The following is a 72089-nucleotide window of genomic DNA, read 5'->3' on the forward strand; positions in this document are numbered from 1 at the left end:
CTCAACAGTACAAAAGTTGAGAAAGGCTGATTTAACCGCTATCCAAACACTGAATCAAACAACACCTCGCCCACAATAATATAACATCTGAGTTGAACATGAACACTGGTACCAGAGCTAGCAACAATCACAGACACCAACTTTGCTGCCACATACACCCGGACAACACAGTCACTGAACCTAATGATATCAGCTACACCCAAGGTAGTCAACCTGTGGCAAATGCTGGCAGGGGCTCATGGTAATTGTAGTCCATGAACATCTGGAGGACCACAGGTTGACTACCCCTGAGCTACATCATCTCAGGCTTAGTTACATCTTCTAGCATTGTGTGTGCCATTAAATGCCAACAATGTCCTAATATGGATAAATGGAAGCTATCGTACGAGAAGGCAAAATTGGAGGAGTGGAAAAAGACAATGGCGCTAGAAAAAGTGGAAGGCAGCAAGAGAAGAGTAAGACCAGGCGTGAGATGGGTTGACTCTCTAAAGGCCCTTGTTCGGCAGGAACTGAGTAAGGCTCTTAAAGGTAGGACATTTTGGAGGTTATGAATTCATCATGTCGCCATACGTCAAAACCTCCTTGATAGCATTGAAAAAGCTAGCAGGGATATTGGACTTTTCAATCACGTCTGGAAGTTCTGACGCTGCAGTAGCCAGAGGATGTCAGCATGATGATGATGATGATGATGATGATGATAAAATAATAATAATCCTTTATTGGCATAAAATGTGAAAGTAGTTTAACAAGGGAAAGGCAGGCAGCATACCAAAGGCAGGCATCTCATACCATGGTGAGATGACTTCCACACTTTATTTATTTAATTATTTATATTTATATACCGCCACTCCCAGCATTGCTGGTTCATGGCAGTTTACATCCAATGAATAAAACCCCCATACAACCTAACACAGGATAAAACATTCTAAACAACAGAGGTTGGATGTGTGTGAAGGTCTCCAATGACACCTCCATATACCGTTCTATGGACTGGGATGTCTCCCAACCCTTTATTGCAGATGTACCAGCTACCAAAGTACAACCAACGCAGTATACTCTACAGCAGGGGTAGTCAAACTGCGGCCCTCCAGATGTCCATGGACTACAATTCCCAGGAGCCCCCTGCCAGCGAATGCTGGCAGGGGGCTCCTGGGAATTGTAGTCCATGGACATCTGGAGGGCCGCAGTTTGACTACCCCTGCTCTACAGCCTGGTAAAGCAGATGCACATTTGTAAATTCATTGGCAAACAATGCGCAAATTCTCTGCAGTAATGGCTGCATTAAATAATTCACAGTTCACTACAAATGTATGCACACAGTCCATACAGTCCCCAGAGATTTGTTTCGGGGAGAAGTTTTAGGCTGCAAGGAGAGTATATATATATATATGTATACTGTATAGAATATGTGTGTTGTGCAGAGGCATTTTTCTATAACTTGCAATAGAGAAATTGTTCCTTAATTAAACAGTATAAAGTGAGTGAACAGGGAAATTAAACCTGTGCAAAAGCAATTTTGCAATGTGTACCTTTGACAATAGGTGTATGTGTGGTGGTGGGGGGGAGTTACACATGTGAGAACTGTGAGATATTCTGTTTAGTTTTTTTGCTTTGTTGGATCCACCAGGAATGGGCTTCAGAGGGAAGCTGTGTTGGTCTGTGGTAGAGCTGAAAGTTTCTGGGGTGTTTGTGGGTGAGCTTTTGAGAGTCAGCAGGGCTCCCTTCATCAGTAGGAATAACCCTCTTTCAAAACCCCCAAGCCAGGAATCTGGATTTGAACTTAGATGCCTCATTAAACTTGGAGGCTGAGGTCATAAAGGTAGCAGGCCAGGCATTTTTCTATCTGCGCCAGGTCTGGCTACTAGCGCCCTACCTGTCACCTAAACACCTAGCCACGGTGATCCATGCGATGGTCACCTCTAGAATAGATTTCTTAACTCGCTCTACGTGGGCCTGCCATGGATCTGATCGAGAGATTACAGCTGGTGTAAAATGCAGCTTCTATGGTCTTCACAGGGACACCTTGGAGAGCCCCCATACAGCCTGCTCTGAGGCAGCTGCACTAGCTACTGATTGTTGCCCAGATCTGATTCAAGGTTTTGGTATTAACTTTTAAGGCCCTTCACAGTCTGGGACCCACATTCTTGAAGGACCGCCTCTCGCCCTATGCCCCCCGCAGGGTTTTACGCTCTGAGGGTACAAATTTGTTGGTTGTACCCTGCCCCCGAAAGCACGTCTGGCCTTGACCAGGGCCAGGGCCTTCTCGGTCCTGGCCCCTACCTGGTGGAATGAGCTCCCAGAAGAGCTACAGCCTTGTAGGAGTTTCTGGCTTTACGCACGGCCTGCAAGACGGAGCCCTTCCACAAGGTTTATGGCTGAGGCCAGTACCAACCCCCCCCCCCCCCGGAGTATTATTGGCTGTGAAATGATCAGTGTCCCCTTCACCCTCTGGGGTGTGGTCAGGCTAGGTTAGGTTGTGTAGTTCCGCCACCGCTTGGGTTCTTGTGTCTGGGTTTTTAGGGTTTGAATTATTATTATTATTATTATTATTATTATTATTATTATTATTATTATTATATTAGATTTATTACCCGCCACTCCCTTGCGGCTCGTGGCAGGTTGCAACAGTATAAAACCCCATAAAATCCATTAAAATCCAATTGACACATCTGCAATTAATAAGCTACCTGGCAAGAGCAGCTAATTGACTACCCATTCCCCCACTAGCAGGTGGAGAGGGGATACTGATGGTACCCGTCTCTAATCCCAATCCTCAGGTCCCGGGGGGGCATAGATGTTAAGCCTGGTCTCAGCCGTAAACCTGGCAGAAGAGCTCCGTCTTGCAGGCCCTGCAGAACGATGGAAGGTCCCGCAGGGCCCGCAGCTCTCCCGGGAGCTCATTCCACCAGGCGGGGGCCAGGACCGAAAAGGCCCTGGCCCTGGTCGAGGCCAGGCGTGCTTCCCTAGGGCCGGGAATGACCAACAGATTTTCACCCGCAGAGCGCAAGGCCCTGCAAGGGGCATAGGGCGGTAGGCGGTCCCTCAGGTATGTGGGTCCCAACTCGCGTAAAGCCTTAAAGGTTAAAACCAAAACCTTGAACCGGATCCGGGCAGCAATTGGCAACCAGTGCAGCTGCCTCAGCACTGGCTGGATATGGGCCCTCCAAGGTGTACCAGTTAGGACCCTAGCAGCTGCATTCTGCACTAGCTGAAGTTTCCGGATCAAGGACAAGGGAAGGCCCGCGTAGAGCGAGTTACAGAAATCTATTCTGGAGGTGACCGTTGCATGGATCACCGTGGCCAGGTGTTCGGGGGACAGGTAGGGCACTAGTAGTCGAGCCTGGCAAAGTTGGAAAAATGCCTGGCCCGCTACTCTTTTGATCTGTGCCTCCAAAGTCAGGGTGGCATCGATGATCACACCAAAGTTCCTGGCCTGGGACGCGATGGTAAGATGCGCCCCTCCCAGGGTGGGCAAGCGCACTTCCTGTTCCCGCCCCCTACATCCCAGCCACAGGACCTCCGTCTTGGAGGGGTTGAGTTTCAGGCGACTCTGCTCGAACCATTCTGTCACCGCTTCCAAACATCTGGCAAATGGTTCCGGGGGAGAGTCCGGGCGACCGTCCATCAGGAGATAGAGCTGGGTGTCATCAGCGTACTGGTGGCAACCCAGCCCAAAACTCCGCACCAGCTGGGCCAGAGGGCGCATAAAGACGTTAAATAATGTGGGGGAGAGGACCGCGCCCTGTGGGACTCCACATGGAAGCCTGTAGGAGTGCGAGAGCTCATCCCCCACTGCTACCCTCTGGGTCCGGTCCTGGAGAAAGGAGCGTATCCAGCATAAAGCTGTGCCCCGTATCCCCGTTTCGGCGAGGCGGTGGACCAACAATTCGTGGTCCACGGTGTCAAAAGTGGCCGACAGGTCCAGAAGAACCAGCACTGCCGCCCCGCCCCTATCCAGCTGGCGGCGGAGATCATCCAACAGGGCGACCAGCACCGTCTCCACCCCGTGGCCAGGTCAGAAACCAGACTGATATGGATCGAGTGCCGAAGTTTCTTCCAAGAATGCCAGGAGCTGGCCTGCCGCAGCCCTTTCAACCACCTTGCCCAGGAACGCCAAGTGCGATACCGGGCGGTAGCTGTCTGGGTCCCGTGGATCCAGCATAGATCTTTTCAGGAGAGGGCAAACCACTGCCTCCTTCAGCTGCTCAGGGAACTCCCCGGAATCCAGGGAGAGATTGACAATATCCCTGAGCTGACCTCCTATCCTCTGGCCACCTCCCTTGAGGAGCCATGACGGACAGGGGTCGAGAGGGCACGTGGTCGCCCTGACCGAACCTAGCAACTCGTCCACTGCGGGTAAGGAGAGCCGTCTGAAGCCATCGAACGTCACCTCCAAAGGCGGCCAACGGGTCTCCAGTTCATTTACTGTCTTAACTGTGGCGGGAAGAGCGCGGCGGAGCGACGAGACTTTGTCCGCAAAATGTGTTAATGTGTTGGAAGGTGTTTTTATTGGGGAACTATATGTGTTGTAACACACCATGAGCCTTTTGGGAGTGGTGGGCTAAAAATCAAATAATAATAATGATGATGATGATTATAATAATAATAATAATGATAATAGCAGCAGCTACAAAACAGAATTTCATTGAGAAAACATATTGTGCATGATTATTTCAGTCAAAAGTAAAACCATCTGAATTGTATAAGGAGAGGCTTACCCAAAAATAGGACCTTGAATCGACCCTCCTCAGTAGCCAATCTGTGCACTGGATTTATAACATGTACAATGTGTCAAATGTATACCAAATCCAGAAACAAAAGGAGCGGGGAAGGGAGCCTGGGAGGACCCTCCCACTGGCCAGAGTCCAACAGCCCCAGAGTCCTCAGGCAGGCCTTCAAGCCCTGCGTCTCTCTCTGCTTCTCCCCCAGACACAGGCAGGCACCCCAGACACAGGCAGGTTCTGATATTACATGTACATGTAGAGGGGGCATAAATAACCCTCTTTCAAATGCTACAAAAGAGAATTTCACTGAGAAAACATATCATGCATGATTATTTTAGTCCAAAGGAAATCCATGTGAATTGTATCAATCAATCAATATTTATTTACGGTCATTCAGACCAAAATTAAAATACCAGCAATTAAAAACTAAGACAGTTTAAAAAGAGAAAAAACAGTAATAGTACTATAAAAATTTTAAAAGATCTGACAACATAAAAACTTTAAGATGTTGCATTCAATATTTAAAACATAGTTTAAGTTGCCAGTGACAAATGGCTCTTTGTACTTTTGAAATTGGATCAGAGAGAAATTTTCTGACCCACATACATGGTACGCAGTTTCACGGCGGCAGTGCAAAATTTAGCTGTGCAGAGAGTTATTTGCCTGTCTTTGTCTTGAAGCAGCACCTTGACTTTCTCCTTTGGGTAAGATCTTGGGTAGGTGTTCAAAATTGGCTGAATAAAGTTACATCTGATGGTATCATAAATGGGGCAGAACAGAAGCAAGTGTTCGTCTGACTCTATCCATCCGCTGACACAAAGACAGAGTCTCTGAGCAAGACGGGTTTTTTTGTAACACCCCTCCAACACAGCTGTAGGTAGAGCTGAGCATCTCGCTTGGGTGAAGGCCCTTCTATGGGTGTTAAGTTTGAGGTCTGACAGATATGGGGCTGGAACAAGCTTGTATCGGATCCTATCTGGACACAAGCGCCTGGCTGTTCTCTGTTGGCAGGAGGGTCTGGCTACGAGGGGGGGCAATGGAAGGCCTCCACCACATGCGGGAGAGCCAGTGGACGAGAACCGAGATGTCCCTCCCAGTAGTTCAGACTGTTGTGAAGATGGGGGACAATAAATTCCATCAGACCTGACGGAGTGAGTTTTGACACTGAAACGCTCCTCCCCTGAACATCTTGTTGAACCCCCATGAAGTCCTCCTGCAAGACTCGAATTCAGCAATAAAGCTTCTTGCTGTGACGTGGGTATGTTAAACCTAAAACCTGTGCACCAGTGTTTAAACCCCAAAACAGGAAAAGTTCCAGTAATCCAATATAAATCAGGAGAGAAACTACCGGTGGAAGAGAACAAAGTTTATTGCATAGAGTTGCCTTTTAATCATAAATATAAGGCTGCATAGAATGAGAACGGTTTGTTTTAATGAAAAGCAGAAACACTGAAGCCCATGGGAGACAGCTGCCAGGGCCAATCTGGTGGTGGCACGTAGAGACAGGGAGATTTCCCGAGACGTCCTCTGGATCCTTTTCGTGTCCCCGCTTCTCCAAAAGACCAGCTGGACGCATTCCTGCAAGGCAAAAACATGGCGGTAAGCAGGGATCGTGGACTCCCCTCCGCCGGCATCCTCCAGGGACATCCACAGCCCTCAGTTGGCCAACATCCACCGGGGTCCGTCAGCCGGCCTCCACGGACTTCCACCTGCGAATGGCCACTGGCTCACATTCACACACACATTCACACCAGTGCGCCGCGCTGAGGGCGGGGAGCCACACAGCAACGGACACACCCCCATTCACTCACACATTCACACACACACATTCACGCCAGTGCGCCGCGCTGAGGGCGGGGAGCCACACAGCAACGGACACACCCCCATTCACTCACACATTCACACCGGTGCCCCATGCTGACGGCGGAAAGCCCCTCAGTTATGGAACACCCCATTCACACACACATTCACACACACACCCTCCCCAGCTGCATTCGCCAATTTCCGCCCCCTTCCAACCAGCCGAGTTCTGCCAGCTTCCGTCAGCTAACGTCATCAGGCGCTTCCGACCGTGGCACTCCGCCAGCTTCGAGTTGCCAGTTACCACTGCTTACACTACAAGTTGCCCCACAGAGTGGGACAACTTGCCTTTGGGCGCCTCTCCCCTCCGCAGGATCAGCCTCCTCCTCTCCGCATCCCCTCTGCCGGCCGCCTGGATCCGGGGGCCTGCCTGTGTCTGGGGGGAAGCAGAGAGAGACGCAGGGCTTGAAGGCCTGCCTGAGGACTCTGGGGCTGTTGGACTCTGGCCAGAGAGAGGGTCCTCCCAGGCTCCCTTCCCCGCTCCTTGGGAGGAAGAACCCCACACCAGCCATTCAGGGAGGGCGACAAACGCTTCCTCCTGGATCCCTTGGTTTCCATGGGATCCCAGCCTTCCTCTGGGACGCTCTGGGTGTGTCGCTTGGGTCTCCCATCCTTAACCTAGCCCTCAAAGCCCCCCTCCTCCCCAGGCTGTCCTGCCTGCCCCTGAACTGGCCATCCTCTGTAGCCGGTACTGTCCCCGTGGTAACGAGGCTTGCTTGGGGGAGTGGCCCTGTGATGTCACACAAGGGCATGGAAATGAGCCCCATCCCTCCCTTCAGACATTTCCCAGTCACCTCACAAGCAGCCCTGCAGAAATCTTCAGGGCCCACCTGGAAGCTCAGAAACCGATGACCTCTCAGCGCTCGGAGGATCCAACCCCGACGCCAAACACTGAGAGGAGTCTACAAACAAGCCATGATGACTGTTCTTGCCAATTAAAAACAACAGCTGAAAACCACCCTGGTTGAATTGGTGTTTGGATGGCCCTCCTCAGCAGCCAATCTCTGCATTGAATGTATAACATGTAGAATATGTCAAATGTCCACCAAATCCAGAAGCAAAAATGTCAAACATTCTGATATTACATGTACATATAGAGGGGGCATAAACAAATCTCTTTCAAAAGCTACAAAACAGAATTTCATTGAGAAAACATAACATGCATGATTATTTCAGTCCAAAGGAAATCCATGTGAATTGTATCAGGAGAGGCTTACCCCAAGAGCAGAAACACCATCCTAGAGTTAGATGCAGTTGTGAAGTCCGTAATCACTTCCGGGGAGACTGGTCTACTCCAAGAACATGGTCTGTGAAGTGACTTCCGGTCTCCCCAAATTGGCAGTAAGATTGCCAAGGGAATCCCCATAGAAAGTGCTTTTAATCCATATTTCCTTCTTCTGCTCAGTTTGACTTTCAGGGTTTTTGCCACCCATCTCAAAACAAGACAGGCAGCAAACACAGCGGACACTGCCTGGGAGCGCAAGAGAGAGAAAGCACAAGCGCCTGGCTGTTCTCTGTTGGCAGGAGGGTCTGGCTGCGAGGGGGGGCAATGGAAGGCCTCCACCACATGCGGGAGAGCCAGTGGACGAGAACCGAGATGTCCCTCCCAGTAGTTCAGACTGTTGTGAAGACGGGGGACAATAAATTCCATCAGACCTGACGGATTGAGCTTTGACACTGAAACGCTCCTCCCCTGAACATCTTGTTGAACCCCCGTGAAGTCCTCCTGCAAGACTCGAATTCAGCAATAAAGCTTCTTGCTGTGACGTGGGTATGTTAAACCTAAAACCTGTGCACCAGTGTTTAAACCCCAAAACAGGAAAAGTTCCAGTAATCCAATATAAATCAGGAGAGAAACTACCGGTGGAAGGGAACAAAGTTTATTGCATAGAGTTGCCTTTTAATCATAAATATAAGGCTGCATAGAATGAGAACGGTTTGTTTTAATGAAAAGCAGAAACACTGAAGCCCATGGGAGACAGCTGCCAGGGCCAATCTGGTGGTGGCACGTAGAGACAGGGAGATTTCCCGAGACGTCCTCTGGATCCTTTTCGTGTCCCCGCTTCTCCAAAAGACCAGCTGGACGCATTCCTGCAAGGCAAAAACATGGCGGTAAGCAGGGATCGTGGACTCCCCTCCGCCGGCATCCTCCAGGGACATCCACAGCCTTCAGTTGGCCAACATCCACCGGGGTCCGTCAGCCGGCCTCCACGGACTTCCACCTGCGAATGGCCACTGGCTCACATTCACACACACATTCACACCAGTGCGCCGCGCTGAGGGCGGGGAGCCACACAGCAACGGACACACCCCCATTCACTCACACATTCACACACACACATTCACGCCAGTGCGCCGCGCTGAGGGCGGGGAGCCACACAGCAACGGACACACCCCCATTCACTCACACATTCACACCGGTGCCCCATGCTGACGGCGGAAAGCCCCTCAGTTATGGAACACCCCATTCACACACACATTCACACACACACCCTCCCCAGCGGCATTCGCCAATTTCCGCCCCCTTCCAACCAGCCGAGTTCTGCCAGCTTCCGTCAGCTAACGTCATCAGGCGCTTCCGACCGTGGCACTCCGCCAGCTTCGAGTTGCCAGTTACCACTGCTTACACTACAAGTTGCCCCACAGAGTGGGACAACTTGCCTTTGGGCGCCTCTCCCCTCCGCAGGATCAGCCTCCTCCTCTCCGCATCCCCTCTGCCGGCCGCCTGGATCCGGGACTCTCGGGGTGTGTCACTTGGGTCTCTCGTCCTGAACCTCTTCCTCACAGCCCCACTCCTCCCCAGGCTGGACTGCCTGCCTCTGAGCTGGCTATCCTCTGCAGCCGTACTGTCCCCGTGGTAACGAGGCCTGCTTGGGGGAGTGGCTCTGTGATGTCACACAAGGGCATGGTAATGAGCCCCTCCCCCTCCTTCCTGTGGATCATGAGTGGGGGCTGTGTCCTTGTGTCAGGGAGGCCACGTAAGCTAAGATTCTTCCCCTTCTACCCAGCTCATGAAAGGAGCTGGAAGCTGGTGGGGAAATGGATCTGTTAACATGAAATGCTTCTTGAATATCTCACCAGGTGCTCTATTTCCATTGGACCTTTATTTCCATTGGACCTATCTGTATGCAGGGGGGGAGGGGACTAGGATAAATAAAATTTAAAAACACTGTTAAGCCACTAAGCCAAAAACAAATATTCCCCCAAACCTACATAAAAGTAAAAGATTGGGGAAGGCCATACAAAACCAAAGCAGTAAGCAACTGTGAGATCTGCATAGCTATTCATTATTGGTAGTTGGCTCCCAACGATTTTCATTGCTCTTGAAACTCTTTTGAGTGTATTCTCTGGAGTTACTTTCTGGTTTTAGGTTAAGAGTAATCTAAGAGTTCAGAGAGATCACTGGGGTGCCATTAATCAAAATTTGACCCCATATGCTAATGGAGTTGTAACTACTCAGAAGAGGAAAATTAATGTATATTCTTTGGCACCTTACTGGTAGTCTTTCTGTTCTATGAAACAATGAGGAGCAGTGAGAAGAGGGGAAGAGATTGGTACATCAGTAGATATTAGGGATGGTCACATACTGGCTCATGAAAATTCGCCACAAATTTTGGCCAGTTCGTGATTCAGGAAGTGAAGTTCACAGCACGGCAACCGGCACGAATGTTTCACGAACTTTCATGCTGTTTGTGTTGTGGTTCATGAAGGGGTACCTTTCCCCTTGGTTCAGCTCTCACATCAGGGGGATAACTTGCCCGAGACTGGGTGCAGAGCAGGTCAGTGGTGCCTTGGAAGGTCTTGAGGACACACACCATTTGCGAGAGGGTCAACGAATCACTGGAGATGATGCTGAACTCCTCTTCCCCATGGAGGATACTCATGGGAGAGATAACATCCTGCACCATGCTCTTCTGCTCCACCAAATGTGGCACAGGTGGAGTTCCTCATCCCCCTCCTCCTGTCTCTCATGCAGCAGACTGGCAGACTGCATGAGAAGTAGGTGGCCAGGTACCAGCAGGTCTTGAACGAGGATCACATCTCAAGGAGGGGCAGTATCCTAGGTGGTCTGCACAGTGATTCCAACCTCCAGTTTGATGCCTCTAGAGCAGGGGTAGTCAACCTGTGGTCCTCCAGATGTCCATGGATTACAATTCCCATGAGCCCCTGCCAGCATTTGCTGGCAGGGGCTCATGGGAATTGTAGTCCATGGACATCTGGAGAACCACAGGTTGACTACCCCTGCTCTAGATTGCACAGGGTCTGTTCTATACACCACAACACCTGTGCCAGTCATTTCTGCCATTTCCCCGGAAAGCACTTTCCTAGGAGCACCTTTTTTTGGGAGAAGTAATTCAGAACCCGGAAATCCAATCCTGACCAAACCTGGGGTGCAGATAGAAGAGAGTCAGCTAGATTGACTTGTGGATGGGAAGGAGAGAAAGAAGCAGGGAAATAGGAGCAACCGTGGGGCTTTTAGGGAAGGGGGAAAGGAGGGCGGGGGAAATTAGATGTTGTGCCCCACAAATCTTTGCACGTTCCCCCTTATGATGTCATAGTACAGAGACAGATACAAAACTTTAACAAAAATAAAACCTTAATAAGATTTATTTCTGCACCCCTATTAACGAATGCAAGCTCCCGAGCCCTTCTCTGTTACATTGTTTTCCTGCAGGTTGCTGCTTCTAAAGTGAAAACAGAAAGGGAAGTCAAACTCTATTGTAATCACCTTTGTCTCTAGCTTGACAAATGCTACACAGATGTGAAGAAGACCCTGCTAGCCTTCAATTCCCCCCCCCCTTCAGTGAGTAGTAAGAAAAACTAGCGTGGACTTAATTTATGAGCATACTGCTTTCTTCTTAGATTAACTGCTATGCACAGAAACATTACTGTATCCTAAGATAAAGGTTTTCTTTTATTAGGCGGAGCTGTTCCAAAAGAAACTAATTACATTAGCATTTTCCGACTTTAATCTCTGTGGGTCCTCTCCGGCATTTCACAGATGAAAAGACTCCCACTTGTGCTTGTCCAGACTCCAGAGACAGGGCCGAGAGAAGAGGCCTTGGACACAGCCTGGGGGCATCCCAAAGAACTGGATCGACACTGTTGTATTAATCACAAACCTGCCATAAGCCACAATGAATCATGGGACTGCAGAACAGATCGTTCAAGAAGATGGTCACACAAATCAGATTATAGATATAGAATAAGAAGTGCTGGTCTTTGTGCCTCACTTTTCACTACCTGACAAAGACTCACTGCTGAGGAGGTAACATTAAATGTAGAAAGAAATTGCACCTTTTCATACATGAGCAACACCCGGGATTGCCCTAGTGTAGATCCCCCAGAACCAGAGAGCCGGTTTGGTGTAGTGGTTAGGAGTGCAGACTTCTCATCTGGTGAGCCGGGTTCAATTCTGCACTCCCCCACATGCAGCCAGCTGGGTGACCTTGGGCTCGTCACAGCACTGATAAAGCTGTTCTGACCGAGCAGTGATATCAGGGCTCTTTCAGCCTCACCCACCTCACAGGGTGTCTGTTGTGGGGAGAGGAATGGGAAGGTGATGGTAAGGCACTTTGAGCCTCCTTTGGGTAGAGAAAAGCAGCATATAAGAACCAACTCTTCTTCTTCTTCTTCTTCTTCTTCTTCTTCTTCTTCTTCTTCTTCTTCTTCTTCTTCTTCTATAGATCATCTTCAAACTAAAGAGATTGGTTCCTCTGGAGAAAATCACAGCTTTGGAGGATGGACTCCATAGCATTATACAACACTGAGGTCCCTCCCTGCCCCAAATCCCACCCACTCCCAGCTCCACCCCCAAAGGTTCCAGATATTTCCCAACCCAGAGCTGGCAACAATGGGTGACACAGACCAAGATCTGGCCCTGTAGATCCATGTAGATCCATGCCACAGTAACCTCAGTGCTAGGCTATTGGAATGCTCTGCACAGTGGATAGGGGTATCACCGCAATTGTCTTCAAAGAGGGAAAGGGAGGGAAAGAAACTGCAACCTTGATCCATGGGGGGGGGGGGAGACATTGTGTGGGGCCTGTAGAAAGTGCTGCATGTGCTAAAGTTATAAACTGGCCCTGGTTAGATGAAGGACGTCAGCAGCTGGCTATTATTGAGCATTTCTCTATTCTGCCTCCTGCTTTGTGGTCATCTTGTAGAATGTGTAAAATGGGAAATGTTCAGCAGAACATTTTTAAAGGGAATATGGCTGTAGTAAAAAGGAGGACACTTTTGCAAAGGGCTGTAGCTTAATGTATGCATTTCTTGTTTTTATTGCCTTGTTTTTTAACTTTGCGATCTAATCTTATTACAGTGTTTATCATCTGTCTTACGGGGCTTTTCCACACCGGGGTTTTTTGCCGCAGCTTGGCTTCTTAACCGCATTGTTTTTTTTCCTCCTCTGTTACACCCGGAACCATTTGTCATTTGTCATTTCTTGCTCTCCTGGTTTTTGTTTCTTTCCCAAATTGTTCCTAAGTGTTTTTGAGACCACTGCTGGAAGCCCCTGACTGGCCAGCTATTGATCTCTCTGCAGTTATTGGGGTTGTAACAATCAGTGGCAAATTCAGGGTAGGAGCTGGAACAATCAGCTGTAGGACAGCAGAGGCCTGGCTCTCAGTGACTGCCCTAAAGCTGAATATGAGCCTCTGCCTTGAAGCCACTGAGCCACCTTGGTGTAGTGGTTAGGAGTGTGGGCTACTAATCTGGCAAGCTGGGTTTGATTCCCTGCTCCTCCAATGTGCAACCACCTTGGGTTCCTCACTGCACTGATAAAGCTGTTGTTACTGAACAGTAATATCAGGGTTTTCTCAGCCTGTTGTCTGTTGTGGGAAGAGGAAAGGGAAGATGAATGTAAGCCACTTTGAGACTCCTTCAGGTAGAGAAAAGCGGCATATAAAATCAGAATGTCTGTGAGCTGGAAGGTTGGGAGACTGTTGCTGCCACCGGGAGGTGATTGTAATCAGGGTTCTTAATCTTTATGACTTGAGTTTTAATTATTGTTTATGGGGGATTTTATTGTGGGGAGATTTTTCCATTGTGAACCACCACAAGCCATTCAGGAGTGGTGGTATATAAATATAAATAAATATATCTGTTAAACTGCTTTAGATATGTATGAAGCCTGTGGGGTGGGTGATACCACCTCCATCGCAAGCCAGGTTTTGAGTGTTTCTATGGCTTTACTGTATCAGCATCGATTTATAAAATACTTGTGTACAATGAGTTGCCCCGTTTTGCATAAACCACAAAACTCGCTACCAGGAACTCTAGGCTATTCTGTCCTCTTTCTTTCCAGGGTCGCCTAATCTCTTTGCCTCATTTAAACACTTGCAATAGTCTACACAATTATACCTAAGACGACCGATCCTTGTGGGTAAACATGACAATGAAAACAGCCATTAGGCCTACTGAAATAGTCAACCAATTCCCTTCCCACTAAGAAAATGTGGGATTGTAATGATGGCACTCTTGAAAAGCTCAGCCCATTCATCCCAGCCTTTCTCTGTGCTTTCAACATTATGGGATGCTTAAGGTGTAGTTGTCCATTGCAGCACTTATTTTTAAAAAGAAGACCTAATGAAATGGCATCGGCGCAACATTCTGCATTCAGGAACCATGCCTCAGTGACGGCTGAGCTGTAATGAGCAGCAGAGAAATATTCTTAGCATGGTAATGGCTAAAGCGCGGACTTGACAGGACAAGCGATCAGGAGAGGATGAATGGAATTTTAATTTGCGAAATGTCCTTTGGTCATACTGGGGAGGACAAAAGTAATCACACACTATGAACGCTCTCCCAGAACTGAAAAAGGGTTTGTGTCGGGCCTTCTGCACATTGTTGTAATAACACTCGATTTGAGAACAAGATCTCGAAATGGTTTGCAATGCCCTGCCTCTGTCAGAGGAGGACCGGCCATTTAATGCAGGGGTAGTCAACCTGTGGTCCTCCAGATGTCCATGGACTACAATTCCTATGAGCAGTTGCTGGCAGGGGCTCATGGGAATTGTAGTCCATGGACATCGTGAGGACCACAGGTTGACTACCCCTGATTTAACAGATAGGGGAAGTTCCTAGTAGTCCATTCTTAAGCTTTTCTTGTGCATGGTCTTTTTAGGAGCTCTTCTTAAGTTCCAGGGCTCCTGGGAGTAGATTAGCCACTTGTGCAATGAGCTAGGCTAAAAAAGGCCTAAGCCAAGATTGTCAACTATATTTGATATACTGTGATTTTGTCATATATATACATACACACACACACACAAATATATATATAGTGGTCAATGTGATATTACTTCTCTTTATGTTTGGTTTATCTCCCTGCAGATTCGAATTGCAGGTTTTTAATACTGGACATAAAGACATGTAATATTGAATCGACCACTAGGGAGAGCAAAATGCATGCCAGATAAGGAGGGAGGACACCAGAAGCTCTGGAACACACAAGCAAGGAAAACAAGAAAAGGAAGACCCTCTGGACCCAAATTTTGTTCTACTACTACGGACTAACAGTACTACCCATCTGAAACTAGGAATAAAAGGAGGGTTTCCAAGGGAGGAAAGGCACAACAAATTTGGACTGCCAAGAAACTTATTTGGAGTTGCACCTGACTACAAAGCATACAATATATTTAAATAGACAGCCTAAATGTGGGACAGCCTAATAGACAGCCTAAATGTTTTTCTGCATTGCTCCTATGCAAAATATAACAAAACCCACACCAAACGTACCAGAAAGGGGAGCACTTATTGCAAAATAAATAAACAACAGAAACCTCCTGTTCTGAATTAGTCCTAATACAATCTGTCTTGTGCCTGATTATCTTAAGAAACACACAACCCCTGCCTGCAGATGATCTGTTTGGAAATGTAGAACTTAAAAAAAAATGTTCCTTGACGCAACTGATGAGAACTGACGGCCAACTTTCTAGGAATGCCAAACACGATAACAAAACAGGAAACAGATGGCAATTGTGTGTGTGTGTGTGTAAGATGGCTCTGTACGAAACCACCACCTTCTACCTCACCTTGGATAAACCCTCTTAGAATAGAAAGACAATTGTGCTTCACGTGACTTAGAGCTCTGTTTTTCCTGAAAGGACGGGCTTTACTAACGGGAGAATAATGTGAGGACTCTCTGAGACTCACTAGCAGATACCAAGGGGCTGAGATCTTGAAGCTGGGAGGCCCCATAAAGTGAATTAACCCTAACTCTTCATTATACGTGGATGCTAGGTTTGCAATTAGCTCGTGCTTTTAGCCGTGTAGAAATGTCTGCCCTCCGGCAACTGTGATTGTTCTGATTTGAAGTGAACAAGACAAAACCTTTTTTTCGGTGCCATCCGATGGAAAAGAGCCTCGTAATTATCTGGAGCTGTGTGGACTCATTGTTAATTCACCGTGGAGCTCCCAACTTCCAGGAAAGACCTGGAGATCTCCCAGAAAAACAACTCAGGCGTCAACCCCCAAAATCTCCAGGAACTTCCTGACCACAAGTTGGCGACCTTACTTCACAATCAGGTTTATTCTTTCCCATAGGGCTCAAATCTGAGATTTAACCAAGTTGGACATCTTGGTGCAGAATATGGCGGCCCACATTCTGAAGATCCCACAGAACAGGGGTAGTCAACCTGTGGTCCTCCAGATGTTCATGGACTACAATTCCCACGAGCCCCCTGTCAGCAAACGCTGGCAGGGGCTCATGGGAATTGTAGTCCATGAACATCTGGAGGACCACAGGTTGACTACCCCTGCCCCAGAATATCTTGTGCGAGTGTTGTACCTCAATTCCGCACTTGTTTCTTCCTCTCTTCTCAGTGCAATTCAAGGCATTGGCTTCACTCTTCCAAGTCTTAGTTTGAGACTTCAGCTCTGTCCAGCATTCTTGCTCCCCTTTGGGTCAAATCAATCACCAAGATTCAATATCTGTTCATCTGCAGTAAAACTGTGTGTTGATAAACAAGTTTAATATGTTTTCCATGTGTTCACAGAAACACTTCAGAATTTATCCTGTCCACACCGCAATTAACACTGGAATCAGAGCCCAATGAGTCATGTCACCAGTATTTGCAGCACTGATGTTTTGTTGGTTTCCCTGCCCTCTATGGATTTCCAACTCCCCTTCATGCTGTTCCAGGGATCCCTTGTCTCCCCAGAGCAGTATTTGTGGTGGGGCATGGGGAAGGAGGATAGAGGCTTTGAAGGTCCACTCCACTGAGAGAAATCTCTTTCATCAGTGAAGACTTTCCATGCAATCCGACCCTTTGATTCTGAGATTTCTTTCTAGTGTTTTTTAAATATATTATAACATTTGTATTTTGTATATATATTTTTATTAAAACCTGCCTTGATCATCCAGGAACAGCAGGCCAAATTTTCACAAAATGATTAAGAGTTTCCTAAGTGCCTGCATAACTCCTTTTCAATGCCTTGTCAGACTCTTGATTTTCGTGCCAGGGGAGGGGCTTTTCCCCAGATAATTTAGTCATAATAGATGGCCGGAATGCCCAGGAAAATATTGCTTGGCTCTTGAGCATGTCCAACAGGGGTTGGAGTTTTTGAAGGCTCCACTCTACTTGTTTAACCAGAGTTTTTATTAATCTAAACCAGCCTTTCTCAGATTTTTGACCATTGAGAAACCTACTTCAGGCTTTGAGAAACTCCAGAAGAGACATGATCATGCAAAATATGGCTGGGAGTCGTAGCTGTGGACACATCCACCCAGGGCCCCTCCCCTTCCCAGCCCATCGTTGACCCTGGAGGGGTCGACATAGCCAAATATTGTCATATTACCCAATAAATATTTAACACATTTAAAATATCAATATGAAAAATTAGTTAACTCCCAACACTTCATGAAACCCTCCAGGGCCATTAAGAAACCCCAGGGTTTCACAAAACCCTGGTTGAGAAAGGCTGATTGATCATAACATGGATGGGCCAACCTAGATGACACTGCACATGAATCCATGAAGCTGCCTTAGGCTGAGCCTGTCAATGTCAGAACTACTGCAAATGGCGGCCACTCAATAGGCATGAGAGGAGGAACGAGTTCTGATGACTGGCACCACGTCAACAAGAAACCATAGCGTTTCAGGTGAAACCTGGTGTGCATGAGGTGTCAGCCAATTGCCTTCAATAAGAAAACTCCATTTGCAGGAAAATCTCTTTATTGAAAGGGACAATGCTAGCTACCTGGATGATTTGCTAAGACTAAACTCCCATTGTACATTATGCAGCCTTAACTTTCAAATCCCCCTTGCTCCCCCAGCCAGTCCATTTGAGCACGATGATGATGATGATGGTGCTGGTGGTGGTGGTGGTGGTGGTGATTTATTCAGTTTGTTACACACCACTCCCAGCAAGCAGGCTCGTGGTGGGTTAATAGCAGTGGCCTCTAATCCAGAGAGCTGGGTTTGATTCCCCACTTCTCCACATGCAGCCAGCTGGATGATCTTGGAATTGTCGCACTCCTGTTAGAGCTGTTCTCACAGAGCAGTTCTCACAGAACTCTCTCAGTCCTACCTACCTCACAGGGTGTCTGTTTTGAGGAGAGGAAGGGAAGGTGATTGTAAGCTGCTTTGAGTCTCCTTTGAGTAGTGAAAAATGGGTATAAAAACCTCAGTGCCATCTTGGAGCTCTCAGAGATTTGGCGAGACCAAGGTTTTGCCACCTCATTCTGCCCCATGCATATGCGAGGCTTCAGAGTTGTCAGCAAAGTGTTTTCAGAAATTAGGTTGAGGTTTGTAACAAAAAAAGTGGTTCTCTTGGTCTTGGGAGATAAGGGCATTTATGCCAAGTCCCAGGGGGATTTGTTAAGCCCACAGGCTAGCCCTGCTTGTCACTGCAGTGAGGGTTTTTCAGCAGTACCTTAGAGCAGGGGTAGTCAACCTGTGGTCCTCCAGATGTTCATGGTCCTCCAGATGTTCATGTTCGCAGGCAGGGGCTCATGGGAATTGTAGTCCATGAACATCTGGAGGACCACACGTTGACTACTGCTGGCTTAGAGGATGAGACTCATGTCTAATTCAGGCTTTCTCAAACAAGATTTCATGAAACCCTGGGGTTTATTGACGGCCCTAGAAGGGTTTCCTGAATGGGTGGGAGATAATTGTATATATTTTCTAAAATTTGTTAAACGTTTATCAGGTGATATGACCATATATGGTCATGTTCCCCCCCAGCCTTCCCCAAATGGCCAATGGGGGGCCTGGAGGTGGTAGGGAACATGTACACAGCTCTGCTTCCCAACCATATTCTGCACAATTGCATTCCTTCTGGAGTTTCTCAAAGCCTGAAGAGTGTTTCAGGGGTTTCTCAACAGTAAATAAGGCTGAGAAAGGCTGCTCTAGCTGATCCTTAAAGGTAAAGGTAAAGGTATCCCCTGTGCAAGCACCGAGTCATGTCTGACCCTTGGGGTGACGCCCTCCAGCGTTTTCATGGCAGACTCAATACGGGGTGGTTTGCCAGTGCCTTCCCCAGTCATCACCGTTTACCCCCCAGCAAGCTGGGTACTAATTTTACCGACCTCGGAAGGATGGAAGGCTGAGTCAACCTTGAGCCGGCTGCTGGAATTGAACTCCCAACCTCATGGGCAAAGCTTTCAGACGGCTGCCTTATCACTCTGCGCCACAAGAGGCTCTAGCTGATCCTTAGTTGCAATCATAGATCTGCAAGGCTTGTGCACCCCACACACATGTAGGGCAGCCCAAATGAAGCCATTTCGTTTCCAGCAGCAGGCAGCACCAATTGATCTCAAGAGCTTTTGAGAACAAAGCCCACAAACAAAAAGATGGCAGAAAAGTGTTAATTTACCTGATTTATGTAGGTTGTTAAGAGCCTACCCATATGTTGGGATTCAATTTAGGCTGTAAATTTTCGATGACAAAGGAAAACAGTGGTAAGATGTTCCCCAATGAATGAAACCGTGTTCTACAAGATCCGTCTTGTTTTGAATTATTATTTTCCTGTTATTGGTTTATATCAGACAAAAGGCACCTTGATTATGATTATTATTTACATGTTAAATCCATCCTGTGGGATCCAGGGCATCTTGAACTGTGTGAGATCAACTGTTTCTGTGTGAGTTTCAGCAAAAATCTCGACTCCCAATCTCTGTAGATTGCTGTGAATTCCCTTCTTGTTACATAAGAAGTAGCCTTCTGTCCTGTCTCAGATCTGTGATGACTTTCACCTAGGGAAGGTCAGGCTTAAATATCATGCAGCTGTTTCCCCGGGGAGTGGTCTGGATGGCTGATCAGTGCCTGGATGGAGGAACCCCGAGAGACCCCCCTCAGAGCTCTCCAAAGGAGAAAAAAAAAGAGGAAGAGGAAGAGTTGGTTCTGATATGCTGCTTTTCTCTACCCAAAGGAGTCTCAAAGCGGCTTACAGTCACCATCCCTTTCCTCTCCCCACAACAGACACCCTGCGAGGGAGGTGAGGCTGACAGAGCCCTGATGTTACAGCTCAGTCAGAACAGCCAAGGTCACCCAGCTGGCTGCATGTGGGGGAGTGCAGAGTCAAACCCAGCTCGCCAGATTAGAAGTCCGCACTCCTAACCACTACACCAAACTGGCTCTCACTTAGCTCTTGTAGAATGCTTTTAGAGCTTTCAAAGCAATTCAGATCCAGCCTCTTTATGTGCCTAAGCCAAAAACGTTTTCCCATGCATATCCAGGATGCACATCTAGCTGCTGAGTGGGACCGACTGTGTGACTACAATGTGATTGGGTCAAAATCTTGTCACCCACCACAGGGTGGGTTGGATCCCACCATGCCATGGCTTGTGCGCTCGAGCTTCGACCTCTCCTTTTCCAGTGAGTATCGCTGAGTACAAAATCAATAGGGAAAAAATCCATCTGATGCAGCCGTCGCAGTCCAATTGGGGGGGGGGGGCTTGATATGAAGCTCATTATCAGGATCACATCATGCGATCAAACTCGTTGGAGAAATCATTAATGCTTGGCATGGTCAGCGGCAAAAGGAAACATGATCGCCAAAGGATCTGCTGGCTCGACACGATCAAAGCCGATACAGGGATGACCATGAACCAACTGAAAGAAGCAGTCATGGACAGAAACGTATGGCGAAGATTTTCCTATAGAATCGCTGAGGGTTGGACATGACTGGACCGATAACTTCATCTCATCATCAGGAGTGGGGCAGTTGAAATACACCCTGCATTATATCTTGCCCATATGGAAACATGAGACAGGATATGGTCAAGGTGACTTAGTGCAAAGGTGATCTTGTGGTTCCTGCTTGCATGAGAGCTCCTGCTCAAACAGACATGTCCCATAGTGATTCCTGCACCTAGAAGAAGAAGAACAAGAGTTGGTTCTTCTATGCCGCTTTTCCCTACCCGAAGGAGGCTCAAAGCGGCTTACAGTCGCCTTCCCTTTCCTCTCCCCACAACAGACACCCTGTGGGGTGGGTGAGGCTGAGAGAGCCCTGATATCACTGCTCGGTCAGAACAGTTTTATCAGTTCCCTGGCGAGCCCAAGGTCACCCAGCTGGTTGCATGTGGGGGAGCGCAGAATCGAATCTGGCATGCCAGATTAGAAGTCCATACTCCTAACCTCTACACCACACTGGCTCTCTTAATCTAGCACTGTAGCACTGTAGCACACACTTTCTAGGAAAAGACAATCCGCCCCTCTCTTCATACACACACACACACAAACACACATCGGGTTGGATCCTGAGCAAAATTTCCACTTCTGCTAGATGTCTTGCACAGGTAGAAATGCAAGAATCAGTAGCTGATTTCATTAATTTAATTAATTTAATACTGTATCTTCACTTGAATTTCTGCCTGCATCTTGTGCAACCAATCCTGAGGTCTCAGGAAGTGAACCTAGCGGCTTCTTTATTCTCAGAACGGCTTCCCAAAGTACAATACAAGAGAAGGAGGAAATGACTGTAGAAGACCTTGCATTCCTGGGTCATTGTGTATGTGAGCAAACTAGGATGGGAGAAGGGGATATTACACAAGATCTCGTGCAATTCTTTCCACAAACAGAAGCACGTTAAGTAAATTGCTTATTCTGTTTGCACATCACTGGACCTGACCCAATGTATGTCCCTATGCTCACTAAGGAAGCCAGCCACAATGCTTACCCATATCAGTTATGCAGATCCACAAAAGACTAAAGACAAATGTAACAAGATCTATGGAACTAGATAACCCATAAGAGCACATTTCACTCCATAAGAATGTCCAGGTGTCTTGTTTTCCCAGCAAAACATTGGTTGGCTGCCTACCTTAGACTGGATGAACTTCCTACAGCCCAAGGAACCGTTCTCCAATGTAATGAGCCTTCCTGCACTGGAGGAAGGACCACCTCAGCCTGAGAATCTGAGAACCTTGGGGTGGTGGAAGTCTACAAACTAGGCTGGCAGGATACAGACTGTTATGCATGATTCCAAGATGATGGACGTGTAGGGAGCAACTGATGGAATGATGGTTTATTTAATTGAAAATATTAAGAATTTAATTGAGAAGACATGTTGGATCAGGCCTATAGCCCATCCAGTCCAATGCTTTGTGTCACACATTGGCCAAAACCCAGGTGCCATCAGGAAGCCCACCAGTGGGGCCAGAACTCCAGAAGCCCTCCCGCTGTGGCTTCTCAGTCATCAAGAACAGGGGTAGTCAACCTGTGGTCCTCCAGATGTCCATGGACTACAATTCCCATGGGCCCCTGCGAGCAAATGCTGGCAGGGGCTCATGGGAATTGTAGTCCATGGACATTTGGAGGACCACAGGTTGACTACCCCTGACCAAGAATACAGAGCATGACTGCCCCAGACACAGTGTTCCATCTATACCTTGAGCCCAATAGCCACTGATGGACCTCTTGAAGTAGCCAATCGCCTCTTGAAGCTACCTATGCTGTGGCAGTGAATTCCATGTACTAACTACTCTTTGGGTGAAGAAGTCCTTCCTGTTACCTGTTCTAAACCTACTGCTCATCAATCTCATTGAGTGATTCAGTATTTATAATCTGCCTTTGCCTGAGGATTCAAGGTACCTCAGCAATACCAGTGTTGTAAAAGAAAACCCACACCATAAAAACCCAAAGAAATGAAAAAATTCAAGCATTATTTAGATAACAACCAGCCAACAATTGAGTACACTAGCTTTCTCAGCATCATCCACACTTCCAATGGAGGTGCTGCCACCCTACATCCTCTGCAAGAGAAGTCCTTACAAGCCTTTCTAAAGAACACATCATGACCGTTTCCGCACTGGGGATGTCACTGCCCCAGCTCCCATGCAGGAGTACAAATCGGGGCAGAGGAAGTCCACCAGGCCAAATGCTCCCCCATGTGAATGCAGGAAGAGGCGGGGTAACCTGCCACGACTAAAACTCCAGCCTGCTGCCCGGCATGAATCCTCCAGTGCGTAAACGGTCAATGTGTAGAAACCTCAGTATGTGGCTGGTTGGGGCTATTGTTCTTAGTGTAGTGTGAATGCTCAAAGGACAATGTCGAGGTGCATGATGTGCTGCATAGGTTTTGGGCTGTGGTCTTGACACTTGCTGTAGCATCCACAAGACCAACCAGGGATAAACCTACTGTAGATTCAAGACAGGAGACGAGTAAAGAAATCACCATCCAGCGTACTTTGATGCCATTTGGTTAACTCTAATGTGTGAAGCATAGAGCCTCTTGTGGCGCAGAGTGGTAAGGCAGCAGTCATGCAGTCTGAAAGCTCTGCCCATGAGGCTGGGAGTTCGATCCCAGCAGCCGGCTCAATGTTGACTCAGCCTTCCATCCTCCCGAGGTCGGTAAAATGAGTACCCAGCTTGCTGGGGGGTAAACGGTAATGACTGGGGAAGGCACTGGCAAACCACCCCCGTATCGAGTCTGCCAAGAAAACGTTAGAGGGCGTCACCCCAAGGGTCAGACATGACTCAGTGCTTGCACAGGGGATACCTTTACCTTTACCTTTACCTTTACCTTTAATGTGTGAAGCTCTACAGAGGGCTGTGTGATGAGGTGCTAATGAGTTCCTGATGAGGTACTAAATGACTCTGGAGGAAGTGCCAATGGATGCTCAATGCACATTACTGGTTTCCACTTAGGCTGCGAATGTCAAAGAAGACCTTTGGGAAGAGCAAGAGTCCAGTAGCTCCTTAAAGGCTAAAGGCTTTGGTGAGTCACTGCTCACTTCAGGATAGGAAACATTTGACTACATGCCACTTTAATACGTAGACGTGAAGGGAACTGTGTGTATATGCACAGAGCTGTCAATTCACAACCAACGTATGGTGACCCCAGCAAGGGGCTTTCAAGGCAAGGGAGAAGCAGAAGTAGTTTTGCCAGTTCCTTCTTCTGCAGAGGCTTCCTTGGTGGTCTCCCATACAAGAACCTCCTCCTCCTCCTCCTCCTCCTCCTCCTCCTCCTCCTCCTCCTCCTCCTCCTCCTCCTCCTCCTCCTCCTCCTCCTTCTTCTTCTTCTTCTTCTTCTTCTTCTTCTTCTTCTTCTTCTTCTTCTTCTTCTTCTTCTTCTTCTTCTTCTTCTTCTTCTAGTAACCCTGACAGAGTCAGGGCCCCATACAAGTAAGAAACAAGTTGAAATTGGTCAAAGGCCTTGGTGGGTCCTAAGATTTCCTGGCTTACCAGGGGTAGCTGGGTGGGTTTGCAGCAACCTGGGCAGGGCTTGTGATTCCTTCCCCAAAAAGCAACACAACAGGCACAAATGCAGGTCCGAGCAACACTTTATTGTCATGGCAAAGCTGCAGTTCCATTCATCCAGCTCCCGCTACAGGATAGCAATCCCCTAGCCACCCCCATGAGTTCTGTATGACGCCTTTCAAGGGTCACTCCCATAGTCGGCTCTACCCCCGAGCCTCATTCTCATGAATTTTCACTTTTCGGGCAAGCTCTTAGCAGCTTCTGGCCCAGTTGGTATCATTAGAGTCAGGGTTGTCCCAAGCCTTTAATATCAAACACAAGGTATAACTGAAAGATTTCCATTGAATCAGAATCATAGAGTTGGAAGGGGCCATGCAGGCCATCTAGTCCAACCCCGTGCTCAACGCAGGATCAGCCCAGAGCATCCTAAAGCATCCAAGAAAAGTGTGTATCCAACCTTTGCTTGAAGACTGCCAGTGAGGGGGAGCTCCACACCTCCCTAGGCAGCCTATTCCTCTGCTGAACTACTCTGACTGTGAAAAACCTTTTCCTGATTGCTGCATACTCTCTCTGTACAGTGCAAGCTTAAAGACTAAAGACCAAAATGGAGCATAAAGCATTCAGGGCGGAGGCCCACGATCGATGTCGCTTGCAGCCCAGTCCGCGATGCCGCGCTCTACCCTAATGTGGGAGTCATTAGCACCGAGATGATGAGCACAAAGCGATGCGGTGCGATTCTCACCTTTCCCGATGAGAGAACAACAAGGGAAGATGGCGACAATCCGCAGCAGGACCAGATGTTCCCCTGTGTCGTGGCTGCAAGTGAGTCTAACAGATCATGATAAATGACTGGATGGTCCATACCTTCTGTTTCGTCATTTGCAAAGGAAGGCTTGAAGCATGATAAATATTTGCCTAGGCTGCGCAGCTGAGCCAGAAGTAGATTTGCATAATAGTCATCAAGGTGATGGGAAGGATGGTAATGACTTCGAGTTGCACACAACAATGAAGACAGCAGGTTAGGGACAAACCCGGGTTTTGGCCACTGTGGCTCATTCCATATGGCGGCAACTGGGTGTCCCACTGAAATGTGTCCTCTTGGGAAAGAAAGCAGCGGCAGAATAGTTCTGCCATGCGAGGGGGCCCGTGTGTGTGTGGGGGGAAGGGTTAATTTTGCAGGAGGTTGGCCTTGCATTCCACCTTTGTGCAAAATAAAAATGAATGCCTCGGTCTGCCCCATGGCTCAGCAAAGCGGCGTGAAGCCAACCGGGGCATTTTAACCGTTCTCCTTATATATGCAATCACAACACAGCCAGCCTTTCAGTGCTCCAGTTATAAAACCAGGCAGGTCGTTCCACTGATCTCCCTCAGGCCTGTAGGTACAGGCAACTTTAGCTAGGGTTGCCAAATCCAGGTTGAGAAAGTCCTGCAGATTTTAGGGTTGGAGCCAGAGGAGGATGGGATTCGGGGAGGCACCTCATTGGGGTATAATGCTGTAGAATCCACTCTGCAAAGCAGCCTTTTTCTTCAAGGCAGGAGGAGGAGGAAGAAGAAGAGTTGGTTCTTATATGCCGCTTTTCTCTACCCAAAGGAGTCTCAAAGGGGCTTACATTTTCCTTCCCTTTCCTCTCCCCACAACAGACACCCTGTGAGGTAGGAGAGTCTGAAAGAGCCCTGATAGTACTGAAGAAGAAGAGTTGGTACTTATATGCCGCTTTTCTCTACCCAAAGGAGTCTCAAAGGGGCTTACATTTTCCTTCCCATTCCTCTCCCCACAACAGACACCCTGTGAGGTAGGAGAGTCTGAAAGAGCCCTGATAGTACTGAAGAAGAAGAAGAGTTGGTACTTATATGCCGCTTTTCTCTATCCGAAGGAGTCTCTAAGTGGCTTACATTTGCCTTCCCTTTCCTCTCCCCACAACAGACACCCTGTGAGGTAGAAGAGTCTGAAAGAGCCCTGATATCACTGCTCGGTCAGAACAGCTTTATCAGCGCCGTGGCGAGCCCAGGGTCACCCAACTGGCTGCATGGATCTGTCAGGGAATGGATCTTTGTTGCCTGCAAGATCTCCAGGACGTCAACAATCCTTAACTGGTTATGTGCCAAGTACTGCATATGCATGAGGGGAGGGGTTGTACTATTAGCCTTAAGGGCATGTTGAAAACTAAGAGCTTCTTATCAGGTAGTCCAGCCTCAAACCGGTCATGGCGTGCAATGTTACGAGGACAAAGGATTAGTCATCCCTTCAAAGGTGCCCCCGGTCCGTGAAGGTGGTCGGCAGCATTGCACGGAGCTCAGAGGTAGTTGTTTCTGATTCCTCCCGCAGCCGCCGAGAATGATTTTAGAAGTACATTGGATGTATAACTATCCAAATTAAGGCAGAGTCGCCCAGGGCTGAGTTTTGATTTATGCGTCCGCCTTTGTCTTGTGAAACAAAAAAAGCCCCCCGAACATCAGTTGCAGAATACGACATAACAATGTAAAGCAAGGCTTGAGAAATCTACATACATCATAAAGGGGACGGGAGGGGCTGTCAGCTTTTTGTCAGGCGGCGGCAACCGAGGCTCTTCATTTGCATACGGCGAATGTAATTAGGAAAGAAATAATTCTCGCATCAGCTTCACCCCCCCCCCCCAGTGAATAATCAGCCCAAAGTGACAGATACCATCCTGTTCCAGCACACCACACATTGTGCTCACTGGAGCCAGGCCTACTGCATGAGAAAGACACACCCTTGGCAGAAGCCACAGTTCTGAAAGCATCGGTGGTGCAGCAGGAGGTGTCCTGGGTGAGAAATCTGTTGATGAGATCTGGCATGGAGAACATTCAGACCCCCAGTGACTGATTTACTCCATAGTTCAGCCTTCTGCAAAGTGTTAAGGGAAAGGTACGGCACAGAGAGAGATGAGAGAGAGTTTTGAATGTGTTTTGTCTAATAGAAGGGCATTTTAAAAACCCTAAAACTTATAACATTTCAAGACAGTTTCAGAGAGGAATGGTCTGGGGCCGAAGAGTTAGTTTTGAGTGAGTCCCATGGTAGCCTGGATACCAGAAAGGATTTTGGGGTTTAAGCTTTTCAAGAGTCAAAGCTCCCTTTGTAGGGATGGAGATCTCCAAGTCCTTCTGCCCCAATGAAAAAGTGGGGAGGGGTGATGCAAAGAAGGGACTCAGGATGCAGAGGTACAATGAGCACTGCAATGAGCTGGAACAGAGCAGAGCAAAAATGCGTGGAGGCATAAAATTATGCATCTATAGTGAGATAAGGACCTCATGTCTGCATTCAGCCCCAGCAAGGTCTATTGTTCTCAATCAATCAATCAATCAGTCTATCTATCATCTATCTATCCATCTGTTCTTCCATCCATCCATCCATCCATCCATCCATCCATCCATCCATCCATCCATCCATCCACCCATTTATTTATTTATTTACATACCACCCTCCCCTGATGCTCAGGGCAGTTTATATCGTTTAAATTTGTGAATGAATCTGAATTCAGTAATTTCACACTGTACTCTCCCTTTGAAGATTCTCCATTTGAGGACTGCAACTCTTAGATCTGCAGTGGGATGACCCAGAAGATTAAAATGTTGTGTGTCTCCTGTTTTTTTAGTGTTACAGCTTTTAATGTAGGATTTATGTCCATTGATGCTTTTGTGTAGGAACTAACCTGTTTCTCTGATACAAAGAGTGGAAGTGCATTGCATATATAGAATCCTAGAGTTGGAAGGGGCCATGCAGGCCATCTCATCCACCCCCCTGCTCAATGCAGGATCAGCCTCAAGCATCCAGGGCCTAGTCTGCACACACAGGATAATGCACTTTCAACGTGCTTTGGCAGCTGGATTTTCCTGTGCGGAACGGGAAAATCTACTTCGAAAGTCCATTGAAAGTTCATTATCTATTGTGTGCAGACTAGGTCCAGGAGAAGGATCTATCCAGCTCCTGCTTAAAGACTGCTGATATAATGTTGGAAGTTGAACAAGTGAATGGACACAAGATGGTGCAGATGGTATTGTTAGGGCCAGTGATTACAGTAACAGTGTGAATATTGTTAATATGGGCTTCTTGCAGGCCCCGGTCCCACAATCCATATTAGAAAGGGCATGGTTGTAGGTGTAAAGTTGTTTAGGATAGGAGTTCATTCACAAGTTCAGAACAATGGGATCCCCATCACCAGGACTGGACAGGGAGACAGGATTCTTTTCTCACCACAGCTGCTTGTTTTCTGCCCCCAAAGATTTCCCCTCTGCCCCAATCAAGCCGATGACAAATGTGCATTCTGCCTCCTGAGCTCCTTCTTCACAATACCCCTCTTACCTTCTGAGTGGGATAAAAGAACTCCAAGACCTCCATCCCAACTTGAATCTGATGAAGGGCACCTGACTTTCAAAAGATTAAACCCTGAATATCTTGTTGGTCTCCGTGCTCCTGGGCTTGAATCTAACGTTTTAAGACATCATCAAATACAGCAATTAAAAGGGATCGATAAAAACTAACAGCCTACCAGTAAAATTCTTATAATGACATCCAGTATGCAGCAGGAATAAAAAACAGAAAGGAATACAAAGGCGAGGTATCCCTGTTCCACCTAGTCTCAACTTTTCAAGGGGCTTTCAAGGCAAGCATGAAGCAGACTTGGTTTGCTGTTGCCTTCCTCTGTGGAGCTTTGGTGTAGTGGTTAGGAGTGCCAACTTCTAATCTGGCGAGCTGGGTTTGAATTTGCGCTTCCCCACATGCAGCCAGCTGGGTGACCTTGGGCTCGCCACGGCACTGATAAAACTGTTCTGACCAAGCAGTGATATCAGGGCTCTCTCAGCCTCACCCACCTCACAGGGTGTCTGTTGTGGAGAGAGGAGGGGAAGGTGAATGTAAGCTGCTTTGAGATTCCTCAGGTAGAGAAAAGTGGCATTATAAGAACCAACTCTCCTCCTCCTCCTCCTCCTCCTCCTCCTCCTCCTCCTCCTCCTCCTCCTCCTTCTCCTTCTCCTTCTCCTTCTCCTTCTCCTCCTCCTCCTCCTCCTCCTCCTCCTCCTCCTCCTCCTTCTCCTTCTCCTCCTCCTCCTTCTCCTTCTCCTTCTCCTTCTCCTCCTCCTCCTCCTTCTCCTCCTCCTCCTCCTCCTCCTCCTCCTCCTCTTCCTCTTCCTCTTCCTCTTCCCCTTCCCCTTCCTCTTCCTCTTCCTCTTCCTCTTCCTCCTCCTCCTCCTCCTCCTCCTCCTCCTTCTCCTTCTCCAGTCTCCCTTCTAAATACTGATACTGCCTAGCTTCTGAGATCAGTCTACACCCTGTAACTTTCCCTCGAGACATCCGTATGAGCCAACCTAATCCAACAGTGGTCTGAAAACAAGAACAAAGTCCCACACCATATTTTGAGGCAGGTGCTAAAACAACCTGGAGGACGGTGCAGTGGATACAAAACTCTCTCAACGTTCCCCCTGCTGTCTTCTGCCCCAGCCAAAGTTGGAGTCTGAAGCAGGCCTTAATTGGCCAGTTCCAAATTTCACGGAGATTTTTATGGGCCCAGACGTTCCTTGTGAGGCCCAGCACTCAAGTCCAAACCAGCCCTGTAACTTGGGGTTGAATCAGACCCTCCCACAATCACCCATTCATTTCGCCGGGAACGTCACCTGTTCCCCTTGGAAATCAGCCATCCATTTCAGCTGGGTCTGATGCCTAATTTGTCTTCCAAAGTTGCAAACAAGCACCTTAGTGCAAAATCATCCTTCTTTGCCTCCCTGCGGGGGAAAAAAAATGGAAGTGTGCTTCTTGAAAAGGCTCCAAAAGATAATTGGGTAAATTTTTTAAGAAGGGGAAGTCGGTTCCAGCACCACAACAGACATTAAGGTCAGGGAGATGAATTAAAGCACGACTTTTAGACTTCATAGATATCCTCTCGGTTTAAAACGGACGAGTGATCTGCCTCCAGTCTGTGCTGCCGATGAACCTGATGGCTCAGGAAGAGTTCAGACTTCTCCTCCATTTGCTATTTGTCGTAGTTCGAGGGGGGTGCTATTCCAGAGGAAGGAAGTTGACCCTCTGTGCCCATTTCTCCAGGTTTGCATGCTGGAAACGTCCCCTCTGTTTCTCTTTGAAAGCCATGTTTTCCTCTCTCCAGTTAAATGAGCAGAGACCTCATTTCAAGTGCAGCTTTCTAGCCAGCCTCTCTGCTAGAGCACGCCATTGCTTGCTGATCTGGTAATTGATGGATGGCAGGAAACGCTTGAACATAGATGTTAAATTACCTTCACCACGGGAATACCTTGCATCGCTGTTGTGTGTGTGTGTGTGTAGGGGGTGTAGTCATTTGAACAAACCATCACGGCGGTCATTTTCTCTGCCTATTGAGGAAATGGATGCAGCTCCCTTTCCCCCCAGCATGGGCACTTTCCAGGGACTGCAAACCGAATGGGGCTGGGAGTGTGTTCGAGAGAGACAAAGTGCCCTGGAATGCAAGGCTAATTCACTGACTGTTGTCTCCTTTGAAAGGTGGACAAACTGCAAATCCACATGCCAATTGGATGAGTGAAAACAGACAGTCCAGGGCCTTCCCCATGCCCTCTCGAGAAAAGACTGCCTTTGCTCAGAAAGGGCATCAATAAAAAGACTTTCTGGCTGCCTAAAAATGGACTCACTCCTGAGTACATCTGCAAGTTGCCTCTGGAAATCCAAATGGGAAAAGGCCACTGGGTGGAGTTCTATGGAGTGAAGAAACAGAACAGCAGGAGATGAAAACTCCTCTGGCGCGGATGCTGATCAAAGCATAGCCTGGTGAGACCAGCTAGTTGTCTGTGACCAGTAATGGGTTTAAACTACAAGTACAACGATATAGGCTAGATATCAGGAAGAATTTTTTCACAGTCAGAGTCGTTCAGCAGTGGAATAGGCTGCCTAAGGAGGTGGTGAGCTCCCCCTCACTGGCAGTCTTCAAGCAAAGGTTGGATGCACACTTTTCTTGGATGCTTTAGGATGCTCTGGGCTGATCCTGCGTTGAGCAGGGGGTTGGACTAGATGGCCTGTGTGACCCCTTCCAACTCTATGACTCTATGATTCTACCACTATTAGCATCACAGTTAATGATAACAACAAAGTTCAGTGTAGGTATGGTAAGACTTATAGTTCCAGTTGTGCACTTCTGCCCCCGCCCCAGTGCAATTTGGAGAGTACAGTGGTCCCCACATTGGACATCCTAAAACATAGAATCATAGCATTGGAAGGGCCCATACAGGCCCATACAGACCAACTTCCCCGATCCATGCAAATTCAGCATAGATCCTGGCTTTGGGCCACCCTTTCTCAATTTTTTTACCTTCAAGTAACCCTTGAAACATCCTTCAGGCTTTGAGAAACCCAGGAAGAGGCACAAACATGCAGAATATGGTTGGGGAACATAGCTGTGGACATGCCCACCTGTTGGGGAGGGGGAGACTCCTTCTGGTAGAGAAAAGTGGCCTACAAGAACCAACTCATCGACCATTTCTGCACGGAGGCATGGAGGCATAAAACATGTGGCACCTCCTGCTTGCAAATGCGCAATAGGAAACCACACATTTGCACACTTCCTGATGGGAGACCCTTCCCATATTATCACACTGCCTCGTCACAGCTTTCCCCTTCCCGATGAGGTGGCAAAGAAGTCTAAAGCATGGACAACCCACACATCTCCCTCTACTCCTCTGATTGTCAATCAACGCAAGCCACCAATCCCTTCACAGCAGTTATTTTGGGGACTCAACCTTCCATCCTGTCCAAGTCCCAAAATTAATTTTTAAAAAATACACTTCCGCATTGCTATGGGGAAATGCCACAACAGTAAAACATTTCCTTAGATCCCTTTTTGGGATACTTTGTATAATGCTCTCTCTTTATGTTCAGGTAGATTTGTGAAAGGCTGGCCATGGTAACTGGATCCTGGTGATTGTGTGTTCACAAAGAAGATTTAAAACACAGAGCACAGAGACCAAGCTAATACGGCGACAGCTGCTTCATCACCCCCCCCTTCTTTCCTTGTTCATACCCCAACACCAGAAAACACAATCAGGAATGTATTTTAGCTGCCCAATCTCAATATTACCATGCACAATGAAGAGAGGAAAAAAATTCAATCCAGAAATGGAGAGGGGAGGGCGGGTGTGAGGGCAGGCAAAACGCTGAGACTGTAAGCACATTTCTCCCTTCTGGCGGGCTTGCCCCGTTTACACCTCAATTTGCAGTGTGACAAAAAAGGGAAATTGTTTTTTTGCGATTTCCCTCATTGCAGAGCAAACCAGATAAAAATGCACGCCAATTCCTGTATAGCTGCAAGTTGCTGCTGATGTCATGTGGAAGCAGCACTAAAAACCGTGAGCAATGAGAGGCTGTGCAGGGGCAAACTCCTTGTGGGGAAATGGTCTTCTTCTTTGTATTAGGCATGCTACAAACTGTTTGACAGTCAACCTTGTATTTTTCCTGCTTAACATGTAAGAATGCACTTCAAAATGAGTTCCAGGCAACACTGAAAGTGTTGGTCTTTTGAAGAATATTTCAGAATGTGGGCTCTATCGTAGACAACATAGATACAACACATATGAGTTGGAGCATCACCTTAAAGGGTTTTTTTTTTTACTACCTGACTTTTTGGATCCTGCTAGGTTAGAAAGCCAAAACAGCTTAATTGCCTCTTCAACAGGTCAGGCTGCTGAAGTATTAAGAAGCAAGGGACAGAGTGTCCTTAAAAGCGCAGCGTGCTCAGCCAAGCCATGGCCGGAAGGAGAGCATTCGGCTTTGTTGTTCTTAAAATGTCACCGCCAATATTAACGGACAGAAAGCAGAGCTTCTGCTTAAAGGAGAAAGCTGGAGAGTTTAAGGGCCTTCTGCTGTGCTTTTATGCCAGCCGTGCTGGAACCATCCGCAGGTCAAAATCCATTTCCCCGGCTTTGAATTTTTTGCATATGAATTTTTAAAGGACGCTGTGCCGGTTATAAAAAGACCAGTGCTGAATTCTTTTTCAGAATGACCACTATCAGCTGATCCATGATTTCTCTTAATGAAACAAAGTGGAAAAGATGGGGTGGCTGGGAAACCTCAGATTATTGGCTGGTCTTCTAAAAGCTTCTCTCACTGCCTGTCCAATTGGTTGCTTTGTTCATCCATTCACCTTCTCCTCCTCCATTTAGAATCAGCATTTGGAGATCATGAGGCAGTGGGGATCTATCCATTCTACCAATATTTGATGAGACATTGAAGTTGAATCCCCGGTTGGTATTCTAAAGATGAGAGAACAGCCCAGTTCATGCCATGTAATGTGAAAGAAGGACTGGGACCCTTGAATAGGACAGGTGACCAAAAGGACCACAACACATAAAACAGCCAACAGGTGGGAATAGGTATGTCCAGTCTTCCCCCCCAACCACCAGGTGGGAATGGGAAGGGGGGTAAGGTTGCCAGAACTAGGTTAAGAAACTCCTGGAGATATGGGAACAGAACCTGGGGTGGACAGGGGCCTTGGCTGGATATAGTGCCATTGAATCCACCATCCAAAGCATCCCATTGCCCCCTTGGCCCGTTCCAGACGTGAGTGGGCTGACCGTGTGAAACTTCGGAGCAAGGGAAAGGAGCTGGGCCGCCATGTCAGAGACGCGGCAGCCCAGATCCTTTCCCCACACTGAAGCTGGGATCTTTGGGAGAGAGGGGCAGAGGAGAGGGCTTTGCGTCAGGGAGGGGGCGGGGGGGGCGGGGTGTGGGGGGGCTGCAAGGAGGGCTGCTAGCTCCCACTGTATTTTGGTTACAATGGGCTTAAGTTCTAGTTGGGTTATATTTCCTGTACTTAGCAGAGTACACAATGGCACAAAGCTACAGAAGAAGTCATGTGCTGTGTTTTTGTCTGTGTGCGTAGTGTATGCAGGCAAGAAAGCAACGAAAAAGAAGACTACTGTTATCTCCTCAAACTAATTGGACTCTTTATTATAAGATACCCATTTCTAGATAGGACATTGGAGAACTAGAACGCTAATCTATTCTAGTTAGCTAGGACAGAGTGAGATGCAAGACCCCAAATCTCATGATGCAAGAGAGAGATGTTGAAGGAGGAAGGAAAGTAGTTTGTTCCCTAAGAATAGCATTCTACCCAGCAAAGGGATTGCTAGTAGGTACGGGAAGGATCTTCTGTGTCCTAGCCTGTCTACCTTTCTAACTCTCTGATAGCCCTCCTCTAGTATTTGAGGCTAAAGAAATATTGCAAAAGTCCTTCACTTTCAACACAACCAATCTGAGGTCACCGAGTCAGCTTCCAGGGCAGAGAGGGGGATTCCGACTTCAGACTCCCAAGATTGTAATTTTATCCCATCCATCTCTCATCTGGAACACACTTTTCATGCATGACTTTTTCAGAACCCTTATTCAAACAATTGTTCTGCAGTGTGGACATACTTATCACCCTATTCACACAAGATGATGACATGTCTTGAAAAGATTGTGGGACATGTGATCTTCTGTGACACAAAGTTGGAGTGCCAAAATCTTAACAGTTGAACAAGACCAAGAAGACTTCAGATGAAATTTGATCCTATTTTTGGGTGACAATAGAGATGTCACTTTTCTCGTTGACCATCTACCCTTCAAAATTGGTGAGCAATGCAGCTGAATAAATAACACGCCCCACAAAGATGTTTATTATTATTATTATTATTATTATTATTATTATTATTATTATTATTATTATTATTATTATTTAATATTTAGACCACCCTTCTCCAAATAGGTCTCAGGGCGGTTTACAACATAAACAGTTAAAACACAATAAAATCCCCATAAAACCCCCAATTTACATCAACAACAAATCACATATAACATACAAGCGGCGGTGGTCACAATTCTGATCGTATTTACCCGACTTCCCCCCAAGTTCAGCCTGGTGGGGAGAATAATATTCAGAAGAGGGTGGCGCCAATGCAATAGATCTAACAATGATCTCAATGTTAGAGATCTCAATATTGGAGGGGATCCTCCGATGGATTAGTGGGAGAGCTGCCCTGGCCTCAACCATATGCCTGGCGGAAGAGCTCTGCCTTTCAGGCCCTGCGGAAAGCTGGTAGATCCCGCAGAGGAAAGAATGAAGAGTCTAATATTCAGTTGTTGCAATTTCTGCTTTCTTTTCACTTGGATATTGGAATTATATAACAAGCCAGACATTTTGTTAAATTCTGATTTACTAAGAAGATAATCCATTAGATATGAAAGTTCGCGAGGGTTTCCTTCTTCCATCCCATTTCCATTAGTCATAATTATCATGTACATGGGTTCTGATTTATTTTAAATACTCAAAATGGCAAATTTAGACATTCACTCAATTATGATTAAGCCAACACACTGAGAAATCAGTCTCTCATCCTCCTCAGGTTAATTATTACTGTTAATAATTCTCATTGTAAAAACTCCTGCCTGGACTAATTGTTCTCATAAATCTCTTTAGATAAGTATAACATTCCCATTACTGAAATGATTAGGAACATCATCTACTCCCCTTTTTTCCAAAAAACATTTTGACATCATTTGAATAATAGGATCGCTACAATAGAATAGAATTCAATACAATACAATAGAATTATATGATTCTATGATTCTAATACACAAATATTCAGTGTATCGACCTAAAATGGCCCTCAAAAATGAGACCCAGAAGTCTTTCCAGAAGACCCCTGGGATTGTCAACACTGTGAAATTTAATTACTCAAAGATCCTTTAATATTTGTGCAATGCGGGCAACAGTACTCCATTATTTGATAAATATAAAGTGTTTCTGGAAATGGATTATGAACTATAAGACAAAAGATCTGGAATTCTAATTAATTTCCTGTTGAGTTGTTGAAACGAGAACGCCCACATTACTCGCTCCATCAGATTCGCTTAAGCTATGAATTCCAAAAGAGGTTTTGCCTGACCAGGATCCTCAAAACTTCCTTTAGATGTCAGGCATATGATGTTTTATGATAAATTTGTGGCTGCCATTTGCCCCATTTGCCTGCATGCATCCAAAGGGAGGGATCCTGCCTTAAGCTTAAACTAGAAGACTTTCCCCCCAGCATGAGGAGCTCTTGTTCATCTTAAGTGTCTCTTTCACTAGGAAAAGGAGGAGGAGCCACCAATTTGGGAAGAGAGCCCTATAAGATGGAAGAATGCTTTTAGCTTTGACCAATGGAGTGGAAGTCTGTAGCAAGATAGTACAATTATTAACGAAAATAACATGTATTCTGAATGGTGGAATGTTAGATGAGTGAATGAATGGATTGTACCTCCACTATCTTTCCTGCATGTGCAAACCAAATTAAATGACATAGTGCAAGCCCTCTGTTATACAGGCTTGCACTATGTCATTTAATTTGGTTTGCACATGCAGGAATGATAGTGGAGGTATGATCATTCATTCGTTCGTTCGTTCATTTGTTGGATCGTTTGTTTATTCATTCAATTATTCACCACCCCTCCCAGACCAGCCAGCTCATAGAGGTTTACAACAATAAAATTAAGTACAATAAAAAAACTCATCTCCCAGTCATCCCCTCAACGTACCAATCTCTAAGAACTCAGTAGCTCCCATTCGGCCAAATGACTCAATGTGGGTGCTCAGGGAGGGGCCTTGTACATCTTCTTTACCATAGCCTCAACGAAACACCTGGTGAAAGAGCTCCAACTTGCAGGCCCTGCAGAACTGGAGGAGTTCCGTCAGGACCCTCAGCTCTTCCAGGAACTCATTCTACCAGTTTGGGGCCAGGACCAAAAAATGTGAAAAATACAGTTCCTGGTAGAGATATAATCATTTTCGCCCTTCCACTTATTTATTATTTATTTATCATCAGTAAACCTTATAAAATCCAAATTGACTACTCACCCACTACCTGATTGGCCCTCCCTGGGGGTGTGCCACCAATAGAGACAAAGCATTCTGCCAATGAGGGCCAATCAGTTCAAATTGCACTCTGACAATGAAAGCCTATTGGTTCAAATTGCACTCTGCAAATGTGTGGAGGGGAAGGTGGCAACCCCCCCCCACCCCGCAGCCTTCTTAGCTGGGCCTTTGGAAGATATGGAGTATGCGAAGGTGGCAGCCCACCCCATCCATAGCCTGGCTGGCCTGGCCTTTGGAAAATGTGGGGTTGGACGGGAAGCTGGGGACAGTGGTGACTTCTGTAGACACTGTTGTATGGGTCGGGGGTAGGAGGGCCAGTTCCCCTCCAAAGCAGCTGTTTTCCCCAGGAGAACTTATGCCTTCCTCCCTTCTTCCCTTCCTTCCTTCCCTCCTTCCTATCTTTGTCTGTCGCTTTCTCTCCCTTCCATCCTTTCTTTCTCTCTTTTATCTTCCTGAAGGTTTCCAGGCTCTCACCTGGAAGTTGGCAACCCAGCTGGTTGCATATGGAGGAGGAGTCAGGAATCAAACCCAGCTCTTGAGATTAGAGTCTACTGCTCTTTAATCTCTTCACCACACTGGAACTCAAGCTCGAGCGGGGGGAGGGGCAAAACCCAGTGCAGGTGTCTGTGCTAGTGACCATTGTTTTCCTGGGTGCAACGGGCTTTGCCTCTAGTTTCTTGTATTTCTATATTTCCCTCCCTCTGGCTCAGGGCAGTTTACATAAAACATAGAGGAAGTACGTCATAATTCATGAAAGTGAATAAAAACAATAGCAACCGTGGTTTCAACTGGTGATAACCGTATATATCACACTTCATGTAACATTACCATATAACAATTCCAGCATTAACTTGATGACTATGTTAACTATGATTACATAGGGAAACCATATATAGACTTGCATGGGGACAACCGTGTATGCAAAAATCTCTCAAGAGATCCACCCCATAATCTGTTCTGTCCATTCAAAACCCGGAGTGATTTTATCTATGTTTTGTCATCGTAAGTAGTATTCTAATGATGTGACCCAATTTTAAAATTTCTGTACTTGTAACCTAATCTGGCAGATTGTGAGTGAGCAAATTCAGGATTCTGTGAGCTTTGAAAAGAATCTATGAAAAGAAAATATCACATATACCATGGAAAATGACAGAAACATGTTTCTGTTGCATGAACGCTTTGAAACGCACCTGCGAACCGTCAGGTTCTCTGAATGTTCTTGTAACACATAATGTTCAATGGCTTGAGGAAAAACTTAATCGGAGTGTACCTTTCCACAATGTATGCACTTTTCAGAAAGCTCAAGAAGCTGGAAGAAATGTGTGTTAAATTTAACATGAAACAAAAAAATAGAATTTAATATGGGTGGGGAATTGGCCTGTGGGCCAAACAGGACTTGTTGGGCCAAAGGTCATTAAAAAAAAAAAAAACAGGACACAGAACGAGTCCTTTGAAAGTAGCTTTATTGCATTCAAGATTCAAGATTACAAGAATTTCTGGTCCCTTCGGGGAGGAGGGGAGATTCAGCAAAAAAGAAAAAAAGAGCACTGTAGATATAAAGGCAAGAATGATATACAGTGGGAGAAAGCTCAAGAGATATTACACATCTCTAAGTTGCTAAAAAGAAATGCTACAGCTCTAGATCAGGGGTAGTCAACCTGTGGTCCTCCAGATTTCATGGACTACAATTCCCATGAGCCCCTGCCATCATGGGAATTGTAGTCCATGAACATCTGGAGGACCACAGGTTGACAACCCCTGATCTAGATGACATCATAGGTGCGCTGTTAGAAGGCAGGGTTTTTGAGAACCACACCTACAAAAGAAACACTTGCCCCTTCCCTATCGGGATGCCAGCCTACCCAGCAAAGGAGCCACTTCCTCCAGGGAAAATGATCCTGGTCATAGGACAATCTACTGTAATAGCGGATCTCCAGGTACTACCTGGAGCTTGGCAACCCTAGGGTGTTCTGCCCCTCAGAGATGAAACAGCCACTTAGTTGTTTTCATATATGAGCTTAGGGAATACTGCTCCGTTTCCTTCAAAAGGAGGGTTGAAGGCCGCTGGAGGGAGAGAGCAGACAAAAAAAGGATCATAGAATCATAGAATCATAGAGTTGGAAGGGACCTCATGGGTCATCTAGTTCAACCCCCTGCACTATGGAGGACACTCACATCCCTATCGCTCATCCACTGTAACCTGCCACCCCCTTGAACCTTCACAGAATCCCCTCTCGGTCGTCTCCTCTCCAGGCTAAACAGACCAAGCTCCCCCAACCTTTCTTCATACGTCTTGGTCTCCAAACCTCTCACCCTCTTTGTTGCCCTCCTCTGGACACGCTCCAGTTTGTCTACTAAAGATACATTTGCCTATTAAAAATACATTATAGTTAAAAGATTATTCATCATGGAAGAGAATTGACCCGTCAAGGGAGCAGACCATTTTGTGTGCAGCCTGGTGGCATGAAAGAGTGGTTTCACTACTTCTGGGAGAGGATACAGTAGTGAGGCTTGTCCTCAGTGATGGGCAGACTGGGCAACTTCAGGCTTTAAAGAGAACTCACCGTGTAATGTGTACACAAATAAATCTTCTTTGCTGCTTTATTAAGCCTCTTGCTTCAGCGCTGTTTGCAGTCTTCAGGCTCAATATAAAACTCCTCTCACAACGGCAACCCTAAGTCTTGTTAGCCAAAGAAATATGCTGAGTGGAAGGGGTTTATATTTCAAAACCAACCAGCCCTCCCCCTCCCCAAATTCATCAGGGAAGCATTGGAGGCTCTTTTGTGTAGTGGAGCAAAGAACAAACACTCAATTCTCTTTGGCTGAGGGCCTCTTTATTAACAGTAACTGTAGGGCAGCTAACTTAGCTACCGGAATCAGGAATAACAATATTTAATTAAGCTGTTCTGGCCTGGTTCTGCAGGTTCTTCGTAGGCCCTGCATTCCTGCAAGCTGGGAGGAGTAGCAAACACCCCAGAAGTTAGAGAGTTCAATGAGATCTGAAAGTGCTGGAGAAGTGGGCAAATGAGAACAAGGTGCAATTCAATAAGAAGTGCGGGGTTCTATATCTGAGTCACAAAAATGAGAAGCATGCCTACCGAATGGGAGATTGCAACGTTCTTACCGATCCTGGGGAGGGTCATTGCTGCCCAGCCCCAGTGGGTTCCCACGGGTATGGAGAGCTGGAAAGAATTCAGATTGAGACCGACTGAAGGGGAAAATGATCTTTCCGAACATAGAAACCACATTAACCAAGTAACAGAGAGGTTCAACAAATCAGTGACTCCTGAGTAAAATCACAGGGCTCTCTAAAGCTGGCAGGTTTCAGAAAATAGTTTCTAGTGAAAAAATAATTTCTAGTGAAAAAGTAGATTCTTACCGAGAAGCTTCCTGGGAATTCAACCCAGAAACGGACAGAACAAAATGTGAGTCCAACGGCACCTTGAAGACAAACAAAGTTTTATCCAAGGCATGAGCTTTCATGTGCATGCACACTTCCTCAGTCAATGGTCCCACTGTCTGAGGAAGTGTGCATGCACACGAAACCTCATGTACCTCGAATAAAACTTGGTTAGTCTTAAAGGACTCCCATTTTATTCTGCCACTTAGAATCATAGAATCATAGAGTTGGAAGGGGCCATACAGGCCATCTAGTCCAACCCCCTGCTCAACGCAGGATCAGCCCTAAGCATCCTCAAGCATCCAAGAAAAGTGTGTATCCAACCTTTGCTTGAAGACTGCCACTTCAGACCAACTCGGCTTCCCACCTGAAAAGAATCAGACAGAGTGACCCCCCCCCCCACCCAATTAAGATGAGGTACCTGAGACTAGAAACTCTGGGCAGTAATAGCCTGAGAGCTTATTGATGTTCCTGACAAAACAATTGAGATGACCAGCTATTGTGATTGATTTCAGATGAACAGATTTGCCCAGGTGTGAAAGGCTGGTGATTCCGGCCTGGGAGCTGTCAACAAGTTTTACGGCCCTTTCCCTTAAAGATGCAGGGGAGAGATATCAAGCTCTTTTGATCTTCCCCAGGGGGTGCAAGAATGTTAACAGTTGTTCCCTGTTCTCACAGTGTGTGGGTGGCAGTGTGTGTGAAAAAGATCTTGGGGTACTTGTGGAATGGAAGCTAAATATGAGCAGGCAGTATGATGTGGTGGTCTGGGGCTGAATCAATAGAGGCATCACATCAAGAAGAAGAAGAAGAAGAAGAAGAAGAAGAAGAAGAAGAAGAAGAAGAAGAAGAAGAAGAAGAAGAAGAAGAAGAAGAAGAGTTGGTTTTTATACTCTGCTTTTCACTTCCCAAAGGAGTCTCAAAGCGGCTTCCAGTCGCCTTCCCTTTCCTCTCCCCACAACAGACACCCTGTGAGGGAGGTGAGGCTGAGAGAGCCCTGATATTACTGAAGAAGAAAAAGAGTTGGTTCTTATATGCCACTTCGCCTTCCCTTTCCTCTCCCCACAACAGACACCCTGTGAGGCAGGTGAGGCTGAGAGAGCCCTGATATTACTGAAGAAGAAGAAGAGTTGGTTCTTATATGCCACTTTCACCTTCCCTTTCCTCTCCCCACAACAGACACCCTGTGAGGGAGGTGAGGCTGAGAGAGCCCTGATATTACTGAAGAAGAAGAAGAGTTGGTTCTTATATGCCACTTTCACCTTCCCTTTCCTCCCCCCACAACAGACACCCTGTGAGGCTGAGAGAGCCCTGATATTCCTGAAGAAGAAGAGCCCTGATATTACTGCTCCTCAGAACAGCACGAGCCCAAGGTCACCTAGCTGACTGCATGTGGAGGAGTGTGGAATCAACCCCGGCTTGCCAGAATAGAAAATGCTGCTCTTAACCACTACACCACATTGGGAAGATGTCATAGTCCCACTGTATACTGCATTGGTCTGGAGACCTGTGTACAGTTCTGGAGGGCTCACTTCAAAGAGGATGTGGATAAAATTTAGAGGCTGCAGAGAATGATGAGGATAATCTGGGGCTAAGGGACCTAGTTCTACAAGGGATGGCTGAGGGACTTGGGAATGTTCAGCCTGGGTAAGAGGAGGTTGAGAGGGGACATGATGGCTCTCCTCTAGTATCTGAAATGTTGTCACTTAGAGGAGAGCAGGGAGTGGTTTCTGTTGGCAGCAAAGGACAGGACCTGCAGAAATGGGTTTAAACTATGTGTAGATCAGTACCGGCTAAATAGCAGGAACATTTTCTCACAGTCAGAGTAGTTCAGCAGTGGAATTGCCTGCCTGTGGAGGTGGGGAGCTCCCCCTCACTGGTGGTCTTCAAGCAGCGGCTGGACAGATCCTTATCCTGGATGCTTTAGGCTGATCCTGCCTTGAGCAGGGGGTTGGATGCGATGGCCTAGCTGGCCCCTTCCAACTCTACAATTCTAAGCTGCAACCAGAGGAGATTTTGGGCAAGGATCCATATAGCTCATCTCTTCATTGGTTGCTAAAGATCTTAGAGAAGGCCAAACAGGGCAGAGTCACTTCCTCCTCATTAATCTCTAGACCTTGGGATGTGGAAGTTCCATTTTTTTGCTTGTCACAACTGGCAAACGTTGATAAGACCCAGTCTTTGTGAGTTTCTCCACTCATTCTTCAAAGCCACGGACTATTCCAATGTCAACAAGATATCCAGAGCTACACATGATAATATACTGTATTTGAATTATACTATCCTTATCCCTATGTTCTGTGCAAATCACCTTGAGCCACAAGGGAGAGTGGTATATAAATAAATAAATAACTGAGAAGTTCTGAGTTGCTCCTATTTGCCTGCTTGCTCTGAGGTCCACCGGGATAGCCTCATAAAGAGGCAGAACACGGAAGGTTCCCTTGGTTTCAAAAAAGGTGCCTGTCACTGGCACCAAAGAAACTGTATCACTGACAGGATCTTTTTATCTGAACCTGTCTTGTGCGTCCTAGCCTCGCATATTAAACACTGCACCACACTGTGCGTTTTGGCAACAAATTCTCTGTCTTAAAATGGGCCTGTCAGAGATTGAACCTTGTATTTTTAAGTGTCAAGATTTTAAAGCTGATTGCCAAACTTTCGATCACTATATTTATTTACTCATCCCAAATGGTGTTAAAGAAAGGAGGGAAGAAGGATATCTAGTTACGTTACTTGCTTCATCTTGAATAGAACAAAGTTTGAGCCCAGGGGTTCTTTTAAGCCCAACAAAGCTTAATTCTGGGTGTAAACTGTAACCCTTAGGTCTGCAGAGAGAGAGAGAGAGAAAATGGGGGGGGGGGCAAACCATGAAAGGGGAAAAGTTAATTGTTAAACTTTAAAGGACATTGATTATTATGAAGCTGTGTTCTAAGATATAATGTTAAGTAAACGGTAAATGTGTTAATTTTGTTTGAGTATTACAAGATTTCATTTCCAAGTCTGTCCCACAGAACTCCAAGCTACACTTCAATGCACCTAGACGATCTAGGTCTATCCATATACTTTATTACAGAAACTCCTATTATAATCCTGAACGATGTGCTAGTAAAATTAGTATCTTCTGCATGTTGCAGGCTGTTCACTGGGGTGATATTGGAAGCAGGAGTTTCCCGCACAAAGTGTGGAGTGAGAGCCACCCCCACCCCACCTCCGGTCCCTGCGAACATCAGGCTTCCTAGAATTAAACCCCGTGCCTGGTTGTTCATGCAGCTCAGGGCCTCTCAGCTCTGAGCAAGAGGGTCCTTCCCCATTCCCTGTCACTCTCACAGCCACAACTGGCTCCTTGAGTAAGTGAAGAACAATTATGTGTAGGAGCTCCAGTCTTGGCATTTGAACATGATTTACGTAGGGAGGGTAGCTATCCAGATCTATTTCAGGCAAGGAGGGGAGATAAAACAAGAGCACTCGAGAGAAAATAAATTGCCACGTGAAGCCTTGTGTTTAGAGAGGTGGAAAATGTTCGCTTAATTGCACTTGTTGTGGCTGATCCTCTTGTCTACCTGAGGAGCACACGCAGGTGTTTGTTCCTGGAAATGAAATAGAGGAATCTGCTGGAAAGAATGAAGCAGAGTGGGGAGAATTGGCCAAAGCCTCCTGTAATGAACACACTAAATATATAAGGTTCTAAGTGCTGAAGTTGAAGTAGCAAGCAAGTGAAGGGTTAAAAATCCTCATTAGGCATGGTCAGAGAGACAGGCTGCTCTGATTAGCCAATCACAGCTGAGATGGAATTGATATGTAGCTGTGTGCTTTGACAGATCTTTAGGTGACCATCCATTTGGAGGAGAGGCTCTAGTTCAGGGGTAGTCAAACTGCGGCCATCCAGATGTCCATGGACTACAATTCCCAGGAGCCCCTGCCAGCATTCGCTGGCAAGGGCTCCTGGGAATTGTAGTCCATGGACATCTGGAGGGCCGCAGTTTGACTTCCCTGTCTAGTTAGACAACTGAGTTTACTACTGACAGCTAATCCACGCAGGGTCTGGACAACTAGGGCAGATCTTTGGGAGTGGTAACTTGGGCAAGGAGGAGTTAATGCCTGAATTAAGCCAAATTAGAAGGAGAAGGAGGGAAGGAGGATCTCTCCCTACTTTATAAAGGGAAATCTGGTGTGTGTGTCCTCAGATTTGTGTTTCTGAGAAAGGGCTTCAGACTCCTCAGTAAGCAGTGGAATGGTGGCCCATCTAGGAAGGGAAAAAGTGGTGGTACAAGGAAAGTTTGCTGAATTACTAGAAAACAGCGGAGTTCTAGAGGAACTCAATAGGCAAAAAATGAAACAAAAAAATGTGTGTTTTAGATCGGGGGTCATCAACCCCCGGTCTGCAGCCCAGTGTCGGGCCACAAAGGCCACGGTACCAGGCTGCAGGCAGCCGCCCCTGCCTCCCCCCACCCACAGTGAGAAGGAAGGGAAGAGGAAGGCGCAGCTGCTGGAACGCCAGTGACGCAAACACGCATGCGTGCAGTTGCCGTGCATGCGCGTTAGCACCCCCTGGTGGCGAAAACGCGCATGCACGGCAACTGCGCATGCGTGTTTGCGCAGCACCTGGGCCGTCGGCTCTCCCCTCACCCCGGAGGCGGTCCCTGACCTGAGAAAGGTTGGGGACCGCTATTTTAGGATGAACACAATAATGAAATTGCCCAGTTCATAAGTAAAGTGAACATCTCAAAAGCCTTGAATCTGTAACATAACCAATTTGTATGAGAGAATTTGATTCCTTGTTCCAACTACCCTATCCCTTCCTGTAAAATATAAAAACTCTCATGGGTTAGTTGTTAAAAACACCTCAATTCCATTCTGACAAAAGGGTGATAACAAAAACACCTAGCAATGACAGGGTAGGACAGTGAGCTTCACTATACAGCAAAAAAACAAAACAGAACCATGCTCCTAGGCTAGTTCAGGCTGTGAGGGAACAACATTTCATTTTGGAAGGGAAATTTACCTCAGAGTGGGGAAAGTGTGTAGAGATGGCTATCATAGCTTCTTATAGGTATAAGTTCCCAAATTCAGTTCCCTGCATCTCCAGTTGAAAGGATCAGTGGGTAGGTTATATTATTTATTTATTAAATATTTATACTGCCCTCCTATACGGCTCAGGGCAGTTTACATACAACATTGTTCTAAGCATAGAACATAGTCAAAAACATGAAAGACCTCTGCCTGAGAGCTGCTGCTGGTTTGAGGCAGATCTTGTTTGATGGCCAGACATGTTCAGCATGAAGAGCTCAACATTCCTACTGGGATGTAGATGAAAGAAGATACTCCATTTCTGGACCGGAGGCTTCACACTGGGCTGCAAGCTAGAGTTTGAGTCGAGGCAGGCTGCCCCTCCTCTTCATGCTCCTGCATGGGGGAACGTTTGGCTCCGTGCACCTCGTCCGCCCTGAATTTGTCCTCCCACCCAGGAGGCAGGGCAGTGAGTTTCCCAGTGCAGAAATGGTCACTTCAGAAATAGACCAAGTAGCTGCCTACACGAGGGCAAAAGAAGAAGGGGACGACAGAGAATGAGGTGGCCGGATGGAGTCAGTGAAGCAGTCGGTGCAAACTTAAATGGACTCCGGGGAATGGTGGACGACAGGAGGGCCTGGAGGATCATTGTCCATGGGGTCGCGATGGATCTGACACGACTTCGCACATAACAACAACAACAAGCTGCCTACCGGGCAATCTCTCCAGCATGCCTGAATCCATCCTAAAATATCAGTTAACTAGTAAATAAGCCCGCTGCAGGCAAAATGCAGTGGGCGCTAGCAGGGCGTGCGAAGAGGGCGGCAGGGCTGTGTGGCCCTGCCTGGCAAGGGCGGGAGCGTCCTGTGGGCCTGGTGGCTACCTGGGGTGGCGTCGCAGGAGCTGGACGGGTGGTGCTCCATGGGGCAGAGCAGAGCTTGCGGCGGCGGTCCCCAAGGTTCTTTTGGCGGCGGCTGCTGGCTGGTTGCGCCGGGGGGGGGAGGCGAAGTGTTGGCGGCAGCGGCAGGCGGCGGCCCAGCAGAAGCCGGGAGAACGGCGGGGCTGGGCGGGAGCGGCTTCTGCCGGCCCCGGGCGCTCCTTCACTGCCTAATTTGATCTGATGAGCTTGAGACAAACCACCACCACCACCACCACCATCACCATCATTTATTTATTTATTTGATTTTTATAATGCCGCTCCCATAACTGGCTCGCCGCGGTTAACACAATAAAAGCATCCGTACAATTAGAATCCCCATAAAACAATTAAACAATTCATGGCAAGGACAATGGTGGCGACCTAATATGTTCATCCCCCCTATTCCGGGCATTGGTCAGTATAGGTGAAATAATGACTGATCAAGTATAGAACCGTGGATTCCTCAATGTGGACTCAGAAGAAAAAAGGAAATCACGAGGCACAATGATGCAGTAGTCTTCTCTATGTTTATAAGTGAAAAGGTTATAACATAAAGTCTGAATGGTCAAACATGAAGAGTCAACCAAAACGGGATCCTAGGTTAAGTGACCCGCTTTCTGGTTTATCTTCATCAGTGGTTGCTCTTCCAATATACTGTCATAGTAGTAGTTGTAGTATCACATTGGCAAAATGCTCATAATCGTCTGGGGATTTCATAAAGTGCCATCTAGTCCAACTTTATGAAATCCCCAGATGATTATGAGCATTTTGCCAATGTGATACTACAACTACTACTGTGACAGTATATTGGAAGAGCAACCACTGATGAAGATAAAACAGAAAGCGGGTCACTTAACCTAGGATCCCGTTTTGGTTGACTCTTCATGTTGGACCATTCAGACTTTATGTTATAACCATTTCACTTACAAACATAGAGAAGACTACTGTATCATTGTGCCTCGTGATTTCCTTTTTTCTTCTGAAATAATAACGGAAGCAACAACATAAGATGAAAAGATAAAATGTTGCCTCCCGTCCCTTGGGATGTAAAGCGGGATTCAAACCTACAGACGATAAACCTGAAGCGAACCGCTCCATGTACGGCGGACTCAAAATGCCGGCGCCAAGGTGCTATTTGGAATGCTGTGGTGGAACGCCAGAGTTGCGTATCCGCCTTGTTCTCCTTCTCCTGGTGTTACGAGACCTCTGGGAGCTATCCTTCAAGGTGTAATTGTCCTTAAGATTTTATGGTATTTTAACGGACTATCAAATATCAGACACCAGGACTCTTTTTTTCTCACGCAGCTTGAGCAACTTTATTGAGGGAGAATGTTTCTCCCATTAAAGATTAGTCGGTCTCAGAAGAACGTTGTTCCAACGTGGGATTGGCTGGCTGCTCACTTCATGAAGAGCTGTTTCACTAAGTGTTTCCTGTTGAGTGAGAAAAGAGAAAGGACTCCTGCTGGTTTGTGATCAAAGGGGCAGCGCTGGAATGTTTCCTTCAGACCGAGGTGGCCCCGCAATGAAGTCTGAAGCTTGCAGGCCTTGGAGAATCCACACCACTTCATTTAGATGAACTATGTCAGGCTTTCCTTCAGGGGGCTTAAGGGCAGGATTGCTGCCAGCGTGATGGTTATAAAGTGCAATGCCCAAACAGACTGGGTTGACCCGGGTTGCAATTTGTGCCACGAAGTTCACTGGGCCAATAACCATCCCTCACGTTAGAAGAAGAAGAAGAAGAGTTGGTTCTTATATGCCGCTTTTCCCTACCCGAAGGAGGCTCAAAGCGGCTTACAGTCACCTTCCCTTTCCTCTCCCCACAACAGACACCCTGTGGGGTAGGTGAGGCTGAGAGAGCCCAGGTATTACTGCTCGGCCAGAACAGCTTTATGAGTGTTGCGACAAGCCCAAGATCACCCAGATGGCTGTATGTGGGGGAGTGGGGAATCAAACTCTGCACGCCAGATTGGAAGCCGCCAATCCTAGCCACTACATCATGTTGGCTTGGCTTCTTTGGGTCCCTTAGCTTGTGGCCGAGTCCATTAAAGCAGAAGGGGGAAAGCTTCAGAGCCTGTCTGTACCCCTGGTTGGGAATCTCTGGGTTAGAGTGTTGGACTTGGGGTGGCCAGGTTTGGAATCCCTGCTCTCCCATGGAAGCTTGCCAAGTGACCTCGGGCCTAACCTTCCTCTCAGAGTTATCAATCCCATTAGAAAACGGAGCATAGAAGAAGGAGAAGGAGGAGGAGGAGGAGAAGGAGGAGGAGGAGGAGGAGGAGGAGAAGGAGATGGAGATGGAGATGGAGATGGAGATGGAGATGGAGATGGAGATGGAGATGGAGATGGAGATGGAGATGGAGATGGAGATGGAGAAGGAGAAGAAGACTTGGTTCTTATATGCTGCTTTTCTCTACCCAAAGGAGGCTCAAAGCAGCTTACAGTTGCCTTTCTTTTCCTCTCCCCACAACAGACACCCTGTGAGGTGGGTGAGGCTGAGAGAGCCCTGATATCACTGCTCGGTCAGAACAGTTTTCTCAGTGCTGTGGTGAGCCCAAGGTCACCCAGCTGGCTGCATGTGGGGGAGCGCAGAATCGAACCTGGCATGCCAGATTAGAAGTCCGCACTCCTAACCACTACACCAAACTGGCTCTCATATAAACAAATGGAAATGTTTAACCTGGTGACTTGGGGGCACGAGGAAGGTTAACCACATTATTCTCGTATTTAAACGTCTTTAGGGGAAAAAAAATATTAGACTGAGTCCAAGGTGAATTCTCTTTCTGTAAAGGAGTCTGATTTAATACATAACAGCATTTTTCATCCTAATTTTAATGGCAGAAAAGGAAGCAATCTTTGTTTTTTCCACCCCTCCGTTTGATAAAAAGTGACTTTTCCATATGTTGGCGTAATGCTGCAAAAACATTTCAATAGGATGAAAAATACAGGGGCCATCAAGACTGTTTGCAAATCTCCATCTGTTTATCACAATGGCCCTTCAGAGTTATAAAAAGACAGCCGCTGACTGAGTTTGACATTGAAAAGGGAAGGAAAGGGGAGGGGAACGGCTCAGGGGGGAAACACATTTCTTGGATAAGAGATGCTCTCACTCCAGGATTATCATTCGGCCTGATCCAATGCATGCTTACCTGCAAGTAAGCCCCATTGTAATAACTATGGCTTACTCCCATGTAAATCTTGTAGGAAGGGAAATTCACATTGTTGTCCTAAAATGAGTTATACCCTTCTAATACATCCATTAAATCCACTCAATCCTTATAAATCTGTCCAGTGGATTTACACCTTCAAAGGGTAAAACTCGGTTGAGGATGGTACTGCCAGTTTCACAGTCTGTAGGAGCTGTAGGAACAGCAGTGGAGTATTCTGGTTGGGTTGCCAACAACCTGGAGAAAAAAAACCACAACCTTCGTGTAGGTAAAAATGGACAGTGGATGCATGGAGGTGAATGTCATCACCTGGTAATTAACATCCTATTCAGCCTCTCTTCAAGGGGCAGGACATGTTTTCTTCCGATTGCTAGCAGCCTGGGAAGTTGTAGTACACTCCTATTAGCATGGGTGTCCAATGCGCATTGTGTAGTTCAAAGTGTTGAACTCTTGGCACTCAGGTGTTTCCTGAAATACTAGACTGTTGCACTATAAGGTAATTCTGGTATGTTTAATTTCATGTACTATATAGAGAGAGCCTCTTGTGGCGCAGAGTGGTAAGGCAGCAGTCATGCAGTCTGAAAGCTCTGTCCATGAGGCTGGGAGTTCAATCCCAGCAGCCGGCTCAAGGTTGACTCAGCCTTCCATCCTTCCGAGGCCGATAAAATGAGTCCCCAGCTTGCTGGGGGGTAAACGGGAATGACTGGGGAAGGCACTGGCAAACCACCCCGTACTGAGTCTGCCATGAAAACGCTGGATGGCATCAACCCAAGGGTCAGACATGACCCGGTGCTTGCACAGGGGATACCTTTACCTTTTTACTATATATATATATATATAAATATATATATAAATTTGATGAATTTGATGTGTCAACATCTCTCCTTTACAGCTGTGTCTGTGGGAAGCTTTCCTTTGTGACTTAATTTGGTGCTCACCACAGCTTCCACCCTGAGGAAGAATATATATATTTTTGGATTTGTATGCCGCCTCTCCCAGCAAGCTGGCTTGAGCATCCCGTTGTTTCTCCTCTCCTTGGCCTACTGTGAGGTTGCACCTGTTGTCCCTTTGAGGTTAATTAACATTGACTGGGGTCTTCACAAAAGCAAACTAAATATTCTTCACTTATTCAGCACAATCACATCAACAAGACCCCAACAAAACAGAAACACAAGCCTCACAGGGTACATTCCGGGCCCCCCCAACCTTCTTGAGTACATGGGCACCTTTGGGATTCTGATGCAGGGGGGTGGGTGCAACAAAATAAGGTGATTGTCAGGTGCTCTGAGACTCCTTAAGGTAGAGGAAAGTGGGGTCTAAAGACCTCTTCTTATCCTTAGGAACTGACACTTGTGTGATTTCACATGAAGTTTTTAATACACACAGAAACACCTGCTCCATCCTGTAAAGAACTAACATAAATTTGCATAACGCTTGGATTTGGAATACTGGCATGTGTTCCCTTCTGTCATTTCCCCATCTGTAAAACATCTCTAGGGATGATGATGAAGACGAGACGGTTATTTGTATTCCACTTTCCACTACCCGAAGGAGTCTTAAAGAGGCTTTCCCTTCCTCTCCCCTGTGTGGTAGGTGGGGCTGAGAGAACTCTGACAGGACTGTTTGGTGAGAACAGCTCTCACAGGAATGTGACTAGCCCAAGGTCACCCAGCTGGCTGCATGTGGAGGAGTGAAGAATCAAACCTGGCTCACCAGGGTGTAAACTGCACGGAGCTTTTATTCCAATCCCAGGTTGATTCCTGCCATCTACACAGAATGCGATTTTGATTTGGGGTGATTTAAATTTTCCTTCTGCAGCAAGGAGTGATCTGGAGTGACCCTATCTTTATTGTGTGATATCTTAGAGTGCTTTTAATGCTCAATATTTTAAGATTCGGATTGGGAAAGCAGGCTGTTTTGAACCTTCATGGTAGAGATGCCCTGATTGGCCAGAGGTGGCCATGTGACAAGCTTGCCTTAAAGGAGAAGCCCCTAATTTCTCTCAACTTCTGTCCCTTCTCTGCCTTCTTCGATCCTCAATCCCACGCCGCCCCAAGAAAAGAAAGAGGCTCCCTGCTTGGTTCCGCTCCCCCTCCCCTTCAAGAAAAGAAAGAAAGAGGCTTGGCTCCCCCCCCCCCTTCTGAACCTCCCTAACCATGTGCAGAACACTTTCCTGTTTCAATGGGGAGGGGGGGAGAGGAAGACCCGAGTTCAAATCGATCTGAATTTAACAGGATTGACAATGGAATAAACAAAGTAAGTGCAGATTCTGCCCAGATTAGATCCCTTTAATTACATAAAAATAATCCTTGCTTGTCATCCCTTCACTTACAGCAGGGGTAGTCAACCTGTGGTCCTCCAGATTCTCATGAACTACAATTCCCATGAGCCCCTGCCAGCAAACACTGGCAGGGGCTAATGGGAATCGTAGTCCATGAGCATCTGGAGGACCACAGGTTGACTACCCCCGACTTACAGTTATTCTAGCATCCAGCTGATTCTAGCATCCATCCCATGCCTTCACTTAAAGACTGTGCTTTCTTTTCTTTTTCTTTTAAGAGCCACATTTGGTTCTGAACTGAGACGCATTTGGCTCGAGGGCCCTAGGATCTATACCCCTCATCTAGCCTTTGGCTAAAAACAATGCGCAGACAGTCAGGCGAGGATCCGCACAGACATCCCGGTGACCTTTGCCGTCCAACAAAAGCAGGAAATCATCCGGGAAGTCATTTTCTTTGTATAAACCATTGGCTATTTCCAGGACATAAAACTGGCCATCCAAACAGGCCATTGCATGATTTCTTCGGGGAGCAAAGCAATAAAGCTTAACACCTCTGGATTTATATGAATAACAATCTGATTGCAGATGTCTCCTGCGTCTTTAGCGGCGCAACTTTTATGGTATTTATTACAGCCGGTTTAGTCAGTAACCCCAGAGTGAGCCTAATTAGAGGGAAGTGAGAGAAAACATTAAGGATGTGAGAAAGTGGAAACCCAAAGCTCTTCAATTTGTGTTCGCTGGGCTTGTTTCAGAGGCACTCCTGCCAAGATATATGAAAACCTGCTGAAATCGATTTGCGATCCATCTGTGGAGCTAATGTCAAAAGGAATAAGGTGAGCCGGAGAGATCTTGCTAATGCCTTTGTTAGGAAATGTGCTAGAACACTTAGCTCTATTTTCAGGCTGCCTCACTTTCCTTGGTTGCCTTCAGGAAGTCCCATCTAATCGCTGGTGAATGATGGGTTTATGGTTGCCAACCGCCTGGAGAAGCAGCTTAAAGGTAAAGGTAAAGGTATCCCCTGTGCAAGCACCGAGTCATGTCTGACCCTTGGGGTGACGCCCTCTAGCGTTTTCATGGCAGACTCAATACAGGGTGGTTTGCCAGTGCCTTCCCCAGTCATTACCGTTTACCCCCCAGCAAGCTGGGTACTCATTTTACCGACCTCGGAAGGATGGAAGGCTGAGTCAACCTTGAGCCGGCTGCTGGGATTGAACTCCCAGCCTCATGTGCAAAGCTTTCAGACGTCTGCCTTACCACTCTGCGCCACAAGAGGCAGCTTAAGGGGATGTTATTGATCTCTGTGCCATGAAAAGCTTCAAATGCCCATGTCCACATATGGAAGTGCCAAAATATTTATTTTCCCCTCTGGGCCTGCAGGTAAGCTTGGTGGGAGTTTAAATTGACTCATGGAAGGATCCTATTTTATCTCTCAATATATTTTTACCCCCCCTCCCCCAAGAAGCTTAGGATAGCATGCCTAATTCCATACTTACTCTCATTTCATCCTAGTGAGATGGGTTAAGCTGAGACAGTGGATGGGAGGACAACCTGGCTATGACATCAGTCCCCCCATTGATCTCCAGCATTGATTCGGCTGATCTGGCTGGCTAAGTGGATGTCCCCCTACATCCCCCACCGCTCCAAGTGTGTCCCTCCCAAAACTGCACATTCTGTGGAAGAGGATGACCATCAGGCGGTGGCAGTGACGTCCCTCGGCAAAAGACTTCCCCCCCCCCAGACTTCAGTAAAATTGTCAAGCATTGACCGATCCCCGGTGCTAAGAAGGTTGGGGACCACTGCTTTAAATGAGCAACATCTGCTGGCTTGCATGTCTTGCTTTTCAGATCTGCACAGCTGGCAACATCTGTTTGAGAAGCCACCCCAAGAACTGATTGCAAAGGTTAGTTGGGTTCATGGGCAAACCCCAAAGGTACGCAGGGACACTAAGTAATGAGTCTCAACTCAAAAACCCCGTACTTAATTTTGTCCCTTTTTTCCTGGTGGCTTTTAAAAAATTTGAGGTGGTGGCTGCAGAGGAGAGGAGCTAGACGCTGCGAGAAAGCCACCTAATCAGGCACAAAAGCACTGCAATCATGCAAAGGAACAGATCTGAAATTCAGTCAGTCACATCTGAACAGCTCAGTGACGGCTTGGCTTGCTGCTCCTGATCAGTGGGTGAAACATGAGCCAAGCGAAGTGAGTTTGAACGTACCAATCTATAAAAGCCCCCCGGAAACCTTTCTTATTCCTCCCTGCGATCCCTGATTCCATTCACTAAGGCCGGCTAACTCTAATTTCCTCTCTGACATTTCTTCCTGTGTATCCCCGTGGGGTCTAAATAGGAACTAGATAGACCTTCCTATGGCCTGCGTAGCTGATGGCCACAGACATAAAGGTAGCTGGAAAACCCCGAGGAAGCAAATGCTGCTCCTTCCCTTTAAGTCCCTTTAAGCCTTTCCAAAGAAACAGGAAGGGATCCCTTAGGATGTCACGTCTTTTTCCACACCTCATTTAGCTTTGTAATTTGGACATTGGGCTGCAAAACAGAGCAGCTGCTACTACAGATATGATTTAGCTGCCGCAAACATCTGCTAACTGATGGAGGAATTAGAAAGAAGTAGGAAGTGTGTAAAGGTCCCCAAACTATCCCCCACGTAATATCTAAGTGATAGTGAGGGTGGATACGTGCCCAGTGTTAATGGAAACAGCAAACAGCTCTCTGAAAGCCTTCCTACATGCATAATTTGAGTGCAAAATCACGGCTTCGTATTCATTATGGATGCTATAAAATGGCAGTAAATCCCCAAATTTATAACCAGCTGGATTTTCTATAAATGATGTGTGCTTTATTGTCTGTTAATACACAGTGACTGCATTCGGGTTTTCTTTCCTGCCAATTTTATAACTTTTTGCCATCGGTATTAGGGCAGTATGCTCATATCACCATACTTAAGGATGAATTGCAGGTTCCACTACAAAAATCTTCTGTTTTCGACGGTGAAGAATGGGTTCCACGTGCTAACCTGGCACATATGGTTGTTTGTAAAGTTCAGAGTCATATTTTTCGCTCTTGATTAGCTGCCAAATTGGTTATTATCTAGTAATTTATATAAGAATGCTAGGATAGCTAGATCGATGATAGATAGAGGATGTTCAGGGGATTCGGAAGAGGAAAACGAAGAGAGTTTGTATTTGATACTCTAAATCCAGGGTTCCCAACCTGGGGTCTGTGGACTCCAGGTACTCCAGAGGAGAGTCCATTCTGCACGATTGCACCACTTCTGGGGTTTCTCAAAGCCTGAAGAATGATTCAGGGGTTTCTCAACAGTAAAAATGTTGAGAAAGGCTGCTCTAAATCATCAGAACATTCTGGAGTTTGGGCTGCTTTGGGCTGATCCTGCGTTGAGCAGGGGGTTGGACTAGATGGCCTGTATGGCCCCTTCCAACTCTATGATTCTGTGAGTAATTATATATTTTATTTATATTTATATTTTAATGACACTCTTCCGTCAGGCTTATGGTTGATGCCAGGACAATGGAAGAACAACTGGGGGCCTCCTTCTGCCTCTCCGTCTCATGTCCTTCCAACCTTGGACTCCCCGATGCACTTGGAAACCATCCCACTATGATACTAAGACAGAATGTCCAGTGAGACAACAGTGGGCGTGGAAATGGTGACATCAGAATTTTTAATTGTTTTATAATGATTTAATATGATGTGTGCCTATGTTGTACACAGCCCTGAGTCCCCTTGCAGGGTCGGGTGGTCCAAAACTTAGATTTGGATGCAAATCCTGAAGTATGCTGCATAAGGAAAAACTACTTTCTTATCTGATAACCATACCTGTATGATGCACATGTTGCATTCATTGACACTTGATGTATACCTTTAAAAAACATGTAGAGCTGTGTGTGGTAACTGGTTTATATTGTTCAGCAGAGATGGCACAACTGGAATAACTAACCTCTAATACTGGACTCGGAGCCTCTTGTGGCGCAGAGTGGTAAGGCAGCAGACATGCAGTCTGAAAGCTCTGCCCATGAGGCTGGGAGTTCGATCCCAGCAGCCGGCTAAAGGTTGACTCAGCCTTCCATCCTTCCGAGGTCGGTAAAATGAGTACCCAGCTTGCTGGGGGGTAAATGGTAATGACTGGGGAAGGCACTGGCAAACCACCCCGTATTGAGTCTGCCATGAAAACGCTAGAGGGCGTCACCCCAAGGGTCACACATGACCCGGTGCTTGCACAGGGTATACCTTTACCTTTAATACTGGACCCATTCCCAAAAATTCCCTGTTACATGGTATACAAGCATTCCCATATCTGCATGTAGGGGAAATTATTTGATCTCTGAACTGTTTTTGGAAAGGTGATGTTAATTCCCTCCCTACTGTAAAAGAGGATTTCCATGTGTCTCTCTCCTTGCTGCCAGCGTCTAAAACACTTGTTTTTTTCCCCCTCAGTGATACCGCAGATGTGTTTGCACTGTGGGATGACCTGTTATCCTCTACAGCCTTTGCAGTGTTCAGTTAAGGAATTTTATGCATGGCTGTTTTCCCACTCTTTCATTGTGCATGTCTATTGAGGTTTCTTTTTCAATCTGCATTTCCTCCTGCTTTCACTGCACATGTCTGTCAGGGTTTTCCCCCCATTCTGCACTGATTTTTCTCCTTTCAGTGTCAGTTCACTTTCTGGTTGCTGTTTCCCCGGGTTTTCTGAGAGTGGTTTTATGGCAGCTTTCCCATCCATTCTTTTTTTGTCTCTCAGGGGCCACTTCTCCACCACCCACATTAGGCTCATTCCTCCCACTCTGTACCTACCACCATCCTCCGCTCTTCTTCAGTGTATAAATGCCAGTGCTGCTTAGATATTAAAGGTGTTTTTTATACAAGCACTGGTTAACTCTAGGGATGTATGAGTTCCTCAGTGGTGTTGGAACACCAGAAAATCCTTTCATGTGGTTCCTAAATTTCAGAGTACAAACAGTGAGCAATGAAGCAGAATTCATTTCACTCCCCTAGGGTAAGGTGACCAGATTGTCCCACTTTTGGAGGGACATCTGGGGGCATCTGGCAAATTGTACTTATGTTGAAATTTTATAAATATATATTACAATAATATTTTAATGTTCTATACGTTCTATGAAACTTTTTGATGCTCCATATAGACCAAATTTTTAATCAAGAACCCCTCCCTCCCCAAATCAATGGTGTCCCGCTTTACCAATGTTAAAATCCGGTCATCTTACCCTAGGGATACCATTTCATGTATTTTCTTATCTCTATTGATTGATTCACCCAGCATGCAACTGGCTACCCAAGCCTGTCTCCCTTGCCAGCCCCGTGGAGGCTGTGGGGGAGCTTTCCAGAGTCACTTTTGGGGAAAAGGCAGGTTAGTTGGTGAAGCAAGAAGAGGGTCAGGGCCAGGATGCAGAAGATCCAGATTGGTCTCCCCAGCTCTTGCCTGCCCCCTACAGCTAGTGAGTATGCTCTGCCACTGGGCCCAATGGTTTCCAGATTCTTGCGGTCACCTGGAGCTGTTGCAGGCTCCCAGCATTTCTCAGCACCTTGCTACTGTCTCCCATCCCTTCACCTGTCCCTTTCTTGCTGCAGACCATCTGCAATGTTCCTTGCAGAGCCAGTATCCACTCTCTTCTTCCTTCAGGCTTCTCCTTCTCCCGTTGTTGCTCCTAACACTGCATTAGGCTCAGCGCCAAAGCATTCCCCCCTTCTGCAGCGGGCAGGCAAGCGCTGGAGATCTGCATAGTGGCTGGGCCACAAGAATTTATTTTTCCCCCTGACTGGTCCTTGTTTCCTGTCCCTCTCTGTTTCAGTCCTGAAAGGAAGATGTGTGTTTGTGTGTGTTTCCATGTTGAGTGACATTCTTTCTCCCCCCCCCTCCCTTTTCCAATTTACCTCTTTAGCTGTCTTCATTAAGTCACAGGTGTTTTGTGGAGGATTCATTTCCAGCCCTCTCTCTGCAGAGAATGCTTAATAATTAATAACCAATTATCTCTCCCAGCTAGGCTGACAGGCAGTGTCTTCTCAGTCTCCTGCTGTCTTCTAATTGGCACCTTTTGCGTTGCGCACCACACAAAGCAAATGAGCTAAATGGGAGATCTTCCTAAGGAGGCCCTAGACATCCAGCTACAAGTGTCCATGCAAATGAGCGGCTGTCAGGGCAAGGGCGGGGGGGGGGGGGGGAGAAAGACATACATATCTGCCAGGTACTTAGGAATCTGAGCAATGCTGAGAAAATGAGAATGGACAGCTGTTACTGTGTGGATCCCAGTGATTTTTGTTAAAAAAAAAGAGTGATACCTTTTTGCTAGATCATCAGGTGTTTATGTAAAAGTATGCATATTTTTGCAGCTGCAAAGTTGCAGTCCTAGAACAGATACCATATAGGTTTTTTTAAAACCAATCAGGTAAACCTACATAGGGCACCTTCCATATATATCAGTGGTCCCCAACCCCCGGTCCGGGGACCGGTACCGGTCCGTAGATCAGTCGGTACCGGGCCGCAGCTCCTCCTCGTCCTCCTCCCTGGCTGCTGCCTCGGGGGCCGCCCTGCCACTCTGCCGCCAGCTCACCTTTGGTGCTCTCCAGAAGCCACCATGGCTGGGGCTCCCCCTCAGCGTGGCACTGCGCAGCTGCTGCTGGCAGTACCCCCAGCGGGCAGTGGGAAGTCAGGGACACTGGCAGGAAAGCAAGTGGAGCAGGAGTTCAGGCAGCGGTGGCAACGTCCCCCGGCAAAAGACTACCGCCCCCCCCCGGGCCTCAGTAAAATTGTCAAGCATTGACCGGTCCCCAGTGATAGAAAGGTTGGGCACCACTGATATATATCATATCACTGTTCCATGCAACAATCCTGTAAAGTAGGTCAGGGAACAATATGGCAGCATGCTGGCAGGGGCTCATGGGAATTGTAGTCCATGGACTGATAGGCATGCCAACCCAGCAGTTAAACATCTCATCAGTTTTATGGAGATTTCCAGTGATGCTGTCTCATTGACATCTACATGTAGAGAAGCTGGGATCTGATCCACATCTCCGCCTCTCTTTGCCTTGCGCCCAAAATGTGTGGCAGAGCTGTCTACAGTACCCTGTCACATTACCATCTCTTACTTCCTTCTTTAGAAGATGTCTATCCACCCATCATGTGGGATTGCAAAGAACCCATGAAGATGAACACAGAAGTACCTATCTTAGTACAATTATGTGCCCTGACTTCCCTACCCACAAAAATGGACCGCTGTGTTCCAGGACATGCTGTCTGTGATGTTCAGCCGATAAAAGTGAACAGCCAGGCACGAGCTCCACCTCTCCAAGCTATGCAAGGAAGGATACGATATATGGACAAGGGGGAAGATATCAGTGCTCCAAGGATTTTCTGGAAGGTCCTTTCAGTGGTCTTCACTGATGAGGGATTGCACAGAACATCTCTTTGGAGAATAACAGACACAGCCATGAATATATGTCTTACATGTTATTGCAGCCATTGTGAGTAGGGGCACATGGCCGTGCATGGGGGATGGAGCTGGGCCTTCTCTGCCCAAGGTCCCTCAAAACCTGGAACCAGCCCTGTGTTTGTGGTTTGATGTGATATGTAAGGGATTGGCGTGAAGTTAAATCCTTTCTACAACATTTCTCAGGATTCCATGCCAGTTTAGTGAAATTTCAAAAGTCTGTATTTCTTGGTTTATGGATTCAAACTCTTAGCCTCTCATTCCAGATGGTGGAAAGCATCAATACGGGTGCCTTCTGAGTCAGACGCTGCATCCTTGCTTCCTGTTAAATGTACAACTTGGGGGAAAAAATTCCTGCGATAAAGCCTTTGATCAGCTGTGCAGGGTTCAATTTATGAACTGTTCGGAGTTATTTCAGATAATTTCATTTACTCCAGCTTTCTCCTTTCCGAAGGATGCCAAGTGTCTGCTCCCATTGTCTGCTTTCATGATTCTGTCCATTTTCCCCAATTTGCCAGTCTTATCTGCAAATGTTATTTCTATTCTCAGTTAGACTCTGAAGACACATCCCCATAAAAGACATTCAAAGGAACTTTAATCTCCTTGGAGTTACATGCCTTTACTAGTGAAAGAAATTATTACCGCGGATAAATGCAGCAGGCATTTTGATTGACTGAGCAGAAATAGCCATTTTGTTCTAAAGTCATGGCTAACAATGTGGAGGAACAGCTATACATATGTCAGCTTTTTTTAATTTTTACAGTTTCAAGTATGGAACAGACACCCCTTTTGGCATACAAATTTGGAGGCAGCCTCTAGACCAGTGGTTCTCAATCAGGGGGTCATGACCCCTTTGGAGGTCGAATGACCCTTTCACAGGGGTCGTGGCAGGGCAAGCAGCTTGGCCAGGGGGGCACCACCACTGTTGCTGCTCCTCTTGCAGATGCCCACGCTCGGCCACCGGCCGCTCATCCACAAAACAGCCTTGCAGAGTAGATTGAGATAGAGTATTTGTCTGTCTGGAGCAGCGGAAAAGAGAGAGATCGGCATGGTGGACCAAGAGGCAGAACTGAACTGAGAAACCCGGAAAAAACCCAATTTATATACAATCATGAACAATGGATCTTCACGCCATTGGTCAGTTTCGGTTTGATTTCTGTGAAAGAACCCTTGCATAATTTCATGGTTGGGGGTCACCACGAGGAACTATATTAGGGTGGTGGCATCAGGAAGGTTGAGAACTATTGCTCTAGACCCAAATCCCCACCAAACGTCTTCCCATTACTTCTCATTCATAAACAGAAGGAGGGGCTAACTTAGGTTCCACACCCGCCTTAAAGAATGCACCCTGGTTGGGTAGGCAATGACTCATTTCCTCATCTGTTATATCCCACCATTCTCCCCACTGGGGACCTAAAAAGGAACAAAGCAGTTTAAATAATTGAACGGGGACTGGGGGGCGGGGTGGAGTAGTACAATATGCCTCATCCTGGGTGAGCCATTTCTTTCTTTCTTTCTTTCTTTCTTTCTTTCTTTCTTTCTTTCTTTCTTTCTTTCTTTCTTTCTTTCTTTCTTTCTTTTGTCCATCTGTCCGTCTTTCCAAAGTGGTTTTTACAAAGAACTTCTTTTTTCCCCAGACTAAAATTTGTCTCCTGCATAACAACCAAAATATAAGTGTTGGAAATTTAGCATGTTTTGACCTAACACTTGGAAAGAGACATGTGTTCATATGTAAGTGTGTGGAGAGGGAGCACTAAGGATAATAACAAAGAACTGTTGCTGTAAGTGTGGTGGAACCCTGATTTTAAAGTGATGCTGGATGAATGGAAGGGGTGGCCTACAGAATTCTTCTCTTGCTCCCCCAGAGCATCATTAAAATGGTCTCCAAGGGCAGTCCCTCAAGATAGAGCCATTGCCCCACTAGCCTCAGGCTTAAAAATCAAACCTTGGCATTCTGACAGGAGGTGAAATCAAGAGCATCAAGAAGGTTCCAATCAGAGAAATCCATGAGGCTCAAGGATACTGGGGAGATGGCCTCTGGCCCGCACCCCAAGGGAATAAACACATCAGCATTGCTTTCCTTATCACTACAATCCCCTTCCTCACAACGAATTCCACTCTCTGTCAGGAGAACCTAACATCTATCATATCAGAGCTTTGTAGGTGTTCGGAGCAGTGTTATAAATACAGCTTTGTGGTGATTTAATTTCGAAGGAAAGAAGGTTTACGTTATGTGACACATTTATCTAAAATGGATTTCAACGCCTCTGGCGCTCTGGCTCCCTCATCCTCATCCCCGCCCTCAATAAAAAGTGAAATACAGGCCAACAACGTGGCTCCTGATAAAGGGAGCCATAACAGCTGTGGCAGGCTGAACTTTAGTACTGATGGATGGATTGAAGAAAACTCGAAATATATTATAGGGGAACCTTTCCCCAGCCACCCGGGAGACGAGGGAACTAGTTGCTGGTGCCATGTCTAGACCTGCTGGACAGAAATGAATTGCCAAAAATCCCCCAAAAACAGAAAGAAAGAAAAAAAACCCTTGCATATGGGAAAGTACGTCCTTTCATTATGATGTTCCCCAGAAAATCCTGAGCCTTACCAGTCCTGCCTGTTTCCCTGCTGGCTGAAATGACTGTGCTGCTTCTCTCTTCCTTATGTCTATGATTGAGAATGGGTGGTAATGGAGAGTAAGGCCCTCCGGAGAAGTGGCGGTAGCAAAGTCCGTCAGCACCCCCTGCACCGTCCCCTCGAGGTGGTGAAGATTCGGGGTTTTGGCTAGCAGGTTTTTTGCCATTTCGTTTTGGTTTTATGGGGAAGGATATTGGTATATGTACTGGTTTTTATTTTGTTTTATTGGATTTTATTTTGGGGGTTTTATGGAGTGATGTAACCCGCCTCGAGCCTTCGGGGGGAGGCGGGTAATAAACAAAATGATGATGATTATGATGATTATGCTAATAACACTAACACTAACAATAGAAGAAGAAGAAGAAGAAGAAGAAGAAGAAGAAGAAGAAGAAGAAGAAGAAGAAGAAGAAGAAGAAGTGTTGGTTTTTATATGCCGCTTTTCCCTACCCGAAGGAGGCTCAAAGTGGCTTACATTTGCCTTCCCTTTCCTCTCCCCACAACAGACACCCTGTGAGGTGGGTGAGGCTGAGAGCGCCCTGATATTACTGAAGCAGAAGAGTTGGTTCTTATATGCCACTTTTCTCTACCCAAATGAGTCTCAAAGCGTCTTACAGTCGCCTTCCCTTCCCCCCCCCCCCCACAACAGACACCCTGTGAGGGAGGTGAGGCTGAGAGAGCCCCGATATTACTGAAGAAGAGTTGGTTCTTATATGCCGCTTTTCCCTACCCGAAGGAGGCTCAAAGCAGCTTACATTCGCCTTCCCTTTCCTCTCCCCACAACAGACACCCTGTGAGGTGGGTGAGGCTGAGAGAGCCAAGATATTCCTGCTTGGACAGGACAGCTTTATCAGCGCCATGGGGAGCCCAAGGTCACCCAGCTGGCTGCATGTGGGGGAGTGCAGAATCGAACCTGGCATGCCAGATTAGAAGTCCGCACTCCTAACCACTACACCAAACTGGCTCTCCAATAATACTGCTACTAATACTACTAATCCTAATCCTAATAATAATGAGTCTCTGTTTGGTGCCCCTGCCCAACCACACCATGGCAGGTGGCCACCCAGACTTCTGGGAAAGGCCGGAGTTCTTGTGGAACCGCAGGGCTGCCCAGAACCCCTGCTGGTAATCCTTGCTCTATCTAAAAAGTATGTCTTAATTGCATATTTCCTTCATAGTAATGTAGGCAGGTTTTTGTGACACCCTGTGTCATCTTCAGCAGAGTTACACTCTTCTCAGTTCATTGACTTCAATGGATTTAGAAGGATAGCTCTGTTCAGGATGGCATTGCTAATAGGTCTCTCCCCCCCCCCCCAAGTATGATGTTGGGAAAGATATATCCCCCCCCTCCCCCCCAACACAGCCAGGGATCAAGTTGTTTTCATGGAAGAAGCGTCAGAGTAAAGAGCAGCATGCAAATAGAACACAAGACCTAAATTATTATGTACCATCAGATCACAAAATTGGTGCTTGAGTCTTCTAACCCTTGATTGTAATAACTGCCGATAATTTGCATTTTAAGCATCAGGGTATCATATTAGTAAGATTTCTGTAAACACGTGAACTGTGACTTTTTCTCTGGAGTGGTTTATCTTCCGCCTTTGTTTCACTCGGAGCATCTTAATGAAGCCTTTGGTGATTTTTTAAAAAAGCAATTTGCATTTTGATTTTGGTTTTCCTGAGCAGCAAGGAGAGAGTGATGTTAATCCTGCAAATATCCTCTAAAAAGTCCCGTTTAAAAACACACAAGGGAGAATTCATATTCAGGTTGCATTGCTAACAAGATAAACCTGTTCGTTCATTTCGGGCATTCCCCCCACTTCTTTTCGGATGGAGAGTCAAACTTGTCATTCAGTTGTGCTGAATGCTGTTGTTGAAGTTAATTTGAAAGTCGTGTTTATCTTCCAATACCATTCATGGCCTAGGAAGCTCTTTTATGGTAGGAGGACAATATGGGGGAGCTGGAATGTTTAGTGTCAGTGGAAAACATAGACACTGTGGGCATTTCAGGAACTTGATAGGGGGAGAATGATTAGTAGGATGCATTCAAATGGGTAGCCATGTTGGTCTGAAGTAGCACAATAAAATCAGAGTCCTGCAGCACCTTTAAGATCAACAAAGATTTATTCAAGGTGTGAGCTTTTGAGTTCATGGTCTGAGGAAGGGTGCTTGCACTCGAAAGCTCACGCCTTGAATAAATCTTTGTTGGTCTTAAAGGTGCCACGGGACTCTGATTTTATAGTGGAATACAGTGATTCCTGAGGATAACATATCCCGGGAATGGGGAGGGAAAAGTCAGAGGTGGATTAGCGCTCTACGTCAGAGAGGGTATACAATCCAGTAAAACTGAGAAATAGATTTGCTTACAGAAACCCTACGGGTGGAAATTTATTGTATTGATTAATTTTGTATTTCCATTTTATTTTCCGCCCTCACTCCAAGGACTCAGAGTGAATTACAACAAAATAAAAAACGACATATATAAAAAAAATATAAATACGAAGTAGGAATTTAAATTAAGCTTTAAATTATTATTTATTTCTTATTATTATTATTTATTTGATCTCTATACCATCCTTCCCTATGGCTCAGGGCAGTTTACATACAACATCACGAGGGGATACATGGAATGAGTTAATATAGAACATAAATAAATACAACAACAATAATCTGATAGTGGTTCTAAATAACACAATTTCAGTGATCTTAAACAATATAACAGGAACAGGAACTTAACTAAGACCCTTAGAGAGGTCAAACTGGTTCAGGCCATGGAGGGGATGTCTGAGGGGGGACCTGTGGTCAGAAAAGTTAAAGACTAAATTGGCCCCACCCTCTCTGCCATATTGGAAGGGGGAGGGGAGGAAGACCAAACAAACAACCCTTTGATTGGAACTTAGTCCAATGGAGTTTTGACAGGGAGGCTAGTGGATTAGATATCATTTCAGACCTGGTGAAAGGGCTCTCTTTTGCAAGCCCCGTGGGACTGTTTAAGGTTTCACGAAACCCTGGTTGAGAAAGTCTGCTTTACCATGTCCTCTTGTACTCACCTGTTCTCTAAACCAGGGGTAGTCAACCTGTGGTCCTCCAGATGTCCATGGACTACAATTTCCATGAGCCCCTGCCAGCATTTGCTCACAGGGGCTCATTGGAATTGTAGGTCATGGACATCTGGAGGACCACAGGTTGACTACCCCTGCTCTAAACAATGGTGTAGGGGCCAGATTGTCAGACTAGGATTTGGGAGACCCAAATTCAAACCCTTCCTCTGCCATGGGCATTTGCTTGGTGACCTTGGTTTAGTCCAGTGGTTCTCGACCTGGGGGTCAGAACCCCTTTGGGGGTCAAATGACCCTTGCACAGGGGTTGCAGCAGGGCAAGCAACTTGGACAGGGGGTCCCATTCACACAACAGCCTTGTGGGGTAGATCGAGATCGAGCGTTCATCTTCCTGGAGCGGTGAAAATGAGCAAGATCGGCATGGTGGGACAAGAGGCAGAACCGAACGGAGAAACCCTGGGGGAAAAACAATTTATATACAATCATCATGAACAATGGCTCTTCACGCCATTGGTCAGTTTGGTTCAATTTCTGTGAAAGAACCCTTGCATAATTTTATGGTTGGGGTCACCACAACACGAGGAACTGTATTAAAGGGTCACAGCATTAGGAAGGTTGAGAACCACTGGTTTAGTCACTGTCTCTGTTGAACTCATTAAGATTATACCCAGAGTGCCGCTGGACTCAAACTATTGCTTCAGACCATCTGAATGAAGACAACTGTGAATGCCAGACACAAACTACAGATTGCTGCATGTTAACTTACTCTGAGTTTGAATCTTAGGGTCAGGAGATAACGGTATTACAGAACCACATTTACCATTTAGCATTACATATAGAAACGGAATGCAAGAAAAGCTCATGCAGATACTCTTTGTTGAAAACTTGAAATTTTCAAGGAACATTAGTCAGTCAAGGAAAAGGGTGCCAATTACAATATTTTTCGTTGTTGTTGTTTGCTTTTCGTTGGACATAATCCCCCCGCACCCCCAGTAGCCCTATTGAAGTTCAGTTCAGGGATTAATCTGGCTGATTTTGTGTGGCGAAGAAATTATCATATTAATGGTTTGCATTGAGATAACTATGAGTCTCTCAGGATCTCACCTCCTTTTGCAAGTGTTAATTAAGACTCGAGTCCTGGAGCAGTGAAGAACCATGGTGGCAAATTTATTTAAAATCTTATAGGGTCCATTTAAAATCATGGTATAATTTTTAAAAAACCCAACAAAACACACTTCTTCTCTGGACACCCTTGGGGTTGGATCGTGGTACGTGGTTGATATTTTGGGGGCATTGAACATTAGAAAAGCCAGCAGGAGGCACACGTAGAACAAATAATTCTTATCAAGACTCTGCAGTATACCAGGAACCTGGCCTACAGCTAGAACATTTTAATGGCATGGTGGTGGAGAAATGAGTCTATGGGTGATCAGTCATTGTTATTTATTTTCTCTGCTTTACTTCAGCATGATTTGACACACACAAACCTCACATCCCTTTATAGCCTATTTTTTAAAGCAGGGATTCTTCAGTCCTGCTAATTGCTAATTCTGTTCTAGGTATTTGCATAGGGAATGCACATTTGGAAGATTTATGACAGGATTCACACCTTTTTACCTCCACTGGAAAGACAGATTTCACACCAACCCCCAAGTGCTGATTGCAGGAGGCATGACAAAGGATCGATGGACTCTAGCCCCTCTTGATGCCACTGTAGCTACAAGCCTGCCCGGAACTTAAAGGTAAAGGTAAAGGTATCCCCTGTGCAAGCACCGAGTCATGTCTGACCCTCGGGGTGACACCCTCTAGCGTTTTCATGGCAGTCTCCATACGGGGTGGTTTGCCAGTGCCTTCAGAGCCAGTTTGGTGTAGTGGTTAGGAGTGCGGACTTGTAATCTGGCATGCCGGGTTCGATTCTGCGCTCCCCCACATGCAACCAGCTGGGTGACCTTGGGCTCACCACAGCGCTGATAAAATTGTTCTGACCGGGCAGTGATATCAGCGCTCTCTCAGCCTCACCCACCCCACAGGGTGTCTGTTGTGGGGAGAGGAATGGGAAGGCGACTGTAAGCCGCTTTGAGCCTCCTTCGGGTAGGGAAAAGCGGCATATAAGAACCAACTCTTCTTCTTCTTCTTCTTCTTCTTCTTCTTCTTCTTCTTCTTCTTCTTCTTCTTCTTCTTCTTCTTCTTCTTCTTCTTCTTCTTCTTCTTCTTCTTCTTCTTCCCCAGTCATTACCGTTTACCCCCCAGCAACTTAGAAAGGTCCATAAAAGTGCATGTTAAAAGGTAGCATCCAAATCTTGATGGCCTGGGCCCAGATGAATTAGACAGGACTTCTGCGTCTCCAGTGTTGGATCTTTCTACTACTGGCAAGGTATTTTGTAAAAGTATCCACAACCCTCTGGTGCAGCCCTAGAAAGCGACAAATTTAGGCTGAGAGAAAAAAAAAGGGGGTTATGTCAGTAGAGATGAGTGAGTCACTGGTGAGCAATTTATGGGTTGATATGACCCTCCTCCAAATGGCCAATGATAGGTCTTGAGGGGGTGAGTGGACATGTCCACAGCGATGCTTCCCAACCATATTCTGCACAATCACACCACTTCTGGGGTTTCTCAAAGCCTGAAGAATGTTTCAGGGATATCTCAATGGTCAAAAAGTTGCTTTAGGGGGAGAGTGAGGGAATAGTCACTACCATATCAGCTGTTAAGCCAAATGAAAGCCCAAAAGAAAACAATATATAGTCCCGGGGAGGGAGGGGGGACTGTCAATGATCTCAGGACAGATGGTACCAAGATGCTATTATTGGCCTTTTCTTCAGCTTGGCTGGTATGCACTTCACAATTCAATGCATAATAACATCAACACAGAACAAAGAATTTCTGTATCAAGACAGAGATGCTGGAAGAAATAATCAGCTTATTGACCAGGCAAGGGAAAGCTTTTCAGAAGTCAGAGGATATAAAATGCGAGGCCAAATGCGCAGCACATCAAAAGCATATATAGGACAGCAGGAAAAAACAAAAGAAAAAAAGTTCCCTATGCATCTACTGTAAGCAACATACGTCTTCTTTTCAAACCTTGGGAGAGAAAAGGCAACAGCGGTTGATTTGCAGAGTGCCTGTTTTTCAGCCATGCTAGAAACCTGTCTCACCTTTCACGTCAGAACACCAGGGAAACCTGGAAGACCTTACAGGACTTCTGTGAGCAGCCAAGTCAATTACACCAGTGGTCCCCAACCCCCAGTCTGGAGACTGATATCGGTCCGTAGATCAGTCGGTACCGGGCTGTGGCTCCTCCATGTCATCCTCCCCAGCTGCTGCCAAGGGGGCTGCCCTGCCACTCTGCCACTGGCTCACCTTTGGTGCTCTCCAGTGGCCGCCATGGTTGAGACTCCCCCTTGGCATGGCACTGCACAGCTGCTGCTGGCAGTGCCCCCCAGTGGGCAGCGGGAAGTCAGGGGTCCCGGCGGGAAAACAAGCAGAGCAGGGGCTCAGGTGGTGACATCCCTCGGCAAAAGACTATCCCCCCCCCCTGGGCCTCAGTAAAATTGTCAAGCGTTGACTGGTCCCCGGTGATAAAAAGGTTGGGGACCACTATCTTAAATGACATTTCCAGCTATCTGGTTGCCAGTTCAGCTCTTTCTTTTTTTTAATTGCCTAACTAAACAAGATCCGCTGGAGTTAATTCCGGTGCCACTTAGTAAATGGAGCTATTATGATGCTAAGCAGCAATGCCTGTTAGCTTTGTGCTAATCTGAACTGCCTTTGCATAAAGCCCAGGGAGAGCTCGGCTTTAAAAAGCTCAGATCTATGAAGAGCAGACAATGAACGTGTTTAAATTTCCTACCACTACCCAGCTCTGTGGAAGGGATGTCAGGAAAACAGAGCACTGAGCTGCAACAGGGGACAGCTTTTGCTCTTTCATTATCTTTGCGGCCGTATGGAAGGCGAAAATAAATAAATAAATAAAACAGTGAAGGCGGAGATGACTGACATGTTTATACAAACCCGGGGAGCTGGGAAATGGACCAAAGAAGCTGCTTTACGGCTCCAATCTGCTTTGGAAATCTCATTTGGCAAAAGGAAGGAATGCAGATACAAACACCACTCACCTGGGGATATTCTTCCTGTTCTAAAAGGGTCACCAGGAACGTCTTTTCGGGACAGGGGCTATCCCGTATGGTCTCACGTGACTAGTGGAGAGGAATAAGTGGTCCCTATTGCATTTCTGTTTATATTTGTCATTGCACCAAGATACCTCTGTCTGCATGATGCTCCAACGTGGCTGCTATGGAGCTACAAACAATGCTAAGTACATACAGACAGAGCTCTCCCAGCTGATCCTCTAATAAAGTCCTGGGTCTTTTTTTTTTACAGGGCTCAAGTTCCCTCAGGTTTTTATATCTTCACTAGGGGCCACGCCTGTTGTATTCAGGAATACAACAGGCACTAGATTGCGGATGGGGTGGGGTGGAAGAACTCTGTGGGTGGCCTCCCCGTTCCTCCAAGACCTGGAAAGGCTGCAGGCAGCTGTTAGAGAACTCACTGGCAGGGGGCGCTCTCATGCAGCAGGGATCTGCAGCCTCGGAGGGAAGGGGAAGGAGGAGGGGGTGGTCTGAAAGGTGATTGGCTGGCCGCTGGTCAGACAGGCAAGCCGGCTGAAGTAGGAGGAGGCACTCAGGGGCAGGACAGCCGCCCTGAGTGGGTGTTAAGTACTGAGGGGCACTCAAGCCATGAGACCAGCTCCACCTCCCAGGCCTTACCAGAAATATATTATGTGGAACAGATTTGTTTCCTTTTTTTTTCTCCTTCTGTTTTAAATTTGGAAGGCTGAAAACCTGTGTTACCTTCCTATTTATGTTTTTTTTTAATGCATGAATGCCAGAAATGGGTAAGAATGAATGAAAAACAGCTTGTGCAAAGAATAAGTTTCATCCTTGGGAAAACTACTGTACATCAGGTACTATTCATGAGGTGCTTGTTGCGTAATTCAGTGGTCTCCAACCTTTTTTATCACCGGGAACCGGTCAACGCTTGACAATTTTACTGAGGTCCGGGGCGGGGGGGGGGGGGTAGCGTTTTACCGAGGGATGTCGCTGCCGCCTGAGCCCCTGCTCCACTTGCTTTCCCTCCGGCGCCCTGGACTTCCTGCCACTCACTGGGGGCACTGCCAGCAGCAGCTGCGCAGTGCCATGCTGAGGGGTAGCCCCAGCCATGGTGGCTGCTGGAGAGCACCAAAGGTGAGCTCGCGGAAGTGTGGCAGGGCAGCCCCCAAGGCAGCAGACAGGGAGGAGGACAAGGAGGAGCCACGGCCCGGTACCGACTGATCCACGGACCGGTACCAGTCTCCAGACCAGGGGTTGGGGACCACTGACGTAATTGACTTGGCTGCTCACAGAAGTCCTGTAAGGTCTTCCAGGTTTCCCTGGTGTTCTGACGTGAAAGGTGAGACAGGTTTCTAGGATGGCTGAAAAACAGGCACTCTACAGATCAACTGCTGTTGCCTTTTTTCTCCCAAGATTTGGAAAGAAGACGTAAGTTGTTTACAGTAGATGCATAGGGAACTTTCTTTCTTTCTTTTTTTTCCTGCTGCTGTCCTATATATGAGGACCCACGGCCCAGTACCAACTGATCTAAGGACTGATATCAGTCTACAGCCCGGGGGTTGGAGACCACTGATTTAAGGCATTCATATTAAATGTGCCTCATTGCAGAATTGGAACACTCCACTCAGCAACAGGGAGGAGTTGCCATTCAGTTTTCTTCAACGGAATGGGGAGCTTCATGCGTGCCCCCTTTTACATGGAGCCCCAGTTGTGCACTGGTTAATGTGTGGAGCTTCTCTTCCACCTAAATGAATGTATTCCATCAGCAAAGTCCATAATGGAAAACTGAGAGAGAAGAGTTGGGGGTTTTTTTTGTACCCCGCTTGTTAATACCTGAGTCTCAAAGCGGCTTATAATCGCGTTTCCTTCCTCTCCTCACATATAGACACCCTGTGAGGCAGGTGAGGCTGAGAGAGCTCTGAGAAAACTGTGACTGGCCCAAGGTCACCCAGGTGGCTGCATGTGGAGGAGCGGGGAATCAAACCCGGTTCCTCAGATTAGCATCCACCACTCTTAACCACCACACCATGCTGGCTCTCAATAGGAATAGAAGTGTTGGTTATGAAATCAGTTTAAACCTGAAGATCAGGTATTAGGGCTGGACTGGGGGAAAAAAAATCGAGACCAAAGTTGGTATGTGTGTGAGGGAGAGGGCTTTGAAGGGGAGAGGGAATCTGCATCCCATCAATGTCCGTTTTCCCCTTCTTCTCTGGCTTTTGGCAGCCATGATTGTCGGCGTCTCTCCTACACCAGGGGTAGTCAACCTGTGGTCCTCCAGATGTCCATGGACTACAATTCCCATGAGCCCCTGCCAGCACTTGCTGGCATGGGCTCATGGGAATTGTAGTCCATGGACATCTGGAGGACCACAGGTTGACTACCCCATGACTTAGTTTCTCCCTCAAAGCAGCCATCACAACTAATCAAGGCCTGCATAGTCCGTGAGTCGATGTCACGCTGCCTGTACGTCTGGTCAGACTGGCTCTGTAGTCAAACCAGCTAGTGATTTGGAACTGATTGCTTCGTGACAGAAAAATATGGGGTGGGGCAGCTGAAATTAATATGGACTTGAACTCTACAAACAAAAAGTCTGACTTCTAAAGTCACCAGTCACTCTGTCCAGCGCTGCGTTCTGATTTTTTTTTCCTGATCTGACAGTTTAAGGTCAAGGAGTTTAAATAATGTGGGATTTTCTGTCAGTGTGGCCCACAAATCCCTGTCAGGATTACTAAGTGAAGTCTTGTGTCGTTGAAGCTTTCTAGTTTGGGGAAAGGGAGACAAAAGACAAAGAAGAAAAAGAGCTGGGTTTTATGCTCTGCTTTTCAGTACTCAAAGGAATCCCAAGGGGCATTCAAACACTTTTCCTTTCCTCTCCTCACAACAGGCACCTTGTGAGGTAGGTGGGGCCGAGAGAGCTCTAAGGGAACTGCTCTGAAAGAACAGGTCTAACA

The 72089-nt window shown here is 46.7% G+C and overlaps 3 long non-coding RNA genes across 4 annotated transcripts; 1 reads left to right on the forward strand and 2 right to left on the reverse strand.

Moving 5' to 3' along the window:
* Positions 1-6136: 6136 nt before the first annotated feature.
* Positions 6137-7253, reverse strand: LOC143840612 (uncharacterized). Its single transcript, XR_013232255.1, has 2 exons — positions 6873-7253; positions 6137-6302 (listed from the first exon to the last, which is right to left on the reverse strand). It is a non-coding gene; the product is annotated as an uncharacterized LOC143840612 (long non-coding RNA).
* Positions 7254-8448: 1195 nt separating this feature from the next.
* On the reverse strand, positions 8449-9424 carry LOC143840613 (uncharacterized). The gene is made up of 2 exons (XR_013232256.1): positions 9246-9424; positions 8449-8675 (listed from the first exon to the last, which is right to left on the reverse strand). It is a non-coding gene; the product is annotated as an uncharacterized LOC143840613 (long non-coding RNA).
* A 109-nt stretch (positions 9425-9533) lies between these two features.
* LOC143840614 (uncharacterized) lies at positions 9534-11830 on the forward strand. Of its 2 annotated transcripts, none has more exons than XR_013232258.1 (3): positions 9534-9665; positions 11260-11388; positions 11507-11830. It is a non-coding gene; the product is annotated as an uncharacterized LOC143840614 (long non-coding RNA). The 2 variants fall into 2 exon arrangements; XR_013232257.1 differs by having other exon boundaries at positions 11587-11830.
* The last annotated feature ends 60259 nt before the right edge of the window (positions 11831-72089 follow it).

The sequence above is a fragment of the Paroedura picta genome, chromosome 6 (assembly GCF_049243985.1).
Source record: "Paroedura picta isolate Pp20150507F chromosome 6, Ppicta_v3.0, whole genome shotgun sequence".
Classification (NCBI taxonomy): Eukaryota; Metazoa; Chordata; class Lepidosauria; order Squamata; family Gekkonidae; genus Paroedura; species Paroedura picta.